The sequence below is a fragment of the Mauremys mutica genome, chromosome 1, assembly GCF_020497125.1.
Source record: "Mauremys mutica isolate MM-2020 ecotype Southern chromosome 1, ASM2049712v1, whole genome shotgun sequence".
Taxonomy (NCBI): Eukaryota; Metazoa; Chordata; order Testudines; family Geoemydidae; genus Mauremys; species Mauremys mutica.
This window is the reverse complement of record NC_059072.1, coordinates 195473816-195545904: the sequence shown is the minus strand read 5'-3', so window position 1 is coordinate 195545904 and position 72089 is coordinate 195473816. Positions and strand designations below refer to the sequence as shown.

The following is a 72089-nucleotide window of genomic DNA, read 5'->3' as shown; positions in this document are numbered from 1 at the left end:
GCACAGTAACCACACATGTGCCTCCTTATGTATGTAATTAAGGCCTGTTTCCCCACCAGATGCCTGTTTCTATACTGTAAACATACTCATTGTGTTATCTTCCATAAATGATTTATACATCTCTCTCAAATCAGATGACTGTTCCTGCTCTCTCTCATTCTCTCTCAGAAAGCACTCCAGTACTATAGTAGCAGGTGTCAAAAAAACCCACCCTGACTTTTATGAAATTTTGACACAAATTATTGAAATTTGTTTGGGAAAACAATTGTCATGTCAGGCCAGATTATAGAACAGGTCGGTTTTCAAAAATTCAAAATGTGAATGACATTTTTTCTCAAAAGTTGTCACTAATTTTCAAATTACTCAAATGAGAACCTAGATAGCGAAGAAACTGTGTTTCAAATGAATGTGTATTTGATACAGGATGAAAGAGAGCCTTGATGATGTACTGATCTTTTAGGTGTCCCACATAATCACATGATAAGTTTCCTTTCCCAGTTAATCCTATTCCATTTCCAGACTGTAGTTACTGAAGGGAGAATATCTGTATACGCAAAAGCAGTCAGTATGTCCTGCTGGACATGTGGATGCTGATGCTGCTATGTATTTCTCACTGTTTATGCTGTTCTGTGTTGGAGAAGTGGGGATTAACAGCAGGATGATATCTATGTTTGGTTTGAATGGACAACATTTACTTAGTCACATTCCACCGACTCAAGAGAATCGACACAGAGTGAAATTCAATTGTGTGGAGAGGACCAGAATAAGGTCTATGCACCACTTAGATTGTGTCTACACTAGCATTTTTGTCAGTAAAACTTTGGTTGGTCAGGGGTGTGGAAAAACACCCCCCCATTGACATAAGTTACACCGACCGATGTGCCGGTGTGGACAGTTATGTCAGCGGGAGATATTCTCCCTAGCTACCACTGCTTGTTGGGCGTGGTTTAATTATACCGACGGGTGAGCTCTCTTCTGTCGGCACAGAGCGGCTACACGGGAGACCTTACAGCGGTGCAGCTGTGTCACTGTAAGGTCTGTAGTGTGGACATAGTCTTAAACTCTACATTGAGTGCTTGGACCAGCTTTTCAGATGACGGAAACTGGCAATGCTACATGTATTCAGGGAGAAGAGACACTTATGGGAAGTTTGTTTATAAAATTATGTAGCCCCTGGTTCAGCAAAGCACTGGTTGCATATGTTAAAATCCCATGTTTTGTTGAATTGGGGTGTTGATGACAAAAATGCAAGTAGTCTACTATAAAATGTGTACTTTTCAGAGAGACACACATGCCCGTTACCAAAATATCTAGTCACTCCAAAAGATCAAGCACAACATCTATACCATTCTTCAAATTCCTGACAGATATTTTCGGCATAGTGTAATAATATCTCTAGGAATTCTCAAACCTCTACCCCCTTATGTCTGTCAGCAAAGAGCCCATGCACAAAAACCTGGTGGCACGTGCAAACTCAAGTGATGAAACAGGGAGTTTGAATTTCTGCCTCTTTCGATCACATTTAGTTATGCAGCTGCATTCATTCCGCCCATGGACGGTGTAGCAAAAATCTGACCAAGCTGCAGTAAAGAAAAAAATAGTATTCCTGGCAGATTGAACTGAAGCTGAGAATGAATGAAAACTAACTGCAGGTCTGAATTAGTTCTGCCAAGCTGGATACAAAGGAGTGTTATTTTTCCAAAACAGGGAAGTCATGTGGCTGGTTAGTAGATAAGGGGAAATGGGGCAAGTTTAAGATTTGTTGCCTTTTTTCACTACAGAATTCAGTACCTTATTTTCTATGCAAGTAGCTGCATCTGAATGAAGAAAATATGCTTGAGTTCATCTTGATGCAAGCTGCCTTAAAAGAGAATCCTTTAAAGAGAATTGCTCAGAGGAGTTTATATAAGATCCCGCTTGAATTGAAAGCCAGTCCACCTGCTATCTGGCAGAAAGGACATGTGCATAATTAAAAACAGACATTTCAAAGAATGTTAGTACCCAGTAGGGTCTTGAATTTTGGGCGTTTTGAAGGGTTCCACCTCTTTTAGACAGTGTTTTCTATCCTTTGAGGACACTGGAGAAATGAACTAGCAATATTTGGCTAATATTAATACATTCTATAAAGGAAAGAGCATCTTGAATAGCTTTTGCTGCCAAGAATCTGTTGTTTAAAGCAACTCACCAAGCTTTAAAACACTGTGTGAACCCTCCCTAGTTAAAGTTTTTCTTTCTGCTTTAAATTAGTCCAGCAAGTAATCAACCATGGTGGGAGGATGATCATACTGTGTTTTGGTATTCAGTTGGTGGGTGGAGAAGTTGTTTCTAATTTCAAGCTGCTACAAGGAACTGGGTGCCCTGGAATACGTTCTTTCTAGGAAAAAATTTTTAAGTATGAGCTCAATTTGCATTAAAAGATCTGGATATTCCAAACATTTTTTCTTTACCAAACATATTTTGCTTTAAATCTTAAATTACAATTACTTCATCTCAAATATAATTTCATGTTCTTATTTACTTGTACGTTATGCTATCTGCACAGAATAGCAGATGATATTTACTTTTTTGGGCAGAGAAGGGTGCTAAAATTTTCAAAGAATATCTTTTGTTTGTTTTAAGTGCAATAATTAGGGTGCAATTAAGTGCAAATGTAGCACTTCATTCCCCAAATCCTAACCAGTCCCAGATGAATCAGTGGATTTATTTGTCTAAGATCTACTTGAATAAGTAAGGATTTGCAGAATCAAGATCCTATAAATAAATTCATTGTTGCCCCACACCTTATGCAGTCACTTACATCAATACAAGATGGGCACAAAATGCTGCCACTCTGGTCCCACATACTTTTACACTCACAAATGACCGCATGAGCTGGAAGGCAATGGTGAATCGGGCCAATTTTCATGATTTTTTATGCAACTAAAACAACTGAAAATAGCTGCCTTCCTACTGCACCTGTAAGTCAGGTATCCAATTTTTTCTCTAACTGCTGCTATCCCTATTTACAACATGTTAACAGATTCTTCCTTCCTTTTTATTCAGACTAACAAAGTTTTTATACCCAAAGGGAGAGCTGGTTAACAGGTGAAAGCCTATTTTAACTGATGCAGGTGCCAAAATGTTAATTACCATGATAGCTGAAGGATTTTCTCCAACTCCTCTTTTCCCTCCTCAGAGATACTATGTAAGAGCCCATTGTTGCAAACTCACATAAGTAACTCTTACTCATATGAGTTGTCCCATTTGAACCAATAGGACTGCTCCCAGGTTGCTTGACTGACTAATGGTTTATAAATTTTGCCTCTGGAGTCTGAATTTGCATCCCTCTCTCTTTTTTTCAGAGGACCTGATTCTGAAACCTGTGCTCATGCAAACAACACATTTAAATGGAACTACTCACATGAGTAAATGTAACTCAGTGGAAGGGCTGCAGAATAGGGCCAGGAAGTAGTAGTAATTACTTCAAAACCTGATTAGTGCATCAGACATGGTTAAGGGGTGTCTGATCCTGTAAACCCTGCTTGTATTCTTTTGGTTTTGTTTTTTAATCTCCTTTATATTAAAGATGTACAAAGTTAGAAAGATATCCCAAGAGAATCCCCAAGCAGCACTAACAAATATTCATGAAACAGAAAAAGAACAATATAGAGAGAAAGAAACAAAAGTCCTCCATACAGAGATCTCCTATAGATTTCTCTAAGTGTCTGATTGCAGTGTGACTTGAAAGCATTCAGCACCTCACAGGAGGTAACCTGCATTTTGTGGAATCAGGCCTATAGCGTGCAATAGATTGAACTGCCATAAGCACTAACTGAGGGACCTTCAAAAGGGGAGTAAGTCAGAGCAGAGCTCCTCTTCCCTCCTCTCACAGGTGGATTAGAGAGACGGTATGGGAGGGTCCCCGCAAGCCTCAGGAAGAGAGCCTGAGTGTGCAGTGTAATACGTTCTGCAGAGGAGACAGGAGATGTGCTGCTCCCAGCTTGCACCCCTGATGCAGGGAGTCAGAATTTTATTTATAAACATAGTGATTAACAGGTGATTAAGATAAGAAAGGGTTGTTAGGATGTTTCCTGAAGTTGAATGATCTGTTCCAAGCTTGGTGAACTGCAAAAAGTAAGTAGCCTAAAGGAAAGAAAGTAATTGTAATAAATTTTTCTACAATTGTTTCAATTGTTATATTCAAGAGGTAGTAACAAAGTTTACTAATATCTTTCTTTGAGAAGATAACTGATTTTTTAGACAAAGGAAATGCAGTAGATCTCATCTACCTAGATATCAGTGAGGCATATGATACTGTTCCACTTGGGAAATTATGAGTTAAATTGGAGAAGATGGGGATTAATATGAAAACTGAAAGGTAGCTCAGGAACTGGTTAAAGGGAATACAACAATAGGTCATACTGGAAAGGTGCACTCTCAGGCTAGAGGAAGGTTACTAATGGAATTCCTCAGGGATCAGGCTTGGGATCAAACTTATTTAATATTTTTCTTACTGACCTTGGTACAAAAAGAATGTGCTAATAACATTTGCAGATGACACAAAGCTGGGAGGTATTGCCAATACCTCAAAGGACCGGAATATCCTACAAGAAGACCTGGATGACCTTGTAAACTGGAGTAATTCAAATTGGATTAAATTTAATAGTGCAAAGTGCAAGATCATGTATTTAGAGACTAACAACAAGAATTTTTGCTATACGCTGGGGACTTATCAGTTGGAAATGATAGTGGAGAAGAAAGAGCTGGGTGTATTGGTTGATCAGAGGATGACTATGAGCCGTCAATGTGATGTGGCTGTGAAAAAGGCTAATGCAGTCCTAGGATGCATCAGGCGAGGTATTTCCAGTAGAGATAGGGAAGTGTTAGTACCATTATACAAGGCACCGGTGAGACCTCATCTGGAGTATTGTGTGCAGTTCTGGTCTCCCATGTTTAAGAAAGATTAATTGAAACTGGAACAGATGCAGAGAAGGACCACTAAGATGATCTGAGGAATGGAAAACCTATCTTATGAGAAGAGACTCAAAGAGCTTGGCTTGTTTAGTCTAACCAATAGAAAGCTGAGGGAAGATATGATTACTCTCTATAAATATATCGGAGGGATAAATACGAGGGAGGGCGAGGAGTTACTTAATTTAAGCATCCATGTGGAACTCAGAACAAATACATATAAATTGGCCATCAACAAGTTTAGGCTTGAAATTAGGCGAAGATTTCTAACCATCAGAGGAATGAAGTTCTGGAACAGCCTTCCAAGGGGAGCAGTGGGGGCAAAAAACCTAACTGGCTTCAAGACTAATCTAGATAAGTTTATGGAAGGGATGGTAGGATGGGACTGCCTACAGTGGCATGTGGCCCATTGGCGACTGCCTGTAGCAAAAATCCCCAATGGCTGGAGATAGGACCCTAGATGGGGAGGGCTTTGAGTTACTACAGAGAATTCTTTTCCAGGTATCTGCCTGGTAGGTCTTACTCATATGTTCAGGGTCTAACTGATTGTCATATCTGGGGTTGGGAAGGAATTTTCCCCAGCTCAGATTGGCAGAGACCGTGGGGGTTTTTCGCCTTCCTCTGCAGCATGGGGTCACTTGCAGGTTTAAATTAGTGTAAATGGTGAATCCTCTGTACCTTGAAATCTTTACACCATGATTTGAGGACTTCAGTAACCCAGCCAGAGATTATGGCAGGGGTCAGCAACCTCTGGCACATGGCTCACCAGGGTAAGCACCCTGGCGGGCTGGGCCAATTTGTTTATCTGCCGCGTCGGCAGGTTTGGTGGACCGGGGCTCCCACTGGCCGTGGTTTGCTGTCCCAGGCCAACGGGGGTGGCAGGAAGCCGCGGCCAGCACATCCCTCAGCCCATGGCGATTCCAGCTGCTCCCATTTTCCTGGGACAGCGAACCGCAGCCAGTGGGAGCCGCGGTCCGCCAAACCTGCCAACGCAGCAGGTAAACAAACTGGCCTGGCCCGCCAGGGTGCTTACCCTGGCAAGCCATGTGCCAGAGGTTGCCAACACCTGGGTTAGGGCTCTATTGCAGGAGTGGGTGGGTGAGGTTCTGTGGCCCGCAATGTGCAGGAGGTCAGACTAGATGATCACAATTGACCCTTCTGAGTAATAATATACATTACAATTTTAAACCTAATCAGTGTCCCATAAATGACTTGCCACAAGATGTCACATGTTAGTATTAGAGCTGAATGGGTCTAATATTTATTTAATTTTCTTTCTTGATATAGGAATTAGATACCATGCTCCTGTCAAATATTTCTAAGTTATTATCTGCAAAAACACTAGATTTTTCAATTGCCTATGTAGCCCCTGGAATCACTGTTAAAGTTGCCCATTCCCCAAATCTGAAATGGCATCCCTGTGGGCAGGCATTGAATTCCCCCCACCCACCCCCATGTGTGGCCCCATTGGTTTGGCTGGAGTCCCCCGCCCACACACACACATACCCCAATATAGAAGTCAAACTACCCCTATGCCTCACTTCTTCTTTCCCACTTAATCCCAGGTTCAACCAACTGAAGCCCAGGCTTAAATTGATGGCTACAAGACTGCATGATTGAGCTCCAATACATTTTTTAAAAATCCACCCATTAGTACAAGGTCAGATGTAGTAAATCATCTTTCACCATGAATAATGACTATATTTTGGAGTGGAAGTGTGAAAATTCTTCCCTTTTAATGGTATATGACAGAGTAAATTGCCTAATTTAGCTGGATAAAAGTAGTTTTAACTGAAACCCTGCTTCAGCAGTCAGTAAATATTTGTACAGCTAACATCAGTAAAAGAAAAATTACTCAGAGCAAATTTGCTTTTGTTTAGAGAAACATCATGACAAAAATAAAATTGTGTCATGTAAAATGAATGCCTACTGAGATCTTACATTCTCAGTTACTGTTATTAGGCAAGTCTGCATATTTGGTTGCATAGTTATAGTCCAAAATATTTGAACTGGAATCTTGTTTTAATGTAACAGTCATAATTTTAATAAGCTGAAGAAACATGAGCTTTAGAAATGTAACTTCATATACTGAAGCAGTATTTTAAATTGATAGTATACAAAAAAGTTCATTTGCTTCAAGGCTTGAGGTGAAAGTGAGGTAATTACAGTTGCAGTGGGAAAGGGTAAAAGATGTCAGCTGGGATTTTCAGAAGCACCTAAGTGATTTAGGTGCACAAGACCCCATTGTGTGTGATTTTCAGAAGTGCCCAAATCCCACTGAAATTCTTCTTAGCTATCGAACATTGGAATGTGCTCCCAAGTCACATTAGATGCTCTTTGAAAATCCCACACTCACCTCTCATTGCCTTGCAATGAGTGCCTAACTTCTTTGAAAAATCTCATCTGTATATCTGAGTATATTGCCATAATTTTCATAAGTGGGCTGTGGCTCACGTCAGCTGTGGTACATGGCATGTTTGCCATCCACGTCAATAAAAGACTGGCCACAGGTCAGCTAACTTGGGTTCACGGGGCTTGAGCAAGGGGCTAAAAATTGCAGTGCAGATATTTGTGTTCAAGCACTGCAATTTTTAGCCCTGCAGCCTGAGCCCCATGAGCCCAAGTCAATTGACCCTGGCTTTGAGACTCAGTGTAGAGGGTTTTTTATTACAATGTAGATGTACTCTTAGTTTCTCTGGGCTTAGTACCCCATCTGTAATATGGGGATAATAGTACTTCCATATCTCATAGGGGTGTGGCCCGGATAAAAATACTGTACAATAAAGGGTGGTCAGATACAAAGGTAATAGGGACCGTATAAATACCTTAAAAGACAGATAGATGCTGCTGTGGCCCCTTACCTTGTGTATGTTCCTTTTCTCCAGCATTGTGCCTGTGCTTAGCCTGAGCAGGCAGAATATGAGTGATTAAAGGTTTGCCTTACTCAACCAAGTACCTTTGCATTTTTGATCCTGTATGTATCTCCTGAGCTTGTGCATCTTCTTGCTGTTTGGAGCCCACAGCAGAAGGAAACTGTGGCATTTGGCAACTAGTGGGCACAGCAGTGGCTAAGCCTCATGGGAAAAGTGACTCCTGAAAATCTCATTTGCCAAGAATGTTGCTAGGGCCACAATGCCCAGACCAGGGGCCTGATTTTCAAAATGAATGCACCACCCACCTTCAGCTTGGAGAATTCCTCACAATCAGGGGCGGCTCTAGGTATTTTACCGCCCTAAGCCCTGCAGGCAGGCTGCTCTCGGCAGCTTGCCTGAGGGAGGTCCTCGGTCCCGCAGATTCGGCAACACTCCTGCGGGAGGTCCATCGAAGCCGCGGGACCAATGGACCCTCCGCAGGCATGCCGCCGAAGGCAGCCTGCCTGCCATCCTCGCGGCGACCGGCAGAGCGCCCCCCGCGGCTTGCCGCTCCAAGCACGCGCTTGGCGTGCTGGTGCCTGGAGCCGCCCCTGCTCACAATGTTCCAAATGGAGATATACAGTTCTTTGCACGGTGCTCAACTGGCCTAATTTCTGTTCAGAATCCAAGTACTAGAACCTGGCCTTTTAAAAAAGAATACTTTTTTAAATGACATTTAAAAAAATTTCAAGAATTTACATTGTTGTTATCTGTGCAACAAAAGGTTCCCATTTCCCAAACAAAGTTGTGGTCATTGCCCCTCAAAAGTCTTCTCCATTTTGTAAGGCCATTTTATACTACCATCATAAGAACTTAAGAGCTGCCGTCTGGGTCAGACCATCGTCCATCTTGCCAAGTATCCTGTCTCTGACAGTGGCCCAAACCAGAGCTTCAGGTGGACTGTACAGAACAGGGCAATTGTGGAGTGATTCTCCCTGTCTTCCACTCCTGACTTCTGGTAGTCAGAGCTTTCGGGTTGTCCTGAGCACGGGGTTGTACATGCCTGCTAATCTTGACTAATTGCATTGATGGGCTTATCCTCTATTAACTTATCCTATTCTTTTTTAAAATCAGTTATACTTTTGTCATTCTGTGGCAATGAGTTCCACAGGTGAGTTGTGTGAAAAAGTACTTCCTCTTGTTTGTATTTAAAGCCCTAATCTTTTTAGTCTCTCCTCATATAGAAGCCATTCCATACTCCTAATCATTTTTGTTGCTTTTCTCTGAACCTTTTCCAGTTCCATTATATCCTTTTTGAGATGAGGCGAGCAGAACTACACCCAGTATTCAACGTGTGGGCAGTACCATGCATTTTTATAGTGGCATTATGATAATTCTGTCTTATTATATATCCCTTTCCTAATAGTTCCTAACATGCTGTTAGACTTTTTGATCACTGTTGCACACTGAGAGGAAGTTTTTAGAAAACTATCTGTGGTGACTCCAAGATCTCTTTCTTGGGTGGTAAGAGTTAATTCAGAACCCATCATTTTATATATATAGTTGGGATTCTGTTTTCCAGTGTGTATTACTTTCAATTTATCAGTGTTGAATTTCATCTGCCATTTCATTGTCGAGTCACCCTCTTTTGTGAGATCCCCCTGTAACCTCTCACAGTCAGCTTTGGACTTAATTATCTTGAATAATTTTGTATTGTCCACAAACTTTGCCACTTCACTGTTCACCCCCTTTTCCAAATCATTAATGAATATGTAGAACAGCCCTGGTCCTGATACGGATCCTATTGGCTACTCTGATCTCAACTAAGTTCCTTTCTCACTTGTCCATTCACTCTCTAGTAAAAAGAACATTCTTCTCAGGGGTCGGCAACCTTTCAGAAGTGGTGTGCCGAGTCTTCATTTATTCATTCTGATTTCAGGTTTTGCATGCCAGTAATACATTTTAATATTTTAGAAGGTCTCTTTCTATAAATCTATAATATATAACTAAACTATTGTTGTATGTAAAGTAAATAAGGTTTTAAAAATGTTTAAGAAGCTTTATTTAAAATTAAATTAAAATGCAGAGCCCCCTGGACCGGTGGCCAGAACCCAGGCAATGTGAGTGCCACTGAAAATCAGCTCGTGTGTCGCCTTTGGCACGCATGCCATAGGTTGCCTACCCCTGTTCTATCTTATCTCTGCTTCCTTTGAAGCAATGAGCCTGGGCAGGGCTTCCAGGATGATTGCTGGCCAAAAAGAAGGAAGCTCAGGCCCATGGCAGCCAAAACCACTCTCCTTGAGAGACACTGACGATGTGCAAACAACCTGCTGGTGATCAGAAATAGAAGGGGAACCCACATAAACAGGGTGATGGTAGGCCACACTATTTCATTCTCCTGAAGAGGGAAACACTAAATGACTGTGATGAAGCATCCGAGAGGAGAAACCAGATTCCAAAGACAGCACCTGTTATTGACATGTTATTAAAACAACTGCAAATTTGATGTAGGAGATTTGGAGAGGACAGAGTGTAACAAATATGCTGAAAGGTCACAAAGCTTGCCCAGTGCTTTTCAGTGTTGTTTTCTTAGTGGAGAGAGTCAGAGGCTAAGGTGGAGGGGGAAAATGTAGGTTGAACGTACTGCCAGATAATGTTAATCATCTGTGTCAGTAAAACACCACGTCTCCCAGGCTCAACTTGTAGCATTACAATTCTGTGTCCTTCTCATGTCTGCCTCTCTCCAGAGGAACAGGTGGGTTTCCTTTATTTTCAATATTATAATCATTTTCTCAGGCAGTTTTCAAAGGCATGGAGAGTATCAGCATAACATGAAAGACCTATATTAAACTTCCAGACATCTTGGTGACCTGATCTCTTGGAAAAAGAAGTGAGGTTTTTGTTTTAACTGCAAGAAGAGATTTTTATTTCATATTCAGTTCAGCAGACATTGCATAGAAAGTACTCTGGAGGGGGAGGGGGAAATCCTATGAAATAAATTGGGAAATAATGACTTTAAGTTTCAGTAAAACCTTGGCTAAATTCCAAATCAATAAGATAAGTACATAACACACAACAAGAAACCTTTTAAAATACTTTGTGGCTTTCTAAGTCTAGAACAAAACATAGGCAATCTTATCTCCAAATCCATTTCTGTACTCTAATCCAGAATGCATCCATGTTTGATTTTGTTTAGGGAAGTAAGAGGAGTTTATGGGAATGTTTCCTTATTTTAAATTGATCTAATGAGACCCAAATTTTGTGTAGATTTCAAACAAAAATCAGGTGCAGCCAGACACAGATATTCCATGCTTTGTTTATCCATCTGTTTCTAGGCATTGGAAGTAAATAGGGAATGTGGCAGAACTACTTCATATAAATGGCAGTGAGCATATGGAATAAGTTACTGTGGTTGGGAGCTGAAGTGAGGAGTGTTCAAATCAAGAAATACCTAGATTTGTTTCTCTGGTAGGAGAGTATTGAGGAATGAAAAAGCTAAAGTGTGGTTCAGCTAAATGAAACAAAGTGGCCAATACTGTAGTGTGTACCAGATGGCTGTGTCCTAGAAAGCCCTTATGTCCAATGTTTCAAGAGGAAACCAGTTTCCTGTGAGGACCAGAGTCCTTTATTCTAGTCCTGGATATGACAATGACATGCTGTGTGACCTTGGGCAAATTACTTGACTGCGGTGGGCCTCATGTACTCCTCTGTAAAATCAGGGTAGTAATAAAGGGGTCCTGTGAGGCTTAATTAAGGGATAGATTCTGGCCAGGCCTATGGAGGCATGCAATGAGGGAGAGGGAGTAGTATGAAGACTTCCCTACACTTCATCGCCTGTGGCAAAACCAGACAAAATTAAAGTCCCTGTGTGCAGGAGAGTGCATGGCTACTGCTGTGATGCATCCCATGGGGAACCCAGTGCCCCAAAGGGGGCAGGGTGTAGGCAAAGCCATGGTTTTGTAGTGTTCAGTGTTTATTCTGAGCCAAGGAGTCTTGACAGAGCTCTGCTTCATGTGGTATCTGAGTTCTAACTGATCAGCATTGCAAAATGTGAACCTCTACGGAACATAACAATTAGATCCAACTAGCTCTTGCAGAGCCTTTTAAATGTACAGTTCCCCACAGCTCTGCTGTGCTAACCAAATCTGCCAGGAGGGCTTATGCTGCATGCATTAACTGAACATTGAAATTTCTGTACTGTCCCATGCACCAAAGAACTTCAGGGAGTATCTTTCCTCTCTGAGGCAAAATGACACCAAAGCTGCCATGGGACCAGTGTAACTCTGCACCACCCTCAGTGTACAGGTTTGCATCACCTCATCCTATGGCTATGAAGGGCTTTATGCAGTGTCGGTCCCAGAATCTTAGAGAGACAAGGTGGGTGAGGTAATATTTTTTTTTGGACCAACAGAAGTTGGTCCAATAAAAGATATTACCTCATCCATCTTGTCTCTGTGAAGAGCTTTGATGTTCTCAGATAGGTAGAAAAGTACAAAGGATGCTCTGACATGTTCCTTTGGTTGTGACTATTGTGGCAGTGTGGGTGGGGCAGGTGTATTCATCCCAGTTTTAAAGCAGCATTTTGAAAACTATGGTGCAGATGTGGGTGGCTCTGGAAATATCATTACAAAACCTACCATTCTGGAATTCCCAGTGTCAGTGGTATGGATCTGAAGAATTCTGTGGACAGCTCAAAAGGATTGCATTTCTTTCTCAAAACTCATGTTGCTGCTAAATGTTTAGAATGCTAACCACTATATACATGCTGTGGCTGAAGGCTCTCCTCTGGTTTCTCTGTAACCCAGCAAACCCAGAGGCTGGAGAATGAAAGAGATTTGCTTTCAGACATGTTAACTAAATGAAAATCTCATCAGCACCAAATATGCATGCATGTGTGCCTGCACATACACACACAATGCACTTTTACCTGCAAGAAGAGTATCACATTCAAAATAATGGCAGGATTTACTGGAATTCATAAGATCACGTGAATGGAGGGTGTTCACAACAATTAATAAAATCAGAGCTCCAACTTTATGTAGTGTTTACAGCCCCAACAGTGTCTGTTTGCTTTGGAGTTTTGCCTATGACCTAGTGCAAGTCACTGCTTCCAGAGAAATATATAAAGGAATCAAATCCAAGGTTTGTGGAGCAGAAAGATCTTAACGGAGGTATTTTAATACTTTGGCACCACAGGCTCATACATGTTTGAGATGAATCCTTTATTCTGTTCCTGGATGTGACACTGACATTCTGCGTGACCGTGGGCAAATCACTTCAGTGCTCTGGGCCTCATCTGACTCTTCTGTAAAATCAGGGTAGTAACAAAAGGTACGTCTACACTGGAATAAAAGAGCCACCGTATGGCCGTGGCTGGCCCGGATCAGCTGACTGGCTCGTGGGCAGTGTTGCTGGAACACTTTGTATAGTGGAGGTGCTGAGAACCATTGAATCAAACTGTAAACCCTGTATACCATGGAAACCAATTCAAGCCAGTGGGTGCTGCCACACCCCAGTACCTTGACTTCCAGCACCTATGCTCGTGGGGCTCGGATTGTGGGGCTAGCAATTGCAGTGTAGACATTCAGGCTCAGGCTGGAGCCCGGGTTCTGGGACCCTCCTCCCTCATAGTGTTCCAGAGCTCAGGCTCCACCCCAAGCCCAAACATCCACACAGCAATTTTACAGCCCTGTGAGCCCAAGTCAGCGGACCTGGGCCAACTATGAATGTTGAATTGTGTGTAGACATACCCAAAGGAGTCCTGTGAGACTTAATTGGGAACTAGATTAAACACTGTGCAGACAGGGGGAAAACAAGGGGGATGATTCTCTGTGACCTTGCACTTTGTTTAGTCATTTACCCCTGTGCAAAGTGGATGCAAAACCCTACCAAATCAGCATGCTCCAGTCATTTAATGGTGGTAGTGTTTTATACCCACTTTGCACCAATGTAAATAACTGCATAAGGTGAAAGAGAGTGGAGGATCAGGCCCACAATCCTGATCTCAAGAATAGGGCCGGGCGAAATTGTTTTGCCTAAAAATTCAGATTTGGTTCAACCAAAACATATTTTTGAATTAATTCACAGAATTGGTACAGTCAAAAAAAGTTTTTAAAAATTCCAAGATATTCTAAACATTACATTTTGACGTTTTTAAAATGATTTTTTTTCAGTTCAAAATGACTTAATTTTGAAATTTACTTCACTTTTATTAAAATACAATTTAAAAACAGTGAAAAAAAACAAAAACAAAAATCCCTCAAGTGAAATGAAACATTTCATTTCAAGTTGAACATAATGTTTGTTTTGAGCTGAAACAAAAAATCTTTTTTAGGTTGCCAAAAAATAAAAAAATAAAATTGGGGTTGACACAAAATGATTTTTTTTTGAGGTGGAGTACAGCCAGTGAACTGAAAAATCAGTTGTTTGCACAGCTCTTCTAAGGAGCTCCCAGTCTAAACCAGAAACAGCGAATACAGTTCGGATAAATGCAATACACACACTGAGGATATATCTCAAGGATGTGCGGATATGTTTTTGTTTGTTTGTTTTTACCCCTTACACAAGGAGTGAAAGAGAATTCCAAGCATAATGGACGGCATGGAAGAAGACAAACAGAGGTGAACGGTGACCTTGGATTTATAACGGGGGAATATTGAGTAGGTATAAGGAGATTATTTTACTTCTGTATTTGGAGTTCGTGCAACTGCTACTGGAATATTGTGTCCAGTTTGGGTTTCCACAATTCAAGCTGAATGTTGCAAAATTGGAAAGGGTTCAGAGACGAGCCACGAGAATGATTAAAGAATTGGAAAACATGCCTTATAGTGAAAGACTCAATGAGCTCAATCTATTTACCTTATCAAAGAGGTGTCTTGATCACAGTCTATAAGTACCTACGTAGGGAACAGAAATTTGATAATTTAGGATTCTTCAATCTAGCAAACAAAGCTATAACAAAATCCAATAACTGGAAGTCAAAACTAGACAAATTTAGACTCAAAATACGGTGCATATTTTTAATAGTGAAGGTCACTGATCATTGGAACAACTTACCAAGGGTCATGGTGGCTTCTCTGTCACTGGAAATCTTTAAATCAGGATTGGATGCTTGTCTAAATCTTTAAATCAGGATTGGATGCTTGTCTAAAAGATAGGCTGTAGTTCAAACAGGAATTAATTCAAGAAAATACTATGACTTATGTTATACCAGAGGTCAGACTAAACAATCACAGTGGTCTCTTCTGTCCTTAGAATCTATGTATTTACATCAGGTTAGGATCTAGCCCTACATTTATACTGATATTTTGAACCAAACCTTAGGACCAATCCCTTATGTTATTTCTGGTCTGTATAGTTCCATCTGTATGCTGAAGCTTAAAGATACAGCCATTTTTGAATGTTTGACAATTAAGGGCCTGATTTACCATTGTCCTGAACTTTGCATAATCATTCAAATCAGGGCAAAGTGATTGTGGAATGCTACCAAACCAGAATGACAGCATTCTACAGTCATACTGTTGTGACTTTTCATGGGGCATAAATAACCGAATAAGGTACAGGGCAACCGTGAATTGGGCCCACAGTTTGCTGTTTTAAAGCTGCAGTGTCCATGGCAAATACACCACCACCACTTAGCACATGTTATGTAACTGCATCTGGAACCACGCGGTTAACCAGGTGCCCAAACTGGTCAATTTTCCAAGATTTGTATAAAAATATGTTGCCATATGGCTCCCCTGTTTTGAAGTTGTGAACTCTTGCTCTCCACAAAGGAGAATAAACCCTTTACAAATGGGATGGATGAGATTTTATGAGCCATGGAAGACCGTGCTTCTCACTGACACGGCTCAGTATGCTTTTTTTTTCAGTTCATGTTGGAGAGAACACAGAAACTGGCAAATGCTTCTCTCTCTCTTTGATAGTGGTGGTTGTGATCTGAACCTTGAACTGTAAATATCAAAATGTCCCTCTAAAACAATCTGAAGACACAAAAGATAATACATAGAAATCAAGTGAGAGCAGAGAGCTGGGGGAATTTCTCAGAACTAGAGAGAGGGTCCAGTGAGAGAGAATTTAAGAAGTATCTTTTAAAATGTGTACTGGTTAAAAAGTTTAGGACTCCAGATAAGCAGGAAAGCAGAAATATGGGCTCTTTCAGAGAGTTTTCTTGCCTTATTTTGAATTCTCCCTATGTCTTTACTTTCACACTAATATCGAAAGACAGGCTGTCCTTTACCCTACATGCACATGACTTGTAATGTAATGTAAATCTGATGAATCTGACTTAGAACTAGTGTCTGAGATGCAGGATCACATCTAAAACTGTCAAACTCCATGTTTAGAGAAAGAGAAAAGAAATGTGAGATCATGTTCCCATTGAAGTTCATGAGATTTCTGCCAGAGACTTCACTGAGATGAGAATTAAATAACTTGGGAACTGATCTTCAGAGTTGCTGAGCACCCACTACTCTTGGATTTCTGTGCAAGCTGTAGGTGTTCAACACTTCTCTAAATCAAACCGATGGTTTGCACAGACAATACACCTATTTGGCAATCAGTTTTTCACTTCTTCATAAATTAATGGCTACTTGTTGAAAGCTATCAAGCATCACATTTCACAACATACATTGGTCTCTGGCTGGGGTTGCAGAGAAATTATTTCCTGTAGTACAGTATAGTATGATGTAATTTTTCAGGTGCACTCTGGGGGTGGGGTGTGGGTTTACCCTTTCCTCTAAACCATCTTAAAGAATGGAGGAAACAGCCTGGAAGAAATACGTGACTACACGGGGAGATCCACTGTTCCAGTCACTGAAATGGCAACCCAGACTAAAATATTGTGCACACTGACCCTCAGAAAAATGAGCCTCAAGTTGTTACCAGGCTGGTTGTTCCTATAGAGGTTGCATCTAAAGTGGTATAACAAGATGTGCTGCACATTGTGTAGTTTTGCCCTGCACTGCAACCGCCTGGATTAAACTTTCTTGGCATACTGAAGCAATAAATAATAAACATAATTAATAATTAATAAATTAAAAGACAGACTTCTCTTATGCCACTTTTATTTCAGGGAGATATTAAGTACAAAGAGAGTTTTGCTCTCAGTGGAAAATAGCCACCTGACTCCAGTTTACTGTATAATCATTAGGAACTGGAAAATCTCAAACTGCTTGTCTGTAGTAGCTTGGATAACACCAGTTGGGTTCATTCCAGAAATGAATATTGTAGCTGTGATGAGACATGCTTTGTCTCTCCATTTAGGGTGAATTTTATCCCTGTGCACAGGCCAGATTAACCCATATACAACTCTTGAGTTCCAGTTAAGCCCTCAAAATAAGGATTAAGTGAGATTTGAATGGTGCATATGCCTTCTGGTCATTTGCATAAGGATGAATGTTATCATTAAGGTCTACGATTTTCACTATTAATGACAATAAAATATAGACAGAGAAAGACTTCATTTGTTTCTTTTTATCGTTTGAATAGTTTACAAAAGTGTCTGAGATTTTTCAGCTGAAAAGGAATATTAGTACTTCAGCATTCAGCTGGCCCACCACCCTTGTTGTCTCTAGATATTTGTCTTCTGATGCTCACTTTGGGTTGTAAGATAGAACCAAACAAAAACCCCTTGCACCAAATTCTGGACCAACATGGAAATAGAATCAAAATGAGAGCACATTAGCAGCAGAAGCAATATCACAGAGCATTGGTGTTCGGACTAGCAGTCAGAGGTGGCTCCAGGCACCAGCGCACCAAGCGCGTGCCTGGGGCGGCAAGCCTCGGGGGGTGGTCTGCCGGTTGCCGTGAGGGCAGGAGTCAGGCATGCCGCAGAAAGCCACCTGACTGCCTTGCTTGGGGTGGCAAAATACATAGAGCTGCCCCTGTTAGCAGTGTTCCCTTCATCCCCCACCAAGCCCAGTATATATTATAGATACTCCTACTGGGAGGAAGAATAAGCTACATGAATACTTGTGTCAAACCTCAGCCCACTCTGAGAATGCTCTTCTCTGACTGCTGTCTCAGAGGACCTGCAAAGTTCTCTCTCTGCTAGTTTTTGGGGAACCAGAATTCAGATGGAAAATTTGTTCATATGGCAACCAGAACTCGATCCCTTAATAGCACTTTGTGTGCATTATTGCCAGGTAAAATCGAGCAACAGAATTTTTGTTTTAAATTTCTCTTGAATGACTTCTTCAGTTTTACCTTTGAAGTATAGAGAAGCATATTTTCTAGTTTATGTCTCTGATAACATAGAAAAAACTTCAGCCTCCAGGACTTGAATATCATTTATGGTGTCAAACCCTCAACTGGTGTAAATCCACACCAGCTAAGAATCTGCCCCATAGTCTTAAAAAATCCTTTGACATTTATTTTATAATAAAGCACCAGTTTTGTGGCTTTAGTGTATGTTCAAGAATATTCCCAAAATTGGGGAAAGACCGTGTGAGCTAGATATTTTTTTAGTGGATTAATTGGAGCTAAATCAGTTTTTAACTCCCTCTGTTGTGACATGGCCCCATTTAAATGTAAAGATGTATCAGTGACTGAAAGAGTAAGCTTGCGAATGAGGGGGAAAGGAGTTGAATGTTCAAATCTTTGGAAAACCATTTAAAGAAATAATAGTAACAATACGGAAGTTTTTTAAATACACTCGGATTTATTTAAGTTCTGCTTTTTGTGCCACAGATGCTCTGTTAACTAGAAGAGAGATGTTCGAAAACCACATCTTGGCTGTTAAACTCTGGAGCTGAGATTAATTAAATGTCTGCTGCTTTCAGTCCTTCCAGTCTGCTGAAGAAACAGCTGTAGAATACATCATGTGTATATCTTGTAGTCTTAAAATGTATCCTTATAACTAATGTCATTTTTTATGAGGAAAATTTAACATTTTACCCTTCCTCTCATTAACTTGCTGCTGTTCAGAGAAAAAGGATAAAGCGTCCAGCAGCAGCATCTGATACTTCCTGCAGACTGCTGCCTCCACCCAACATATGTTTTAAACAAAATTCATATTAGGTTCAATAGTCATGATTCTTCGTTTTATTTTATGGCTTTTGAGTTCAGCGGTTGAATCAGAGGCGGGAAGGTGAGAGAACCTGGTCCATTCTAAGGTGCTCTAGATTCATATGGAGGAAGTACCCTTTGTCATTTGCGTCTTCTGTTACTAGTCCCCTTTTGTGCAGTTCTGAGTGGACAGGACAGAGAGTGTTCCTTGTTGTACTGCCGACAGAGAGACATTTGAATCTTTGAAGCAGTGTGTGGGATGTCAATTAAATTGGATTGTGTTATGGAAGTAAATGTGATACTATACGATGTGATACTAACCTGCATGATTAATTTTATAGTCAGTCAACACTAACAACTTTTTTTTTCCTCCCCCAAAAGTGGATACCCTGAACAACCTGATTTAGAGCGGGGCCTCAACTCAGCTTCCTAATTTTAATGTTATTTTGTGCTGGCAACTTCACAGCATCCTTCTGTCGCTGTAAGACAACAATAAAACCATATACATTTTGCTCAATCCAGCATGAACTCCATATCCCACAAGGCCAGTTTCCTTAGCCCTTAGGGGCTAAATGAAACTGATGTCAAATATAGAATTTTCAGCCTGCTGAAACTGTTAGACACATGCTATGTTTCTTACACACACCACTTACAAAAACATAAGGCTTAAGCCAAAGGCGTCTCCTTTGCTTCCCACACGGCTGTAGTTGAGGAAGATGTCATTGACCGTAAAGAAGAAAGTAAAACATTTCCCCTTAAAGCTATAGCATTCTACACCAAGAAGACTAAACTTTCCTTACTAAGGCACAGCTGTCTGTACATTTTTGGTCTTCTCGTAATTGAATAAGTTTATCTTGGAATACTAAATTCAGTTACAATAAAAGCAGGTGGTTAACTATCACTTTTCAATCCCATGAAAGAAACAACTGGACAATTGTGGTATTCATGAAATAGCACGAATCAGTGCCAGTGTATAGCTCTTCACTGTGGTAATCCACTTTAATATTTCAATCTTAATGCTTTATAAGGCAAATATAGTCTCTTAATTTGAAATAATATTACAAATAAGTCAGGGCCTACAAAGAATGGTGAACTGGCAGCCTTGGAAACTGAAGTCCTTCCTCTTAAAAAAAAAAAAAAAAAAGTAGTACAGAGGCAGCTGGAATGCAAGCTTCTCTATGTTACCGCTCCACCCAGGTGCAGGGTGGGTGAGAAGATGTTAGTTCAATCTCCAGATGTATTCAATCTTTGGTTGTCTGCTGAGACTGTCAGTATGAGCGCAGCTCAGTGCCAATTGTGGTGATGGCTTACTTATTTACTAGAGACTGGACCATGCTCACAAACTCATTTCAGTATCAGATGGTAACAACTAATAGTGGTTACAGGTAACAATTTTTAGTCACTATCAAGCATGGCTAAATATAAACTAGTGGTAGAATTTTCAAAAGCCCCTAATTGTCTTAGAAGCATAGTCCCAAGGAGAGTCAATGGGACTTCTGCGCCTATGTCACTTAGGTGCTTTTGTAAACCCCAGCCTGGCAACCTATAGGTGAAAGGATGTATATTCCACTACAAACCCCGACTCACCTAGTCCTTATTAAAATACAAAATAAACAAAACCACATCTCTTAGAACTGTTTGAAAAATTATCTTGTATCATATTTCCTTTAATAATGAAGTATCAGAGGGGTAGCCGTGTTAGTTTGGATCTGTAAAAGCAGCAAAGAGTCCTGTGGCACCTTATAGACTAACAGATGTATTGGAGCATGAGCTTTCGTGGGTGAATACATGCATCCAACGAAGTGGGTATTCACCCACGAAAGCTCATGCTCCAATACGTCTCTTAGTCTATAAGGTGCCACAGGACTCTTTGCTCCTTTAATAATGAGTACTTTCCATGGAAATTGCTTAATTGGTTTTGAATGCATTTTCATAAGAAATGTTTAAAACAAATGGACTAAAAATTAAGGTCTATATGCTTGGATTGTTAAAATTACTGACCAAATCAATATGCTGTAGTGATGGATTTTTATTGCAAAGGCTACAAAGAATTACCTGTAGATTATTAAGAAGAAGAAACGGATTAGAATTAGGCTCTATGGAGGTATCTTGCAGGGCCGCCCAGGTGCAGGGTGGGTGAGATTTTATGGCAAAATTTTCTAAGTGCTGCCTATAAGTTGTGTGTCTACTTATATTATTTTTGAATTTTCTAAAAAGCCCACTGTAGAAACATCTGGGTTTGGGTTGACATTCTTTGCACTAAAAACAGTTGGTTTTACATTTTATACACAAATTAATCATTAAAATCGTCTCCAGCCAGTGAATTACAGAGTCTCAGCTGTTCTTAGCATCAAAAAGTTTTTATTCCCAAGGCAGAATGAATGAAGAAGGGTGGTTAAAATGGTGAAGGCCAGATTGCGCTGAGTGGGAAGTCTTTACACTGAGCCTTGACTACAACCAAGGGGATTCCAGCAAACTTCGTTCAGGAGAGATTTCCATAGATGGAAATCTATCTGCCCTTCCCCCCCTTCCTAAAGGTCTGGTTTTTGTTCTTAATTATTGTTAAATCCAAAATTATAAAAATAAGCCAAAATCTGGAATAACTACTCCAAATGATCAAAATAAATTGTTTAAAATTAAGCCAGCATGGCAGTGTTTGCACTGGTGTATCTTGCTACAGAAGGTGCTAGACAGTGGAAAATCAGGCCCGCTGTGTTTCACCACAATCAAAGATGAGGAACTGAATTACTATTTAAACGTCACTGTCTAAGAAAGAAGATAATAGACAATAGAAGGTGCCATAAGAGCATGAAAACTTTCTATATTTATTGACCAATCTACAGATGGATTTTAATATATGAAACTTATTATCACAAATAAAGTAAAGGGCTTATTATCAAGCACATATTAAACTAATGTCAGAGCAATTGCTCCAAAGGAAAAAACAAAGAGAAACCAACTCATGACATGAAAAAAAAATTGTCATAGGCCATCACCACAGTAATCTCTCTTCAAGAAGAAATGAATGGGCCCAATCCTGAGAACACTGAAACATGGGAGTGAGTTGAGTTAATGGGGTGTGAGTAGTTCCATTGGACTCATTGTACACCCTATTACTACTGAACCAGTAGTTGATACTTAGTTTTCCAATGCAATATCTTTCTAATATTAGTTACAGTCCATTGTCGGGTCTGATCCTATAATGAATTACACAGTGGGACTATTCACATGAATAAAATTATTCGGGGGCTTTAGTATTTTCAGGACCAACCCTGATTATAAAGACTAGGGGTCATATTCAGCTCTAAATTTTTTCACTTCCTGTTTGAAACTACTGAGCACTATTACTGTGTGTGATATTTAACAATTGCCCTTCTCCAACACAGGTAGGGCTGCAATTCATTTGTAAGGCACTTCTGGATGAAAGGAATTACGTAAAAGTATTATGTTATCATAAATTAATAAAAATAAATTCAAAACATAAAAGAGACAATAAGAATAGTAACAATGTCCAGAATAAAATGAAAAAGTTTCCCTGTCTTTATGCTTTACAGCATAGGCTGATCAACTGGAATCAGAAAAAATGTTTTGTGATGATATTGTACATATAGGTGCAATATGGAGTTTATTCCCCCTCTGAAGCATCCAGTATTAGTCATGGCTGTAAATATGCTATTGAACTACAAAGGCCACTAGAGCAATTTTATATGGCAGTTTTTATTCTCCTTTGTAGGCTTTCTTATGGAGAGTTTGCCTGAAAATCAATAAAGGAAAAGGAAAATGTTAGGGCTATGAGTTTAATATGAATATGTGAAGAGGAGAAACAAATGAGAATAATATCCTACACTTGATTAACACAAGAAACAGATTTGCCACCAGTCATAGATTAAAAATGACTCGCTGGAGATATAAATACAATAAAATATATACTGATTAATGATAAATTATTTTTTGATACCTCAGGTCCATGGTTTTCATTCAGGCCCATCTCTGTTAATAAGATTGAAAACCCCAAAAGTGAGAAAATAAGACAGGGACATTTTATAGAAAGACTTCTGAGGGAAGAGCAGCTATATGGATTAACATCATATCAACATTTTCTAAGGGTCACGGTGGATTCTCCATCACTGACAATTTTTAAATCAAGATGGGATTTTTTTCAAAGGAAATGTTCTAGGAATTATTTTTGGAGAAGTTCTATGGCCCATGATATGCAGAAGGTCAGACTAGATTATCACAGTGGTCTCTTCTGATCTTGGAATCTCTGAAACTAAACATCTAAATGTCCTCTCAAGAAATACAGGCAGCCTAAGTTGTTCAATGATAGAAGAAAATACCTTAATGCTGGGATTTGTTACTTCATGGTGAAATATCTCCCATGCAGCAAAACTCCTTTAATCAGAAATGCCATGCTACTGGTACAAATTTATTAGAAGGATTCTGAGCTTTTTCTTGGTCAACAGACAAAGGGTGAGATACAACCTTGATATATGCAGCTCCTGCTGCTCTGTAGTCAATATGCCTGGGTCTGTTTAAACCAGTGCTGAAATTGGTCTAAAGTATTTAACTACTTAAGTTGTGCTTTAGATCTAATTGAGGATTTGTGGTCTTGTATCTTTCAGTTGGGAAAGGTCAGTCCTGTGATTTCCAGGTCAGAACTGTTTGACAAGAATTAGTGCGATCCACAACTTGAGATGTGCTACCAGGCTCTCTAGTTCAAAGGGAATACTGTGAGAGTAAAAGGGACTAAGAAAGCAAAATATAGAGGAAAAGAAAACTATCTTAAGTGATCTACAGAGACTTGAAAATTCTGAGAATAGAAGGCATAACTGAACTAGCTTTCAGTTATCACAGTGCTGAATTATTACAATTCTGAAATGTAAATTGTAGAGCTTGCCAATACTGTTTCTATGGAAAAGTATGTTATAAGCCTAAGTCTTTCTTAAGAATTTAGATTCTTTCTGGGAGGAATGGTGTCTTATATATGCTAAAATTTGGCGGAGTTTCTCTAGCTATAGGACAATCAAGGGCAACAGAATGGATAAGCAATAACACAAACCAATCTGAATAATCATTTTTAACATTTTTCTCTTTTTCCTAGGCTATAATAAGGCAGCTGGAATTATATTATAATTGGTCTCCTCAGTTCTGTATTTCCTTTGAGAACTCACGCTATTAATAAGAGTTCTGCATTGGTTATTCAAGCAACTTTTTTATCATCCATCTCATCATTAGCTCATCTCTTAAAGGTACTTTGAGGGTTCAGACTGGTGCTAAATATGTACCAAAGGCCCATTCCAGCTCCTACTAAAGTAAATATAAAAAGATTTCATTGAGGGTGACTAGGCCTACCCAGGACTAAAAATCACTGATGCAAGATGTTCAAAAAAGAGAAGGAAGGAAATTGTGAATATTTTCTCAAAATCTTCCTATCTTCCCCCCCCCCCCCGCCCCTTTTTAATGTCAAAAATTGTAAAAATTTCTATCAGTTCTGCGGCTGGTCAAATTGAAAGGTGGGAAAACCATGAAAATGTTGACTTTTCATAAAATTACAAAATTCAGAAAGTACTGACTAGCTCTGGCAAGTAGCTCAAGAAACTTCAAATGATGAGCCATTCCTGAAGGATAATGTATATAGCTCTGCAAATCCGCAGATATCCACAGATCTTGGCATCCATGGATATGGATATCAGCGGATCAGATGCGGATACAAGTTTTGTATCCATGCAGGGCTCTAATAATGTAGCCTACCTTTCATAGCCAACAATTTCTGATGCTCGCAAATTACTGCAACAGGGAATAAGTAGCATCAGGTCTCCAAGAAATTAACTATTGAATCCAAGTACTAGTATCTCCAGGAAAACGAAGGATTGCATAGAGAAATGAACAGCCGCAAACTTTCATTTGTGAACTCTCATCCTGCCATAATCATTGAATGATATAATTAAGACTAGGGATATGTCAATTATATTATTTAGCACTTATATGGTAATATTTGTGTTCTAAATAGTTTACAAATGTTAACTTGTGGTCTAGGTGGTTATTTAAAGAAGTATTCTATTCTTTAAGGAGTTTCCAGGAATGCTGAATTCAAACCCTAATCTGACATTCTTTTAATTGCCTGATAATATAGTCCTGATCCTGCAAGAATTTACACATGTGCTTAAATATAATTCCTGTGAGTAGTTCCATTAACTTCCATGGACTATTTGAAGTACATAAAGTTAAACACCTGTGTGAGATAGCACCTAGATGTCCTAACCTGCAAAGACTGGAAAGCTAAGTAGCATGGGCTCTTGGAACCTGATGCAATCTGTCCTTTTCTGGAGAACCTCAAAGGACACACAGAAAATGCATCATACTAGACTTCTTTGCTTCAAGCAATGATTTATCTTTGAGTTACTGCAAACGAAAGTGTGTGATTTGACCTTCTCTCAGGTAGGTGAATGGGAACAGCAAAAGCAATGCCCTCCTATGTCTGTGTGCCCTCCTTTTCTTCAAGTGGAACAGGTTAGATGAACATCCACGAGGGATGGTCAAGGTGTACTTAATCCTGCTTCAACAAAGGGAGGTGGACTAGATGACCTCTTGAGGTCCCTTCCAGTTGTAGTTTTCTATGATTCACTGAGGGCTGCCTTATAGTGATTCTTCCTCCCTTCTCAGGAGCTGTTGTACTGTTTATCAGACAATCCACCTTGGCTGGGTATGGATGGCTTTACATGTTGTGGTCAGATGAAAAGTAAATTGTCAATTAATTCAGATATCCTCCCTTTGTGGTGTCTCTGCTGGAGCACAAGGACTAGGGCGGAGGGTAGAGGGGTTAATGTGTGTGTGGAAGTGGACGGATGATCTAAATATCTGAACGCATTCCAAAGGTTATAGTAAGAGTTAACTCTTCCCCACCCTCTCTTCTCCTTGGGAATTGAGGGAAATTACAGCCCACCCAGACTAAATAACAGTTTGCTTGAAATAATGACAGGCGTGTGTGCAGAAGAATCACAGTCATACAGACAAAGGGAGGACATTTTTTGCATTTTCTTCTGACTGGGTAAATGTGGCAGCTCCTGTCCAGAGAAGAGAGGCAAGAATCTCCCCAATTTCCCCATACACCAGACTCTTTAAAGTCAAATGTCATGGAAAACCTCCTGCAGCGATCTGCATCCTTGCAGTAAATACAGGAAGCAGAAAGTCACTGTAAAACACCGGCTTGCTAATTCTTTTTCCCGTTAAACAGAGCAACTCATCCTTTTTGCTGGTTGCACAACCCCAGCCAAGTGGGATATCATGTGCTTTACAACCCTCTGCGGAAAGGATCACTTCTAAAAGCCCCAACAACTTCCTATCACCGTTAAAAAAAAGGCATAAATCTGTCTCATCCACTTAAAAAAATACACAAATAACAAGAAGGTAGGGGAGGAACCTTGCGGGACATGAGGTAAGCAAAGCTTAGTCAACCCCGATCAGTTGTGAAATATCAAACAGATCCAGGCGACACTGTGGCTTTAAATGATTCAAAGGAAATCTTGTGTTGTTCTTAAACATTTTCTCCCAGTCTCTCTCTCCTCCCCTCGCTCCTTCCTCTCTCTCCTGCCTTCCTGTCTCAGTCCCTCTCTCTCTCTCGCTCTCTTTTTCTCCTCCCCCCCTCAGTCCCTCTCTCTTTCTCTCCCCCCCCCCACCCCCCAGTTTCTCTCTGTGTCTGATTAAATGAGAAGGAAGTGTGGGAGTGGTGGTTTTGAAGCTCTCCCTTTAAGAGGCAGCCTGCAGTGACGAATTGTTGAAATTGCCATTGCAGGATGGCATTCCGCTATAAATTCATTGTTCCACCTCCTCTCATCTTCACATTTCTCTCCCTTCTCCTCTTGTTCACATCGACAGACTGGGGATAACAACCAGCATTAGAAAGAGAGAAGTGGTTTTACAAAATCCAGGGCATTTTTTTTTACCATCTCACCGGAGACGATCGAGCCTTTTTTGGCTTATGTTTCTTCTCCTCTCTTCAAACAAAAGGGGGCAAAGGAAGGCAAGGCACTAGCTTCTGAAAGTGCCGATCTGTATCGGACCCCCCTGCCTCTGTTGAGGAGGAGGATGCAGTGACTACAAGAGAGAAGTGGAAGAAGAGTGGAAAGTGCTCAAACTTCTCCGCTCGCGGGTGTGAGCCTCACTTGTTTGCCGCCTGTTCAGCAGCTGTTTCAGGATTGTGGTGTTCTCCTTCCATGTGCTCCTGACTCTTCCCTGCAGAGAAACGCAAAGTTCACACGCGAGCTGCCTTTGTTGACATTTTTTTTCTTCCTCCCACTCACACTTGCTTCAACCTTGGGAGGATTTTTTTCCCCTCTGAAGCTCCTCTGTTGATCTCCACCGGGTGATTTTTTTTTGAGAGAGAGAGAGAGAGACAAATATGGTCCTGAAGTTTGTTTCCCTGCTGCTGGCTGCGGAGTTGCACTTTGCTGCTGCCAAGACCGGAGCTCCAACAGCAACAACAGCAGCAGCACCTGCTTATGATAAAACCCAGCCGCCTCCCGGAGCAGCAGCCGCAGCCGCAGCAGCAGCATCCCCCCGCGCTGGCCGCCAGCAGCTGCCCCGGCCCAGCGGCCTGGTGGGGAACATTGACCAGATCTACTCCGGGGGCGGCAGGGTGGGCTACCTCCTCTACGCGGGGGGCAGCAGGTTCCTCTTGGATCTGGAGCGGGACGAGCTGGTGGGCCCGCAGGCCCCCGGGCAGCATGCCCGCGGCTGGGCTCACTGCTATTACCGGGGCACGGTGGACGGCAGCCCCCAGTCCCTGGCCGTATTTAACCTTTGCGGGGGGCTGGATGGCTACTTCGCGGTCAAACACGCCCGCTACACGGTGAAGCCCTTGCTCCGGGCCAAGGGGGCGGCCCCGCGACGGGTCTATGGGCCCGGCTCCGCCCTGATCCCGCACCTCTTCCGCAAGGACCATTTCAGCTTCGAGACGGTGCCTTCGCGCCCCAGCTGCGAGACGCGCGGCTCCGGCCCGGCCCCGCCGCTGGCAGGCGAAGGCGGGCGGCGGGGGGGCCAGGAGCGCCCCGCCCAGCCCCAGCTGGCCCCCAGGGCAGCGCTAGCCCCGGGGCCCTTTGCCCCGCCCGGCGCCGGGCGCAGGAGCAGGCGCTCCATCTCCAGAGCCCGCCAGGTGGAGCTGCTGCTGGTGGCTGACGGCTCCATGGCCAAGAAGTACGGCAAGGGCCTGCAGCACTACCTGCTGACCCTGGCCACCATCGCCTCCCGGCTCTACGGGCACGCCAGCATCGAGAACCCCATCCGGCTGGCCGTGGTGAAGGTGGTGGTGCTGGGCGACAAGGAGAAGGGGCTGGAGGTCAACAAGAACGCAGCCACCACCCTGAAGAACTTCTGCAAGTGGCAGCACCAGCACAACCCGCTGGAGGACCAGCATGAGGAGCACTACGATGCCGCCATCCTCTTCACCCGGGAGGTAGGTCACCTGAGGCCCTGGCACCCCTTGCCCAGCCTATCCAGGGCTCAGCACAATGCGGCAACAGCAACCAGGGACAGTGGTCTCTAGAGTCCTAGATTCCAAGGCCAGACAGGACCGTTGCGATCATCTAGTCTGCCCTCCTGTATAGCACAGGCTAGAGAATGTCCCCACAATAATTCCTAGAGCATAGCTTTTAGAAAAACACCCAATCTGGATTTCAAAATTGTCTGTGATGGCGCTTGGTCAATTGTTCCAGTGGTTAATTACCCTCCTTTCCTTCCTCCACCATTGTTTCCCTTTCTTTGACAGTCCCTTTGCAGTCCTCCAGTCTGAGGGTAGGTGTCTGACTCTCACTTCTGCTGGTATGTAGGTCACTACTCTGGACAGCAACGAGGCTGATTGCAAACCCGGGTTTTGTGGGATCCTACTGTCATTTCCTAACCAGTTGCTTAGTTGACAGCACAACAGAATCATTATGATTTAAAAAAAAATAACCCCTCTACACCTTATGAGTGGTGCTATCTAAACCGAGGTATAATGAGTGCAGGTGCTTTGCAAGTTTCTCTGGCGCATCTGCTGATGCACTGCCTCTCTGGCGTGCAGCTCCCCATGTTTATTCCAGAGTTGAGCCACTCTTGAATAGAGACTGCAAGTGTTTAGGGCTGGTGTTAATTTGTATGATCTGGACTCGTGGCTACTAGAGACTAGACCTAAATCAGCAAATTATCTCCACTTGAGATATTACATTGCTGTCGTAGTCTGTTTCACATATCCTTGTTAACAGTAGTGCATCTTTCTTCATTTGTGTATAGTCACAGTAAAGAACTGACAACACCCATTGGATCAAATTAATCCAAGAATGAATTTGTCCCACTGAGATTAGGAAAACAGAATGAATTGGTAAATAACACCTGAAGGAGCACATGACTTCCCTGCTTAGCTGCTGTAATTTAACATGGTATTCCCAGCATTACAGAAAAATGGCACTAGGCCTAGAGGAATACAGAATTTGTGGTACAAGACTAGGACTTAAATATAAGACACATAAACAAAGCCACACTAACTCAGTGCAACTCAGTTTGTGGAGGAGCATGTAGTACCTTGCTATCTATATAGTAAAAAATTGGTCTTCTAATTAAATAAAGGCCCAATACTGCAATTCTCATCCATGCAAAATTCTGAATCAGTGCCATAATTGCATTGCCATATATAGTTAAGGGGCACTGCTCCTGTGGACATGTGGTACAGTTTATGCAATGATCTACTGTAAGAATATCCCTTATATTTTTTTCTTTCCTCAGTAAGAAAATAATAAAAAAACTGCGGGACTTTCTGTTAGTTTGAATTCTCTTGCTTTGCTACATCACAGGAGGCTGCCAAAAAAGGATTCTTTGGATGGTTTCTGGAAGGAGGTGCTCAAGAGGAAAGGGGAAGAAAAAAGCCTGGCTTACTTTTATAGCCGTAAATACTTGAAATATTAGGCGCCATCTCTGTCATCCGAAACTTGTAGAGCAGGCGCTTTCTTGTGGCAGTTCAAACCCATCCATTCTGTTTGTTAAAAGCTGAATCAGATCTCATTTTAAAACAGTCACCTTGCTAATTACAATCTGAAGGAGAGGAAGCTAGCTTGATTGTATCAGACTGTTCTTGTTTGTGACTAGACATCAATATTGAATAGCAATTCTGGGCCAAATTCTGTCACTCTTACATTTCTCTGTAAGTATTCCTGTCGATTTCAATGGGACTAATTGTGCTTCATGCAAATAAGGATGGCAGATTGTGGCCCTAAACTTTGAGATGATCACTAACGACTGGACTGCATTGCATACTATCTTACTCTGTGAGTTAGGCTTCAAAGGGACTAAGGGTGGTAGAATCGGATCCTAAACATTTATTTTAGATGAAAATTTCACAGCAAAGAGCAAAATATCACAATTTCTGCAGTCTCAGTTTGATCTTAGTGATTATAGTAATAACATTCATATGACACATTAGCCTTCATATGGAAAAAGAGTTTTCACTGTTACCAAACAAGCGGAAATATGTTCCAAGAAAAATCACTGGCTGCGGTTTGCTTGGTAGTATATGGTTTTTAACACAATTAATTATTTGACATATCCTCAGTTGACGTAAATCAGCATAGCTCAATTCAACTTAATGAATTGCTTCACTGCTTTACATCAGCTGAGGAGCTGGCCCTGTATTTTAAACTCATCGAGGTTACATCAGAAGTATATTTGACTTAATGAGAAAAAAAACAAGTATTTTCTTACTATGTGCATTCCTGGACTGGTTTTGAAGGGAATGTGCTGAGATCCATACCGCTTTCATTTCATAGTGTTGGAAGGTTCAAAAGGAATCTCAGTTAGATCACAGAATGTAAACATGAAAAAGGATTAAAGAATCAACAAGCGGAAGAGATACAGCTCTTAGAAACTAGGTTTTTTTAACCTCAAAGAAAGATTTCCTCCACACTCAGAGTTTTGTTTTTCAGTGAGAAGAAGCAGCAGTTGGCATGAGGATCCAACTTTTACAACTGTGTTTTGAATCTATGAAGTAGGTTGCTTAGCAACTAGACGCCAAGCTATGGCTCCATGTTTTCATGGGCTCTGAATGCTGCTGTGCTAAGTGTTTGTACATCCAGATGTCTTCTTCTAAATGGCTTGTTTTTCAGGCATGGAGCAAATGTGTGAGATACATTTTCCGTCTGTTTATTAGCCAAGGCCACCTTGAACTTTGCGTCTGTGTGTCAACAGAATAATATTGGCAATTCATTTATCAAACTATCACATTTCAGAAACTTTAAGTAACTCATTATGCATCATGAGTGTGTACATTAAGCATGCATATTACTATATAGCTCTCCAGCATAACACTTACCTTGATTCTGGAAGGACTCTCGTACCAGAACTCACATTACACGCAGCAAAATATTTTAAAGACACTCTGATAAACTGGCTATTGGGAAGTTTAGACTTGAAATTAGACGAAGGTTTCTAACCATCAGAGGAGTGAAGTTCTGGAACAGCCTTCCAAGGGGAGTAGTGGGGGCAAAAGACATATCTGGCTTCAAGACTAAGCTTGATAAGTTTATGGAGGGGATGATATAATGGGATAGCCTAATTTTGGCAATTAATTCGTCTTTGACTACTAGTGGTAAATATGCCCAATGGATTGTGATGGGATGTTAGATGGGGTGGGATCTGAGTTACTACAGGTGTCTGGCTGGTGAGTCTTGCCCACATGCTCAGGGTTTAGCTGATGGCCATATTTGGGGTCAGGAAGGAATTTTCCTGCAGGGCAGATTGGCAGAAGCCCTGGGGGGTTTTCGCCTTCCTCTGCAGGGTGGGGCACGGGGCACTTGCTGGAAGATTCTCTGCACCTTGAAGTCTTTAAATCATGATTTGAGGACTTCAGTGGCTCAGACACAGGTTTGATACAGAGTGGGTGGTTGAAATTCTGTGGCGGCTCCAGGCACCAGCACTCCAAGTGCGTGCCTGGGGTGGGCAAGCTACGGGGGGCGCCCTGCCGGTCCCTGTGAGGGCGACAGTCAGGCAGCCTTCGGCGGCTTGCCTGTGGGAGGTCCCTGGTCCCGCAGATTTGGCGACAATTCGACGGCGGGTACGCCGAAGGCACGGGACCAGCGGACCTCCCACAGGCATGCTGCCGAATCCGTGAGACCGGGGACCACCCACAGGCACGCCGCCAAAGGCGGCAAAAAAGCTAAGAATTTTCACTTAAAGTCTATGATTCTATGATTGATCTTGCTTGAATGTGAAAGTGCTTTCAAGGTCCTTTTCCGTTGTTCTTGTTTTCCGTTCACTTTGTTTTTTAAAGACAGATCAACACGTAAATGTTCATAGTACTGAATGCACCGAGGGCTTTCCCTAGGTGTAGCATTACTACCAGTAATTATGTTATTAGTTTTTAAATTACAGGTAGTGCCTATGCAATCTGTTTTTAAGCAGAACTACTGAGTCCTGATTTAGAAAAAGCAGTTGACCTTTATGGCTCAATGATAGGTGATCTGTTATCTGTATTTAATTTGATAAGTGCTTCAAAATGAGCCATGCTGCATAACACAAGAGGTCAATATATAATTTGCAAGGGACCCAGGTTTAACTCTAGCTAATATAGACAAATGGCCAGGCTTTGAAAGGTATTTAGACACCTAGTGGGATTTTCAAAAGCATCTGGGCACCATAATACCCATGAGCATTTAAAACTCTGGCCAAAATTTTTAAGTGAAAATTCTTCTTAACCTGGATCCACCGTATGCATTGATATCAACAAGTGCTTCTCCTGAGTAAGGATTACAAAATCAGACCCATTAGTTTCAATTAATCCTAACTCTTGTATGACAAATTCAATGATTTGCTCCTCTGTTATCAACATTATGGAAAAGTGTTATAGAATTTAATAGAAGTGAAATTTTAAAATCACTAGGTTCTGTAGAAATGAGATAGGGTTCTACAGATATTATTTCAAAGCCTACACAATTTCATAAAGAAATATATTCTTTCTGTACGCCTGGTTCTGCCACTGCTGCTCATTATGAGAGAACCAGGCCCTGTAGGGTATTTGAATTCTATAGAATGGTTTAAAAAAATCTAATATAAAGGTGATAATTTTCCATTAAATTCTATTGGACTTTTCATTAGGGCAGATAAATACATTCTCCATAGATCTGTTATTGTCTTTGTTTACTTTGTGACTGGGTCTCTAACTATGGTTCTAAATTTCTGGGCCAAATTCACCCTTTATGTAAGTTCATGGACTTTAGTGGAGTTATACCAAGGATGAATTTAGTCTGTTTTTCTTAAATCTCTTTTGTTTATGTCTAATGCTTAGACTCTGGAAACTATTTATTTGCTGTATTGACACTGCTTATTGACACTATTTGTCACAGCACAAACACATGAGTGACGTAGCTTCCCAACTGTACTTGAACTAATACCATTGTTTTCTTGGGTTAAGTCTTCTCAGCAAGTACCCAATAAAATCAGGCCAGATTAACGAGTGTGAATTTGCCCAGCACGGTCTTCCCCTTTAAGGGCTTGCAGAGTCAGGGAGCAGCAAGCCCTGGCCTAAGGAGAATCCATCAGGCAGGTGTTGGGAACCAGTTGATATAGCCAAGCAGCAGCAGCTTTAATGACTGACTCTGATTCCCAGTTGGCAGATATAAGGACCCAGATCTGTGAGTGGAGACTTGTGAGACAAACACTTTCCTGAGCAGCAGTGGAAGACTGCAACAGGGCAGGAAAGTCCTGTGGTCCCCCCTGAGGCTCAGGGAGGGCCTTGATCTCCTTGTGTGGTAGAGGACCCTGCAGTACCGGTCCAGTTCAGGACTATCACTTTCATTTCTTATCACTATTTTTTGCCTTTGTGGGGCAGAGGAATAAAAGAGCCTGTGCTGAAAGCTAAAACAGAGTTAGGTGTGGCTGATTGTTTTTTCCCAAACTGGTGGATGGGCCAACCATCTTACAGCCCCCATCTCAGGAGGGCCCCGACCACCAAACACCCCTCCCTGCAAAACCTGATTGATTCTGTGAGCCTCTGCTCCGGGTCACAACACCACTCACTCAGATTTGGCCAGCCATGATGGGGCAAACCTGTGTGAGTGGCGCCGTGCACTGGCCTTTGGGCCCTCCACTTCTCCCACAACCACCAAACCAAACAGAAGACTTGCTGCATGCCCCCTCCTGCCCCGAAAATTCGACCACTCCCCCACCCCCAGTTGAGACCCTCTTTTCAAGGGGATAGAATTGTTAAGAGTGTGTTGTTAAGAGTTTATAGGAGCGGCACAGTGAAGTTTGGCTAGGGCGGCAATTATCTTATATATCACATGCTCTGTGTAGTTTAAGGATGGGGCAGTTTCCATAATGCACAGGGTCCCAAAATGATTTAATCTGGGCCTGTGTAAAATTCCCCCAACCTATATCATTCATGACCTAAGCTAAACTTGAATGCAAGCTTCCAGAGGAGAACTACTGAAAACATCTGGACAAAATCCCATTCTCTTTCTTTCCTTTCATTCCACCTTGAATCAAGTGAAAACTAAAATAGATACTTCTCACAACAAATACGGGCAACCAGAACATGAAAAAGTCTTTCATAAGTACTGGTCAGCATAGTCAATGATAGTACCGTCATGCCTGGCTCTAACAAAAACGTTCACATTAGAGCCAGAGGCCACAGTTCTGCCCTTTTCCACATAGCAATTATATGGGTCCTGCTTATGTGATTTAGTTTAACTATCAAGCTGACAGTGCTGTTAAAATTTAACAGCAAGCATTGGATTATCTCAGCTCAATGGATGATAATTTCATTGAGTGGAGAAGGTGCTTTCTTTGGCTCTCATTATTTATTTATTTTTCTTTTTTTTTACCATCTCATCCAAATTACTATCCTTTGTTAGTAAGCCAGAGGTCACTCTGTCATTGTGCCAATTGCCAGCAGTATATCTACATAGGTTTTTGATGTTTAATGTCCAGTGTAACTGATCCTTATTACACTAAACAATTACAACATTTGCTGTCACTCTTACTTGCAGAGTGGTTCCAGTGACCTTATATAAATATAATATGTTCTGTGTAGGAAATGTCATTGGGGAAAATAATATATGGTAATTTTGTGTGTGTAAGTAGATGTGAGCAAACCATTGCAATATTTCACAATATTTGTGTTGACTTCCTCCCCCACAAAAAGCTAGGCCTAACACAGTTATGCACAGATTTCTAGTTGTCTGCCAGATTACCAACTTGGTAGCCCAAGGCACTTTTTTTCTGGCATGTCCAGAAACCTCTTTCAAATGCTTTTAAACAGTTTTTACAGTTCTAACATGCAAAAGATGTTACACTATGAAGAATTAAGTATGTTTGCTAAAACTGAAGAGCAAGGTCTATGAATGGAAGAAGTGTGTGGAAACGTTAAACTTCTTGCTCAAAGTATATCTAGCTAGAGCTTAAGACACTATTTAATGTCAGGGTTCAAAATTTGTATCTGTTACAGATCAGTTTATTCCAGTTCTCAGATGTACAACTAGAATTAAAGATTTTCAAGTGAAATTAGTTACTAGTCTCAGTAGGGACACTTCACACTTGTCTTCATTCACAACAATGCCACATGTAGGTGGTAAAAGATCAGACTTTCTTGATGCACTTCAAGAATGCCAAGAACATTTGGCCTTTAATGAACTGTCTAATTAACTACTGTTCTTACGATGCACAGCTCATTGTTCGTAAATTATTTCTTTGCCAAGCATTTAGGATTACCATCTATTGTCTCCTGTACAGCGAATGCATTTCCTATTGATGCATCATTTTGAAACTACTGCAATCTAGATCAAAGGGAATTCTTTTTTTAGAAACAGCAAGAAATGTTTATTCTTGAAAGTTTCTGCCATTATTTGGAGATAATTAAGTGAGCTAAAGGTCAGATGAAATTAGACAGATATGAATGGGTATCTAACCCTTTAAATGAAAACCATGCATTATGCGGAAATAATGCTTGAATACTAACTAGTTTCTTAGTGCTTTTGAAGAAGTTTGAAAAATTGAGAAAGCCTGCAGATTTATTAGGTTACATCATTACATCAGGGTCTGATTTTAAGCAAGAATACTCTTCAGGTGCACTAAAAACTTTCAATATACTCCCAGCAACCTTACTTTAGGAGCAACTTTAGGAGCATCTGAGGTTGCATCTGACACTTCCCAGGGAAGCTAAGAATGTTATTGATACTTACAAAACTAACCATCGATAGTCAATGGGACCACTGAGGTGTATACATCAGGACAAAATTTGTCCTAAAAGTTTCAATCCGCATAAGTATAAACAGGTTAGGTACTTAATAATATAGTCCAAGTCTTTGCTATTGAAAAAGACCGGGCAACTAGAGAATGGGTAGCAAGTTGAGGTAAAGAGTATGAAAGCAATGTAATTGCAGAACAGTTGTCTCAGAATCATCACTTGGTAGGATTAAAAAATGCATAGTGTATATTATACAGAACCACAGTAAAATGAGTTACATAGGGCAAGTCTGAGCAGCCATGGAGAGGCAGGGGAAAGGAAATGTAATTGAGATCATGAGCTGAGAACAGCATGGAAATGCATGTCTAAAAGTCTGCCTAAGTTAATGTTGATAATGATAGCATTAACTTAAGTAAAAAAAAATGCATCTATCCACAGTTACCCAGGATTGAAAAACAGGATAAACCACTGCTGGCAGTATGTAAATCTGAATCTCCAAAACCAAGCCAATGCAAGTTTGACTCTAGTTACAGCCATTGTAAAAGAGCAACCCACAGCCGCACTCTTCCAATAATCACTCTACGCCAAGAAGCTAACACCAGACGGCAATTCCAATCCCCACATCACAGGTCCTCTTGTACCCCCGCCACCCCCAACCTCTCCTCTCATGCCCAACTCTCTACCAGAATTTATTGACTGAGCTTGCAACGTATGCCCACCCTTCTTCCACATTGCCTGGCACCTGCTGCATCACAGGAATGGAGGCTTAGGTGACCTAAATGACCAAAGTTTTTTCCACCACCAAATATTGGATCCATGGGTCTGCTCTCGACATCCCCCTTCATCCCTTCTTCTTTTTCCCATATAGGGGTTCATGATCACATGCTTCATTCCCTCCCTAAGAGGGAACATACACCCCTTCCTAATAGCATGATATCTTAGGAACACCATGGCTTGAAAGCTATGGCATTTTCAGAGTAATTGATCTCCTCCCTTGGGATTTTCCGGTTGTGACCACTAACTAATGCAGCTCATCGAGGACTCAAATCGCCTTATATGAAGTTCTGTAAAAACAGGAAAAAAGGTTTAAAGAAATTATAGGGGACATCTTTCAAGCCTGTTTTATTTTGGCTAAATTCAAATGTTACGAAGATGAGCACGGTAGTGACATTTGTTGGTGAGCTGTTTGAGTATAGGTTTGACTTTGGAATGTACAGCACTTTGGGCAACTACTGGAGATGAGAATACACTTTTGGGGCAGTGTTGCAAAATTGCTGCAAACCTGTCTGCTGTATGGTGACACACAGCATGCAGTCTGATGTGATGTCAGCAATGTGACCGTATTAACAAAGCATTGCTGAATACAGATGCCCTGGTGTGTTGAAAGCCACATGTATATATGTGAGACAAAAGGTTGGTGAGGTAATATCTTTTATTGGACCAGCTTCTGTATATGTAGCAGTCTTGACATTAATAGAAGTGGTAGGGTGAAATCCCCATGCACCACCTTGGAAATGTAAGAGTAATACGTATGTTGAGGCAGAATTCATTTAGTGAAGTATTGTAGTTAACATCTCTGTCATGAATCTACAAGCTTACAGAGGAAAATTCAGAAGTGAATCTAAGGGCTCTTCTACACACAAAGGTTATACTTCTTTAACTCTGCTGGTATAGTTAAAGCAGTACAATGTCCCTAATGTGGTAGCAGTAATGTGGTATAAGGCACCTTTATACCAGTATCACAGCATCCACATTATCGGTTTTACCGATATTACTATCGTGGTAAAAAATCACACCCCTTAACAAAATAGATATACTGATACAAAAACTGTGTGTAAAAGCAGGAGTAGCCAGATACAAAGTGCACCTTCCTCTGCCTCTCTCCGCATCTAAGCCGTAGCTTAGACTGCTCAAACTCCATTAAACTCCTTTACGCCTGGTCTGCACACCGCTTTTGTAATTGTCAGTGGCTTGATAGAAGTGGTGCATTTTAAATAGAGATTTGAAGGAAGGAAGAGAATCTGAATGATTTCAGAGAAAAAAGGTACCAAGCAGAGATATTTCTTTGACAGACGCATTTTCAAATATAGTTGTGTCTTCAAATGGCACTTTCATCCAACCATGCATAAGTGGTAGATGGACTGTGGAATAGGCATATTTTGGTATTTTCCCTTTAAGTCATCTGACCATCTCTGTTGCACAGGGTCTGTTAATTGCATTTTGCATATTACAGTATGCTAAACTTTCTGACAGATTTAGCAGTCCATACTATGTATATGTAAAATACATAAGGGCCTGATGCAAAGCCCATTGACATTTCAATGAGAGTCTTTCTGTTGATCTTTACATCAGGCCAAATATGTAAATACATGGCCACTCAATGTAACATTAATGCTACCATCTGAAAGCAGAAGCATTGGGAAAGTTAATATTGGTTGTTAATTTTGTTGGTGAGAGAGCTCTGTGTAGCTTGACAGTGTGTCTCTTTCACCAACAGAAGTTGGTCCAATGAAAGATATGACCTCACACACCTTGTCTCTCTAACAGCCTGGGACCAACATGGCTACAGCCACACTGTATACAGAATAGTTTTTAGACACTCTAAAGGACAGAAAGAAAGGTTCAGTGGTCAGGGCACTCACCTGGATTCAATTCCCTCCTCTGCCACAGACTTCCTGTGTGACCTTGGGCAAGTCATTGAGTTTCTCTGTGCCTCAGCTCCCCATCAATAAAATGGAGATAATAGCACTTCCTCACAGGGATGTTGTGAGAATAAATACATTAAATAAATAATAAACATTAAAGCCTGTGAACTACTGATGAAAAATGAAAAGTATTATTAATTATAAGTGCCATTAAGGCATAGGAATGCATAGTTTGTGGTTACAACAGGAGACTGCGAGTCAAGAAATCTGTTTTCATACCCAGCTCTCTCTAAGTGACCTTGGGAAAAAAATCACTTACAATTCAGTTATCTCATCTGTAAAATGGTGATTAATAATATATGCTGTACCTATCTCCTATGTGTATTATTAGGTTTAATATTGCTGTGCCTCCCTAAAGAGCCAGGCGTGGCCTGGCCCCCGCCCCCATCCAACCCCCGCTGCTTCTCACCCACTGACGATCCCCCCCGGGACTTCTGCCCCATATAACCCCTCCACCCATTCCCTGTCCCCTGACGGACCCCTGCCCCATCCACCCCTCCCTGTCCCATGACCACCCCCGGACTGCCCGCCCCTGACTGCCCCCCGCCACCCCATCCAACCCCCCTTCTCATTCCTGACTGCCCCCTCGAGACCCCTGCCCCATCCAACCACCCCTTCTCCCTGTCCCCTGACCACCCCCAGAGCCCTGCCCCTGACTGCCCCATGCCGCCACATCAACCCCTCCTCTCTTTCCTGACTGCCCCCCCGGGTCCCCTGCCCCCATTCAACCCCTGTACCCCACCCTCTGACCGCCCCAACCCCTATCCACACCCCCACCCCTGATCACCACCCTGAATTCCTCTGCCTCTATCCAACCCCTCCTGCTCCCTGCCCCCTTACCACACTGCCTGGAGCACCGGTGGCTGGTGGCGCTACAGCCATGCTGCCCAGAGCACCAGGACAGGCCGCCATGCTGCCCGGCTGGAGCCAGTCACGCCACAGGGTCAGGTCACGACTCTGCAGCTGTACTGCCCAGCAAGAACTTGCAGCTCTGCCGCCCAGAGCATTGCGCCAGTGGTGCAGTGAGCTGAGGCTGTGGGGGAGAGGAACAGTGGGGGAGGGCCCAGGGGCGAGCCTCCCGGGCCAGGAAATCAGGGGCCGGGTAGGAAGGTCCTGCGGGATGGATGTCGCCCACGGGCCATAGTTTGCCCACCTCTGTTTCAATTCCTAGTTCGGCCACTGACTTTCTGTGTGACCTCATTCTCTCCATTCCACAGCTATAGAATGAGGATTATACTTCTCCCACACCATCTTTATCTATTTCATCTATTTAGATTATAAAATCTTCTGTGCAGGGACTGTCTCTTACTATGCGTATCACAATGTGACTCTGCTGTCAGGCATCATAGTAATTAATTACAAGTCTTATCCAACTCCCCTCAAAGTCAATGAAAAGTCTCCCATTGACTTTCATGGGGGTGGGATTGGGCCCTCATGCTTTTAAACTGCACTGAGATCCTTAGATGACAGTCCAAAGTAGTAGCATTATCCGGGTCCTGCTGTTTGCAAAGGGCCAGTGACTCTACTTGTTGTTATCTGTGGGTTTAAACATTTATTGTAATGATTTTTTCCCCTTTCTTGGCAGGATTTATGTGGGCATCATTCATGTGATACTCTGGGAATGGCAGACGTTGGGACCATATGCTCTCCTGAGCGCAGCTGTGCAGTGATTGAAGATGACGGCCTCCATGCAGCTTTTACAGTGGCTCACGAAATTGGTATGCAGTGCCTTTTCTGTTCCCTTGCCAAATCAAACACTTGTAACAGCTGCATTAGTAACCAAAATACTTCACAATTAATTCCAGATTTCCCCTGGTTCAGATGTACGCTTGGGGATTAAAGCTGTATACATATGCACTTTGGGGCTAACTAATAAGAGATCAGAAGGCAAGTGAAGGCGCACAGTAGGTGTTTCCTTTCTGACAATGTCATTTTAAATCAGTAGTTGAAGTGAAAATTCAAGGACAGCTACTGTCCAAAAATGTCAGTACATGTACCTTATGAGAAAGTATTGGCCCAGTCTATTATGGTTTATAGGCATCTAGTATACATACCATGGGAAGTAACTTACATTGCAGAATCACTTACTGGACCTTTCAGGAGCAATCATTATGAACATTCACTCAGTATGCTTTTTATTGTCTGCTGAGTGGGCTGAAATCAGCTTTCATGGAATGAGCAATACTGATATTATTTTCACCCTATTAACATTCCAATTTTATGGTGAAATGCAATATTAAAATCAGTTCTGAAATAGCTGAAAATAGTATTTAGGTGTCAGAGACTTAGTCTCAAAAATCACTCAACCATGTGTCAGCTGATCCTCAGCAGGCAATAATTTACACTAAAAATCCACTCTATGGCCTTCAGAAGGTGACATTTAAGACTGCATTAATGACGGAGGAGGGGTTGCATACCTGTAAATTACATCTGGTATCATATATTCCTCGAGGCAGATTGCTGACACCTTCATCGGTTTTAATTTACCAGTAGATCCCACACTATGTTTCAGCTCTTCACTTTCCTCAATCATTCACACTATCATGATTGCTGGAGATTTGTTTGTATAAAAACTATTAGCTCTGCAGCATGAACCATAATGGAAATGGAAAACATAATTTTTTTAACATTCTTGGAAGGAAATAACAAGGCAAGAGACTTTCAGGCAGTGCCAACTTCTGAATTGCCTTGTACCTCATGCCAAACCAAAGTAAAGTTTGTTTTGGGAGTATCATTGCACTAGTTTAATTTTCAAATAGCTAGCAGGTAGGGGAAAAGAGTCCTGTGTCTAATATCCTTAGAATGGCAATCAGAAGTCACTTGGGCTTTACTCATGGTTTTCATGTTAGTGGCTCTAGCCCCTCTACCAGACACCCTCAAATAAAGAGAAACTAACCCGGCACTCTTGCAACGACACAGTCGAATGAAACTGCAGATGGCTTGAGCTAAATCATTTGCTGTAGGAAAACCTATAAAATGATGTCAGAGTGGATCCTGATCCTGAAATTTCTTAAACAGGAGGTCTGGAATCATAATAGGAGATAAAGCTATTCTAAGTCACAAATTCAAAGCATTGGTAGATAGGTGCCACTATATGATAGTTATCATTGACCCTATAGGAAATGTGTTTGCTTAGTTCATTTCCCAGCAAGAAGAGTCCACATCACAAAACCCACCTTCAAAACTGGAGCTCACTGATTCCCTCCTTGATACCCTTAGCAGAATGGCCAAGGAATTTAAGAGCATATAGACTTTATTATCCTCTGACTTCTAGAGTTGACACCTCCTGCTAAAGGTTAACGCACGCTGGCAGAGAATGATGTGAAAGCTCGCATTGCTGCCACTCATACTAGATCTGTTCTGTGGATACTTTTCACCAGCAATAAATTCATATAATTTTTTTAAATATCTTATACATTAAAGAGAAGAGAGGAGATGATTAAAAAGATGAATGAATAATATGATACCTGTAAACTCAATGAGAAGAAAATATAAACATGCTTGAATTATTTTTAGTGATTTGGAAGCAGATTTTTCTTTAAAAAAAACCCCCACCACTTTCTTACCTAGAGGTTTACCGTGGACCTGTAAAAGCTATAATTTTACATATAAAAAAGGCATGGATTGAAACTAGTGGATAAATAAGTACCCTACTGCACACAAAAATTCAAGTTCTAAGTTGTTTAATAGCCAGGTTTTCCTCACCATAAGATTTTAAGAAAGAGGGGGTGTTCAGTCACAGAATGGTCTTTGTGTGTGTGTGTTACCCAAAGCGTGAGATGCTGGGAAGTGTGTGTGTGAGTGAGAGACCCAAAGTGGAAGACGCTGGGGAAAAACACACTAACATTGCTTAGTCTGGTACTTAGATGACAGTAAAGGTCAAGAAAAATAAAAGTGTGGTGGGACTACCTTGTCGTTAAACTCTTTGGGAAAAACCCTGATGTGTCTAAGTGGAGGCCGAATTCCTTCCTACCATACTGGAGTCTTACAGTTCCCTTTTTTTGCAGGAAGGGAGTGGCTTTAATTTTACAGTAACTTAGTTATTCAGTGGAATTCACCTAGCAGAGCAGAAAACACCCTCAGGACAGGGGTGTTCTAAGTATTCCAAAGCTAGCTGATCTTTTCTATTAACAGGACTGGTTAAGCAAGCCAGCTAAGAAGCAAATCAGAATAATTGTCTGCAGTTCTTTAAGGGATTTGTGATGTGTTATAACATGAACCAAATGTGATAACTAATTAATCTGATCCTGTGAATTGTTGTACACCCTTACTTTGCACTGAATTCAGCGGGATTTGAAGGCTGGACCTTTTGCGGGATTGTGTCCTTTTTTAGGAAGGTCAACAAAATAAATAGAAATAAGGATCAAATCCACAGCTGTATGTGCAGCCCAAGTACACAGGCTGGGGCTGGGTAAATGGATAGGGGGCCAGAAGGGGACTCATCTGCCTTCTACAGCATGGAACCGGACTGGTTCTGCTACCAGCAGGACTTCCATACCCACATACATGGGGTTTGGATTTACCCCGAAAGAGAAAATAGGTGAATTTTGCTCAGTGTTTTTTGAAAGACCAGATATGAATGACTAGCAATGACTGGCGAAATCAACAGAGGACTATGAACATGAAAGCAGAAACAAACTAGTGGAGTCTTGAAATAAAAACATTCATAGAGCACTGGTTAGCAGACAATAAGTTAGACTTGGAGAAGGTTTCATAGCTGGAGACTCAGCAAAGTTGGGCTTCAATTTTCTCCTACTTATACTGGTGTAAAATAGGAATAATTTAACTGAGCCCAGTGAAGTTAGAGTCACATAAAACGAGCGTATGGTGAAGGAGAATCAGGCACAACATTCTTCATGGTAAGGATGTTGCATCAAAAACAGTATTTATGGAAAAGACCTCCATACCTTTGAAGGTAATAATCCAGTTTCTGCCACAAGTAAAAGCAAGCAGCAGGTATGGGCTATACTTTTAAAACATAATCTGTAAAGATGTTCAATCATTTGTGGTGAATATATATGTGTTAATTTTCCTGTATTAAAATAGGCATTGGATGTGTAGTTGGGATGGTACTATTTATGTGATTGATAACATTTGCAACTGTAGAGATAGGTTAATTATAACCATAAACCCACAGGTTGCATACTAATATAAAACGGGTGGGACATCTCAGGTGTATTGGAAAGTATGAGGCCAAAGATCTAATGCCTTGAATAACATGAATAGGTCACCAGTAGTCACATCCTGATTGTGATTTATATTTACCTTTCCGTTTTAAAAATAAAACAATTCTAGGAGTGGTTATGCAATGTATCCTTCTTCCATGACAAATAGTTCCTAGTAGAAAAGTGAGCAAATACATGTAGAAAAAGGTTTGTAAATAACTTTTCCCTATTACTTTGGATCTATTTGACTGGGTTCTGTTTCCTGACAGTTGCTACTTTTTTGTCCTTCCCCTTGAGAAAGAGCCCTAGACTCTGGACCACCCTTTCTCAAGGGGACTTAAGAAGATATGAGTCAAATTCCCTGCTCTGCCACAGATTTCCTTTGTCACCTAAAGCAAGTCACTTAGTTTTCCCTGTGCCTCAGTTCCCCCACTTTAGAGTGGGGGTAAAAATACTTGCCACCTCACAGAGGATAAACACATCAAAAATTGTGATGTGCTTAGGCACCACAGTAGTGAGGACCATAGAAATGTGATAGCTAGATTTCATTGCTAACACTATGGAAGTCCCAGCTGTGCCCTGTTGAGATATGGTGCATGGGCATGATTTCATTAAAAGACTCAAGCAGCCAATCAGAATGTGGCTTTTGACAGACTTTAGTAAGGCATTTGATACGGTCTCGCATGATACTCATCAATAAACTAGGCAAATACAACTTAGATGGGGCTACTATAAGGTGGGTGCATAACCGGTTGGATAACCGTACTCAGAGAGCAGTTATTAATGGTTCCCAATCCTGTTGGAAAGGTATAACAAGTGGGGTTCCGCAGGGGTCTGTTTTGGGACCAGCTCTGTTCAATATCTTCATCAACGACTTAGATATTGGCATGGAAAGTACGCTTATTAAGTTTGCAGATGATACCAAACTGGGAGGGATTGCAACTGCTTTGGAGGATAGGGTCATAATTCAAAATGATCTGGACAAATTGGAGAAATGATCTGAGATAAACAGGATGAAGTTTAACAAAGACAAATGCAAAGTGCTCCACTTAGGAAGGAACAATCAGTTTCACACATACAGAATGGGAAGAGACTGTCTAGGAAGGAGTTCGGCAGAAAGGGATCTAGGGCTTATAGCGGACTACAAGCTAAATATGAGCCAACAGTGTGATGCTGTTGCAAAAAATGCAAACATGCATTAACAGGTGTGTTGTGAGCAAGACACGAGAAGTCATTTTTCCGCTCTACTCTGCGCTGGTTAGGCCTCAACTGGAGTATTGTGTCCAGTTCTGGGCACCGTATTTCAAGAAAGACGTGAAGAAATTGGAGAGGGTCCAGAGAAGAGCAACAAGAATGATTAAAGGTCTTGAGAACATGACCTATGAAGGAAGGCTGAAAGAATTGGGTTTGTTTAGTCTGGAAAAGAAGACTGAGAGGGGACATGATAGCTGTTTTCTGGTATCTAAAAGGGTGTCATCAGGAGGAGGGAGAAAACTTGTTCACCTTAGCCTCTAAGGATAGAACAAGAAGCAATGGGCTTAAACTGCAGCAAGGGAGGTTTAGGTTGGACATTAGGAAAAAGTTCCTAACTGTCAGGGTGGTTAAACACTGGAATAAATTGCCTAGGGAGGTTGTGGAATCTCCATCTCTGGAGATATTTAAGAGTAGGTTAGATAAATGTCTATCTGGGATGGTCTAGACCAGGGGTCGGCAACCGGTGGCTCGCGGCTCGCCAGGGTAAGCACCCTGGCAGACCAGCCCGGTTTGTTTATCTGCCGCGTCGGCAAGTTTGGCCGATCGCGGCTCCCACTGGCCGCGGTTCGCGGTCCCAGGCCAATGCGGGAGGCAGGAAGCCGCGGCCAGAACATCCCTCGGCTCGCGCCGCTTCCTGCCTCCCGCATTGGCCTGGGACCGCAAACCGCGGCCAGTGGGAGCCGCGATCGGCCGAACTTGCCGACGCGGCAGATAAACAAACCGGGCCGGCCCGCCAGGGTGCTTACCCTGGCGAGCCGCGAGCCACCGGTTGCCGACCCCTGGTCTAGACAGTATTTGGTCCTGCCATGAGGGCAGGGGACTGGACTCGATGACCTCTCGAGGTCCCTTCCAGTCCTAGAATCTATGAATCTGTGATCCAGAGTCGCCAGACATCCTTTAATTTTCAATATTACACTTGTCAATTTAGTAACCACTTGTTGTTGTTGCTCTTTATATTACCACCGAATCTAAAAACCGCAGCTGATTTAAGGATCCTGATGTACTAGATTTTGTTCCTACACATAATTGGAGACAGCCCCTGCCCCAGTGAGTTTACAGTCCAAAAAAATAAGACTGGCAAAGGCTAGGAGAAAGGACAATTGGGGATCTGAGGCAAACAAATAACCAGTGATCTGCCCAAAGTTATAGAGAAACCCTGCGGCAGAGCCAGGAATCCAGGCTATATCACCTACATCCCAGTCCACTGTCTTCACCACAAAACAGCATGCAAAACTCCTGTTTACTTCATGGGGAGTTACACATGCATAGAAACTTGCCAGGTGAGGCTCCAATTGAACATTTCATTGTTTTTTATTTCAACTTTGCAGAAGGCGATTTTGGTAAGCAGTGATGCAGGATAACATCAGTCTCTCTGCTAGGAACCTTAACATTCATTTGGCCTTTTGAAAATTGCCTAATTCTCCATATGTGATCAAACTGGCACATCACTGCTCTCTGTATCCTCCTGAGTAATGTGTCTCACGTATGCTCTTCCCGGTGTTTTATTTTTAGAATGTAACTTGACATTTACAACACTGATTTAATTAAGCTTCTGTTTGTTCATTAATTTCATTCTTTTTCCTGTAATTCCTCCTCTCCACTTTCATCAGATAGGTACAGTCATGACATTATGGAGCTGTATGGAAGCTACAATTTGGGAATAACACGTTTAATACTGAAATCTTTTCTCTGTGTCAACATCCTATAGTATATGTTAGCACATGCTCCCATATTGTGAGAACCCAGTTTACAGTTGCAAGTGCAAATACTGTTAACTCTGAAACCATGCTTCTGAGCTCAATATAAAGACAATGGTATTGCAATCCTTACTCAGGAAACACATCATGAAGTACAGACACAAACCAGAACCCCAGATGCAAAAATGATAAAAGGCTTGAGGGCAGGTTCAGAACCTGGACCCAGCTGTGAATTTGATAGTTGTCTCTTATCTCCATAAAAGGCCAAACCAAGAACCTGGATCTGAACCTCCCTCACACTGAAATAGGCATGTTTAAACTCTGCATGCAAACTTTGTGACTCTGACCCTTCTCCACAAGAATTTGAAGTCAATGTGAGTTTTGCTTGATATCTGAACACCGCTTTTGCTCACAGATAAATTATATTATATGACAGATATGTGAGTAAGCATACCTTTCTATCTCAGTGTTTTAACATTAGTGTTATTTTGTATATGCACAAAATGTAACTAAATTCACAGAAGCTTTTTGTTTTTACTGATAAATATGTAGCCTTTGAGTTTAAGGCTGTCAAGATAAAACAGATAAGAAAAAGCCCTGGGCTAGATAGGAACAAATCTTTTGTAGTCCTTCCATCTCAAGGGGATACATTGCCAAGGGCACAGAATCTCATAGCATGAGAAACAATGGTGAAGGATGTCTAACTTTCATCTTACTCTTCCCACATGAAAGGTAAAGTTTGGGCAAATAGCCAGGTGACTATAATTAGGCTGAGTTCCTTTCTAAAACCAAGACACTACAGTTCATCCAAATCTTCTCAAGTGGTATCCATGGGAAGAATTACTTAATACATTCTTTTTATATCTTCTTTTTCAAGCTTACATTTTAACTTTTGATGCTACCAAAGCATCTGGGTTAAGCCCTCAGGAACAAGATGAGCATGCAACACTAAGGGTACATCTACACTACCCACCGGATCAGCGGGTAGTAATCGATCTATCGGGGATCGATTTATCGCATCTAGTGTAGACGTGATAAAATCCATCCCCGATCGCTCGGCCATCGACTCTGGAACTCCACCGTGGCGAGAGGCAGAAGCAGAGTTGACAGGGGAAGCGGCAGCGGTCAACTTGCCACCGTCCTCATAGCCAGGTAAATCGATCTAAGATACGCCGACTTCAGCTACGCTATTCGCGTAGCTGAAGTTGTGTATCTTAGGTCGACACCCTCCCCCCAGTGTAGACCTAGCCTAAGCCCTGGTGAGAGGTAAGGAATAGGGCAGAGACTTCAGCTGCTGTTTCAAAAACAAACATGAGCTGTACAAAAGGTTTGTAGTTAATGCCAGGTTAAATTTTTACTGAAAATTCTTGGCTCATCCAGAAATATTTTTATTAACTTGTAATGATGATAACTGTTCGACCTGCTGCACACATGGGGCTTAAAAATAACCTTTTTCCTGAAGCTGGGGCAGTTTGTTATTAGCTATAGGTTGGGAGTGGAAGGTGGGATGGAGGAAGGAGGTTGATTTGATTTAGAATACCTGAATCCTCAATTTCTGAACATATGTAAGTTTTCTTTCTCTAATGCTTGTTTTAAGCATGTTAAGTTCCTTGCTTTATTGAAGGCTGTAAAGTGATTGTGAAGGAGAAGTGAGAGGATCCAAAATCAGAGCAAAATGTTCAGCCAGAGACTTAGGAAATGGCTTAGACACAACAGCCTCACTGCCGAGTTTTGCTGCTGTGGTTAGAGGTTTTCGGGAGTTGTGCTGATCTAGGTAGGAATATACCCCCATACATGATTAGATTAAACAAGGCTGTGTTTTGAAAAGCTGCAGTGGGTCTTGAAACATCATAAATTAAAGCCACAGAGTCAAATATCAGTGTCCCAGCCATCTGAAGGGAAGTGGGAATGAAACGAGATTTTGCCTGATGTTCCAACATGATCATTATTATCAGTAAAAGTGTATGTTGGGCATGTGCGTCCCATCCCATACCCTTTCATGTTCTAGAGGAGAGCAAAGCATTTTTTAATGTTCTGGTAGTGCTATAAATGAAGATAAACATTGTGCTCCTGATCCCTGTAGTCCTCATGTTGTAGTCAGAGAACCAATGAACCTGGCACAGGGAGATGTAATTTATACATTCCTGCAGCATCTAATCTCCTTGTGTCTCATTAGGGAATTAATGTGGTGTTCCTCAAAATTTGGGCTGGGGGAAACAGATTTAAGGCACAGGAATCCTGCTGACAGAGGCTGCTGAGAGAATGTGCTAAATCAGCACATCCTCTGGCCGTGCCTTCTTCCCAGGCAATGCTAAACATTTTTGGGATGAGCTACTTTTCTACAGTCCTCCCTCTCCCCCTTCTCCTTCCCCCTCCCCCCCGCCAGTGGAGGCAAGATGGCGGCTGTTCTCTTCTCTTGAACCTTTCCTCAGTGGCCTTTCTGCCACCCATGTGCCCCATCAAGGTCGACACCAGCAGATCCTGATGTAGATCCTGGACTGAATGTATATGTGAACTCCCATTGGAGCCTGTTATGATAAGTGACTGGCAGGAGTTCTGTCTATGTGAGGTCTGTAAGACAAGGCCCTTTTGGCTGTGTTGTTTTCTATTTTTGTCTGCTATTGCACTGAACTTTAATGAAATCATTAAGGTTCAGGTCAGTGATCCAGAGCTTTATTAATATAAGATTTTAAAATTGCCTCTGGGCTGAAGATTTAAATTAAAAAGTAATTTTTTGGTCATAATTGAAGAATACCAGTCAGAGAAAATGAAGATTCAAATGGAAGTAGAGGGGAAAGCACATTGGTAGATTCTCAGTATGAATTTTGTTGTGCTTTTACAATTCAAAACACCTTATAAAACAGAACTTTGTAAATCACTATTCCTTAGGGTCATCAGTTTTTGTGTAAAGCTCCCATTGACTTCAAAGTGATCTCTCCCTGTGAGTGATAGCAGGATGTGGCTCTTAATGAAGACCAATTGTTTTTCATAGTTAGAAAAACAATGTAAAAAAATTGTTTTCATTCTAAACAAGTTACTGCACGGAAGTGAAAAAAAGTGATTATCCAAAATGTATGGACTGGTGATTAGAGCAAAAACCTCTGAGCCAGGGGATCACTGGACTCTAATCCCATGTGAGCTACTGACTCGTATGACCTTGGGCGACTCTCTTGACCTTCTTGTATCTCAGTCATCCCAGCTGGAATATTAGTTGAAAGGTATGACCTCACTGAAAACAGATGCTTCATCTGAGCTGAGCTTCCTAAGTAAATAAATTACAATGTTCATAATATTTTTTAGCATGCTGTGTCATCGCATATGTCCAATGATCAAATTTAGTTTAGGGTTTATACTTTAGTATGCTGTTTAATCCAGGGACTAAACTTGAATGTATACTCATAACAGACTTTACTCCCAAACACGATTTTGGATGTTTGATTGCATTTTACATGCAATTTACATGCTATATGTTGGGCCCGATTCTCATTTACTCTGTTCTTGGGACAGGCAAGGCGGGCCTTATCAGAGGCGAACTGAGGCGACCGCCTCAGGTGCCAGACTCGGGCGAGGGGGCGGGGTGACAAAGTGGAGAGGCCATGGCTTATGTACTCAAAAACCCAGAATGCTGCATATTGTTTTGGTTGCAAACTCTTCCAGTCTAATGTTCCAGCCACATTGGGTTCTACAAGAACAAAGGATTGGAAAAATCTGGCTAGAAATCTGGCATGCCTTAAGAAGGCAGCAAATCACCAGAGAGCATTCCATAGGTGGAAAGAGCTTGAGATGAGACGAAGGTTAAAGGCCACCATAGATGATCAGCATCAAGAAAAGATTGCATCAGAGTCTCTTTACTGGCAAAATGTTCTGAAAAGGCTCATTGCCATTGTGAGAATGCTTGCTACCCAAAACCTAGCACTGCATGGCACTTCAGATCAGCTGTATGTGCCAAACAATGGAAACTTCCTTAAAATTGTGGAGCTGAAGGCTGAGTTTGATGCTGTACTCCAGGAGCATCTAAGAAGAGTCACCACCCAAGAAATGTACACACACCACTATCTTGGAAAAACAATTCAAAATGAAATCATACAGTTACTGGCAACAAAAGTCAAACAGAAGATTGTGGCAGATCTGAAGTCAGCAAGATATTAGTCTGTTACTCTAGACTGCACACCTGACATCAGCCATACGGAACAAATGACTTTAATGGTGCATTTTGTAACAACAACAGAACCTAGTGAAAATGTCCCTGCAATGGTGACTGTCAGAGAACATTTTCTAGAATTTATTGACATTGATGATACTACAGGAGCTGATATGACAGTGTTGACACATGATGACATGTGCGATATTGATGCGAGTGATTTAGGTGATGAACTGAAAGCCCTTTCAAGATACATTTCAGCAGGATCAACTCCAAAGACTGTTCTGGAATATATGTGCACAAATAAGATGACCACCCTCTTCCCAAATGCTTTTGTTGCTCTGCGCATACTTCTAACACTTCCTGTAACACTTGCCAGTGGAGAACGCAGCTTCTCCATGCTGAAGTTAATAAAAACACATCTACGCTCCACAATGACACAGGAGAGGCTGGTCGGCCTTGCAACCATCTCAATGGAGCATGAGCTGGCCCAGACTGTGGACCTTCAGGAAGCAGTTCAAATTTTTGCAGCCAAGAAGGCACGGAAAGCACCACTTTGATTATTCAAACAGATAAAAATGCCAGTGTTTACCATGCAGACAAGAAAAATTACATTTGCTGTTCAGATATTTGAAAGTTAAGTGTTACTTAAAATTTTTGAACAAGGCATTTTAAGTTGTTAGTTCTCCTTTATTGGGGTAGGTAGCAGAGCAGTACCATGAGAGGAGTAAAACAGGAAGAGGGCAGAATTGAGAACTTTCAAAGTTTTGGCCCAAGCGAAGGGGCATGGGGGCATCATTTGAGCTCCCTGCCTCAAGTGCCAAAATGTTGCGGGCCGGCCCTGAGGTCAGGGATGGAGAGTAAAGGTGGTTCAAAGCTACCTTTTTACTCCCCATGTACAGAGGCCCACTGAGATCTACTTGACTCTCAGCATAAGTTAGAGCAGACTCGGTGCCCTCAATCTTCAGTTCTGCTTTCACAGCCGCTGGGAAGAAGAGAACAGCCAAAATGTTCTGGTCACAGCTCCCAACACACCCCGTATGTGCCCCCAAACCATCCTTTATTCCAGGTGCTGTGAGCAAGGCTAGCATAAAGCCCTTTATGCGAGCTCTACGCTGGCCAGAGAGAACCTCTGCACCCCTTTGTTCTGCCAGAGCACAGTAAAGGAATTGTGGTCTAACTGAGAATCAGGCCTATTGTGCACTGGTTTTCAGAGAGGATTTAGGCTTTGGTGGGTTTGTGACAGTCCCTTAGGAGTATTCTCACTTTTCTGCAAGATTCTGTGTGTCCAGCCAAGACTGTAGGCCCCAACCCTATGAGGTGTTAAGAATTCCTCCATGGTGCTGAGTTCTATCCTTTCCCATTGGCATCAATAGGTTTTGAGGGCACTGAGCACATTGACAAAGGGGATTCAGCATTTCTGAGGAGAAAGTCCTTATACTGTTTTAATGTTGCTTTTAATAGTTTGGAAAATAAGCAATCCTTCCCTAATTTCAAAACAGATGCATTAATGAGGCTGTGAGTCCATTTACATTCTCTTTTGCTGTTTTGGAAGAGAACAGTTTAATGTGTAAGAAGACTAGCATGCACCAGGGGGAACCGTGCATCATCCACTCTCTGTTTCTTTTACCCTTTTGTTCATTCCTGCAGCATAACTAAAAACCGTCCTGGGAAAATGAGATTGTGTCATTTTCACTCAGTGGGAACTGTCAACACCAGTAAGATGCTTCATTAAGTAAAAAACGTAAGATGATCTTCTAACTCAGTCGGAGTCAGTCATTGTCAGACAGCCGTTGGGAGCCTTTTTAGTGTTGTTATTATTCTTTCCTGACTTGAAGTTCATAGTAGTACAAAATAGTGTCATGCTGCTGTTGGCACCATTTATAAAAACACTTGTTAGAAGAATATTTTCCCAAGATTTCTGTTCTTACCTGTAGTTTTCAGTGTGGTTTTGCCTGCTTATAGGTTGCATGTGCAACTTTAATTCAGGCATGCCCTAACTTTTGAGTGCTTGACTTTGCTACCCTACTATTCGTTCAGTGTAGGGGTGGGTGTGGATGTGGGTGCTAGTGTTGGATATGTGGATAGATGGATAGAAAGGAAGGTACGTGTGACAAGAGGGAACAATAATGCCTGTTCCCCACCTGTACAATGGTGATAATAATTCTACCTTTTTCCCACTCTTTTTTTGTCTTGCCTATTTAAATTGTAATTTCGAATTTACTATCTCAGAAATCAGGAAGCTACTAAAATTGTTTTTTTGACAGAATTGATTTCTCACTTTTTTTAACGTGCCAAAACATTGATTCTTCATTCTCTAAATTTGCTTTTGTTGACAAAATTGTAGCAGTATGAACAAGCTCCAAAATCATCTGAGCCTTTTACTTTGAGATAGGAAACCCAGTAAGATCTAAACTAAAGGTGTTTAATAGTTTCCCAAGCAGCAATGTCATTCATGAATTATAGTACTGAGTTATTGCAATATTTTTAATGAAAAAATAACAGGAGGCTACATTGCTCCTAAAACCGTAGGCCAAATTCAGTTACCTTGATGTAAATCTGGATTAGCATCAGATTCTGCTCTCAATTACAGAGGTATACATCTTGAATAGTTCCAGTGGACAGTGTGAACATTGATTCACTACAGCACTTGCAACTGTGAAAAGTTTAGTAGTCCATTGGGTGACTTAGGTCACCATTAATTTTGTTAGGTAGTAATTGGACTACATGAGCAGATGGCATATATTTATAGGGCCAGCTTTGTGGTGATCCAGCTATGTTACCCTGGAACATACTGGGGAATATATAAAAATGTATAAATACATTTTTTATTTAACCTCACTGATGCTTAATATTAACTTCAGTGGGTCTTCCCTTTTTATTGTTAAGTTTTGTACTTGCTGATTCACACTCAATCACTATCCATATCCAAATACTTAGTGTATAGCGTGTGCCATGTAATGTTATGTATCCCTACTTTCTATGGAATCATAGAGTATTTATAGGAACTTAAAGGCAAATATTTAGCTCAATGCCCAAAGACTTAGAAATGCAGCTCCTCTTGTTGTTAATGGGATTTGAATGCCTTATTTCACAAACACATTATCCTGAAAATAATTAATGCAACCATAGTGTCCTCTAATGACCTTTGATATTTAGACATCACGCTGTCAATTGTTTTTGAGCCGTTAAAGCTGCCATCCATTGTGCTGTTAGATCTCATCAGCATAGTATTCTCATGGCTGTTGGGCTATTTTTAATTATTTTTACGTTAATACTCCTATTATTTTGATTGGAAATATATATAATCAATGCATCAACAAGTTCATTTAGCTTTAGCCACAGTAATAGCCAGTTGTTCTCATTAGAAACTGACCAACACTCCTACAACATGTCAGCCAAGTTGTGGGAATTAATGGTGTAAATTTGTTACAAGGCAGTGATTTAACAAGTCAGCACAAAGCAGTTCTAGTTACAGTGGCTAAGAGACTTATGTGAGTCAGACTTTATTAATATGTCAGTTGGATTGCACGTAGAGTTCTTTTCAGACATTGAATACCCCTGGTGCCTGCCGTTCATTTCATTAATGTGATACAAGTACTGTGAACTGATAACATCATATGGTGAGACAGCAAAAAGAAGCGCGGTCTTCAGGTTTCTTGAAGAAGCTCATTGTTTGAGTAAAGGCTTGCAGGGCTTTTGGCAAAGTCAGAAGCAGAACATCGCAGAGCCTTCATTGTTAAATTAGTTGTTGATCTGCTAAGCTATGAGTCTATAATATCATAGAATTTGTAATATAGGTTACCAATGGCACATTGATTATTCAATGCTCTTTCTAAGAGACCCATCTCTTCAAGATAATAATATTGCCAGTAAGTTTTATTCAGCATCAATAGTTGCCTTAAATAACAACAACAACAAAAAATTCAACTCTTTTAAACTGGTGTATGCATGGGGTGTTTAAATAGTAACATAGGGCCAGAATTGACCACCCTAAAACATGAGTACTGCCTTCCTGCAGAGTGAGGGTAGCAGAATATGGCACATACATATTAAATATTCCCAAAGGAAAATATTCATATGTACAGAGAAAAAAATGCCTACATGTCATAGATATCACAAGTCTATAATTAGACATTCATTACATATACCGGTAAATATTTGATTTAATATATTATTACAGTAATGTATGAATGAGTGCAAGCATACTGTTGTATAGAATTGTTATTTACATTGTATTACCACATAATAATATCACATTACTATAGCAGACAGTAATGGGGATCAATTTTCATTGCAATGTACAGGTTTTAACTATATGAGACTAATTAAATTTAAAGAGAGTTGTATGCTAAATTCTGCTGAACATTTATGCCACAGTATGTAGGAATACATTATATGTTTTCTTGAAATAGAAAATGTATTTGAATGAATAGAGCAAGCACATTACTTCCAGAAACTGAGAGAAGTAGATGTTGTTGCTAAATTTAGCAGCTGAGTAAATCTGGTATTTGAGCACACTCAGAGATATTCATCTTGAGCACCCTCCTGACAAGTCAGTAACAGAATATCAATGTATTTGTAGAGATCACTGTTTGTCCTCCTTGTTACACCTTTTGTCCCCAATCCTGCAAATGCTAAGGACCAGATCTTCAGTTGATATAAATCAGCATTGCTCCATTTATGTCTCAACTGGTGTAAATCAGCAGAACTCTGTTGACTTCAAGCTGAGAATCTGACCAATGGGAAGCTTAAAAGTGGTCATCTTCATGTTGTCATTTCAGATTGATGCATCCAACTCTGAATATACACTTCACTTGCTAAAATCCTATCCACTGCAAAATAATATAATTACATTTCCTACTTACATTCCTACAGGGCACCTGCTTGGGCTTTCCCATGATGACTCCAAATTCTGTGAGGAGAACTTTGGCTCCATGGAAGATAAGCGCTTAATGTCCTCCATCCTGACTAGCATTGATGCTTCCAAACCCTGGTCAAAATGCACTTCAGCAACCATAACTGAATTTTTGGATGATGGTCATGGTACGTATTATTATACCTGGTGTCAGATATAGTTTTCAGCTTTGCACACTCCTGTTATATATCAAAGCAGTGTTTACAGAAAGCTCATTCTTATGTTATCAGGAAAATTGTGAACCAGATTCTGCCATCCTTATTCCTATTGAGCACTACCAAGCAACTACTTGCAAGCAGTAGGTAGTACACAGCATGCCTAGGAACTTGTTTGTATGAACAGTTAGCACATGGCAAGCTGGGGTGTAAATCGACTCCTGTTTCAAAATGGTGTAGCTCAAAGCGCACTGTGGAATGTTTAGTGTGTGGTGTCCATATGGACAGTTAGTACACAGCAGGCTGGTGCAAGATAGATTTACACCCAGCTTGCAATGCAATTTAACTGTTCATATAGACAAGCCCTAAGACTGGCAGAATCTAGCCCCTTGAGTAGCCTGCATAACATAGATAAGCATGGATAGAATGTAGGTGGATTATAGTCAGTGATGTTTTCACTGGGAATGTTGGTGAAGTTTAGCTAACAACCACAGTATTACTTTTTGTTTCCAAATGCTGAAGAAGAGAGTCCAGAGAGCATTTTATCCAAAAGATGCATGAATACCTTGGCTTATCAAGTAATTAAAATGGGCATTAAAGGTTATCAGGTATTTGGCTAAAAAGTGAAGATGCTACACTTAGAAGCCTCATTCCTCTTACTTACTATTATTTATGTCATGTTAGTGTCTAGAGGTGCCAGCCAGGAATTAGGACTCCTTTGTGTTAGGCACTATTGATACACATAACAGAAAGACAACCTCTGCTCCAGGGATCTTACAGTCTACTATACAATACTTTAGAGAACAAAACTAATATTCTATCTCTTGCCAAAACAAGGTAGCTATTTAGAAATTTCTAGCATACTCAGAGGACTGAGTCTGACGAAGTGGGTATTCACCCGTGAAAGCTCATGCTCCAATACGTCTGTTAGTCTATAAGGTGCCACAGGACTCTTTGTTGCTTTTTACAGATCCAGACTAACACGGCTACCCCTCTGATACTCAGAGGAGAAGGGCTCCTCAGCTAGCAAGCCAGAGTCTTTAGTCAGGGTCTTTGATTATTAACCTGATCCTGAATAAATACTATACAATGTAGTATGTTAACATTTTATTTAACTTTGACTTAATAAAAAGCTTTTTTTTAAAAGCATAATCAGTAATCCTAAATGCATTTTAAATTGTTCATTGTGCTTGCAAAGCAACTGCAATTCTTAAACAAGCCAAGAATATTCCAAAATACTGAGATAAAAATTACGTAATTGAGCGAATGGATCAAGTTGTTATGGTAACTTCAGTACTTATGGATGAAAGGTACCGCATGCCTGCAGAATGTACAGGATTCTTTTTTTAAAGCAAGTAAAGTAAATATTTTATTGGTAATTTCAGGGCTGTCCAAAATGCTTTATCCTATTATTGTATCTGGAAAATTACTTCAGTTTTTCTCTCCTAATTTTATGAGCTCCATTAATCTAGGGTTGTCCTGTTTTATGGTACATATCACTTTGGCATTAATTTAATTAACAGGTTAGTTTCCACATGTGCAAGAGCAGATCTGTATCACATAGCTGTGTCAGGCCTGGAGCAGACCAAAGAATGAACTCTGATTCAGATCCACAGTGTATCCCCTTTCCCCCCACCTTTCTCTGGGGAGGGAGTAAGTTACTTCATTCCTTTTCTCCCCATACTGTGAACCCAGCCAGCTACTCTATGAGGGGCAACGAGTGTGAGTTCAAAGACAGGACTCCTCCCATTCTCCTCACTGCCAATTTTCTTGCATTGGGAAGTGTATAGGGCAGGGGTCCCCAACCTTTTTGTGGCCAGTAGCACATTCATGTTTTCAGAAGAGTGTGGCGGGCGCCAACAATTTTTCAAGGCTTATTTTGTATTTGTACATTAAATAATACGAAAAACATCATATTTAATATAACATAATATATGAATCCAGAGAGAAGAGAGAAGCCGCGAGGACAGAGAACACCGGCGCCCGCAGCCTGCAGCCCCGGAGTTCTCTGTCCCCAGCAGGCGCAGGGCTGCGGCTTCTCTCCGGCTTAAGCTGCGGCCCTGTGCCTGCCAGTGACTGAGAACCCAGCACCCGCAGCCCCGGAGTTCTCTGTCCCCGTCAGGCGCGGAGCCGCGGCTTGTCTCCCCTGCTGGGCACTAGGCAGGCCCCGCGCCTGCTGGGAACAGAGAACACCGCGCTCGCAGCCTGAGTTCTATGTCCCCATCAGTTGCGTGGCCGTGGCTTCTCTCCTCTGCTGGGCACTAGGCGGGCGCACATAAATGCCCCGGCGGGCGCCATGGTGCCCACGGGCACCACATTGGGGACCACTGGTATAGGGAATAGCCCCTGCTCCCTACCCCATGGCTGGAGTCACGATCTGAGCTGGAGAGTAACTGGAGTTGTGACAAGCAAGCCCAAAGGACACAGGCCATTTACTTCAATGGGAGCAGGTTGGGCCCCAAATCATTCAGGACCATGTTCCAATCCCCTTACTCACAATAAGTAGTACCTTAGCACACAAGACATCCCCAAGATTTTGGTGACACTTCTCCCACAGTAACGTACTACACCAAGTGAGGAAGGCTCTCAGAATCTTGCTTTCATTTAACATGATTGGGTCAGGTTGTGTTGCCCTTACTCACCCTGCTGAGCACTTAGTCACTAACACCAATAGTTCCACTGAAGTCTCTAACATGGTGAAGTGCTCCACAATCTGACCTACAAGCTGCTTTCATGCCTGGCATTACTCCATTTATTTCAAAATCATAATGGATCCCTGTGGAAGCTCAGGCAGTCTGATTGTTTGAGTGTCTGAACTTTCAGACATGTTTTCTAAACAAAGACATTTTTGGTAATAGAGTTTTGTTTCATTCCATTGTATCCCCTTGTGGGATCTTCTGTCTATTTTTAAATCAAGGATTTGTATTGACAAAAGATAAACGTAACCTATGAAATCAAACCCCTCTCCCAAAAAAACCCCTATCCAACAGTCTAAATTGTTAAATTTCCCTGACTGAGAATGTTGCAGGGGCATTCGGTGTACAAGGAATGGGAATCTTTTAGTTTATTCTTTTTCAGGCTCACTGAAATCACAGATCAAAAGCTCCCACTTGGATTAATGCCCCAGCATGCGCTATACAAATGATGTCACTTCAGCCACTGAACTCTATTGGATCATGAAGCCAGTTTGAAGGTCGGGGTGTATTAAGAGTAAACAGGGTCTAGATCAGTGGTGGGTAACCTGCGGCCCACGGGCCACATGCAGCCCATCAGGGTCATCTGCTGGTGGGCCGCGAGACAGTTTGTTTACATTGACTGTCCGCAGGCCTGGCCGCCCACAGCTCCCAGTGTCCGCGATTTGCCATTCCCAGTCAATGGGAGCTGCGGGAAGCGACAGTCAGCACATACCTGCAGCCCGCACTGCTTCCCGCAGCTCCCATTGGCTGGGAACGGCGAGCCGCAGCCAGGGAGCTGCGGGTGACCGTGCCTGCATACAGTCAATGTAAACAAACTGTCTCGCAGCCCACCAAAGGATTACCCGGATGGGCCGCATGTGGCCCGCGGGCCACAGTTTGCCCACCACTGACCTAGATACATCAGATTTTCAGGGCTCCCCAAAATAATTTTGTGCCACCCCTTCACCACTGCACCCTTTCCCCTCCCTCTTGGCCAACTCCTGGTGGCTGAAGTTTAGGATGGCTCTCTCTGAATTTTTCTTTTGAAGAAGTTATCTTTCTGCAGTCTCCCATGTAGACAGATGAAAAGACCGTGACTCCAAAATGCTATCAGGCAGCGAGAGGTACCTACCCATTCATTCAGACATAATGAGTGCGGAGCTGCAGCTGCCACACTATAGAGGAGCAGATACCTTACAGTACACACTGTAGCATCTCTGAGAGAAAGAGAGAGAATATCTCCATATACTTTGAGGTTCTTTGTCGCTGGCTTTTACATTGTCATGTGCAATCTAACATGGGAGAGATTGTACAAGAAGAAGAAGAAACTTTCTTTCTTTCTTTGGAACATAGTAAACTAGCACTATATTTTGCTTTGGACAAACGGGAGCTTGTGAATCATGAACTGTGACAACTAGAGCATGTCAGCATTGACGTGAGAAAATAAATAAATAAAGCACTCCATCTGCTGCATGTTACAGCTAAACTTACAGAAACTGAAATGAAATCCAAATTGCTGGACTTATTGGTAGGCTGCCTTCGTAAAAGAAGGGTGACTTCCTTACTAAGACTTTAGTTAACCTTCCCATATAGTTTTTTCCCCCCATTGATCTAAGGTGCTTTTATGGCCTTATTACCAGAGTATTTGAGCATCTCACAATCTTTAATATGTTTATCCTTACAACACCACCTGTGAAGTAGGCAAGTATCATTATTCCCATGTTACTGACAAAGAATCAGAGAAACTAAGCGACTTGCCAAAGGTTACAGAAGAAATTTGTGGTGGAGCAGTGAGTTGAACTGAGGTCTTCTGACACCTAGCTAGCACCCTAACCACCGGATCCTCCTCCTTCTCCTTTTGCAGCCATGATTTAATTGATGACTTTATGTTACTGATTTGATTTAAGGCACCAATATGATATTGTGGAAGAAAAGGTCTATTTACTCTTCAGAAGACAGGAGAAAATTCCTTCTATTTGCTTTTACCTTCTCTCTACCATATTGTACTGATTATCTGTATTTTTGGTCATTATTTATTGCATGCAGGCAATGTGTTCAGTACTATACGTAGCCTAGACAAAGAGAGTCTCTGTCCCAAGAAGTTTACAAGCTCTGCTCATCTGCCTCATGCAGAGTTTTATTGTGCAATTCTGTCTTGTGCAACATGTGTGTAAGACATGTAAGAGATAGTGAGATGGCTTGGACTGCATTGCCATCAAATGTCAATAACGTGTATCGTAATTCTAGATCTTTGTTAATCAGATCTGGACTGTGCGGTCAGTCACAGTGCGGTTGTGTTCACAGATCTTGGCTGAGATAGAGGCTTGGAAACTGGCTGAAGCTCACCCTGCCCATGTTTATAGTCCCTAGATATATTTGTCCAGGGGCTGGAGACAGGGCACTTTCAGTAAAGAGAACTCATCTCTGGAATTCACTGCCCACCCAGTTAGGAAAAACCTGAGTTTGCTGATTTTCTGGGCATGAGGGCCCATATGTAGAATGTCTATTCTTGAATGAACAATTGGGTTTTAACATGTGTTAACTAAGAGAACAGAAAATTCTAGTGTATAGAAGGACACAGTCATTTTAGCTGGTCATGGTTAATCCAAGGGTGAACTAAAATGACTGTGTCCTGTCTACATTAGAATTTTCAGTCATGTCAGTTAACACATGTTAAAACCCTATGGTTAGTTCAAGTGTAGACAAGCCACTGGGGGTTGAGGAATGTTTGAGTATTAATACAGTGGCAGTTTTGTGTTATTTTTGTCATATGTTTCAAAATGCGGAATTGTTGGTGCGGTTAGAGTTTGAAAAGCACTATGTATATGTGATAGTAATGAATACAGCTAAGTCTAACAAGCTGGTGCTCTCTCTTGTCAGCATCCCAAAGTGGTGCTAACTTCCTCCATCAGCAGGAATGGTGTGACGGGGCAGATATTTGCTGGGTTATTTATTTTTACTGAACACAGTTTTTGACAGAAACTGCTACTAGTTTTTATTTTCCTTTTAGAAACCCAAGCCCTTTGTATTGTAAAAAACATCTGTGTGTCCTCACCCTCCACTGTGCCTTTAATATTTTATGTTACAAGACACATTTCACAATGGGGTCCTTTTAATGACTTTTATCTTGGGACACCAGCCTATCCGTTAGAAGAAGCACACCTTGTTTTCATTTTTAAAAAGGCAGTGTAGTCCAGACTAAAGATAAGATCAACATGTTGGGTAAATCAAGGCCACCAGGGGACAAATGGAGCAACAAACTTAATGAGATGGGTCTTCTCAGTAATAAATAAGTGATGATGCTGAAAGGCTTTTTGGCTGAATTTAGCTGTTGAGAGCCCTTAGTGGTCTTTAGGGAAAGCAAACAATTGCAGTAAATGTGTTTTCTTGAGGGAAATTAAACTTGTTCATTTTTTTTAAAGCCTCTAAACTAGGTCTTGAAACATGATGCCAGACCTTGAATTCTCATATTTTGTAAGCTATGGTAATTGTGAAGTATTTATATTACACATTTTGTTGGTTGCAAAGCAAGATGGGTTGTGGTAAGTTATTCTGGCTGAGGATAAGTGAAGTATGCCCATACCACATGATATGACAGAGTTTAGAGTGAAGACCGAGTTTCCCACATCAGCATGTGAGTTTGTCAATGGTGTGAAAAATTTTGTTAGAAAAGGACTCGTGAAGAACGTGAATGTGCTTTGCATTTTTAAAGAGAGAGGGAGCCAGGCAGATTTTTGACATTTGCAAATAACAGCGTTCTATCTTATATTTTAATTTATTTATTTTTTTATTTAAAGATTAATAGAACTGTTCAAACTGGGTCCAGAAGTGGCTAACTGTGATTCTTTACATGAGGAGCCCAATGCAAATTTAACACCAACGTAACCTTTGATATGCTGCTTATATTTTCCTTTGAACTGATTTTTTTTTCTTAAAGGGCCCCCCTGGCTACAAATCTATTTTTTCATGCATTTTCTGGCTTTCCTTTAAAAGCTTTGCCTTTTCAAATGTTCTGGCTCAAAATTCAAATGACAGCTTTGCTTATTTTATGTGTCTCTTGATCGTGCCTCAAATCCAGGGCCGGCTCCAGAGCCCAGCGGGGCAAGCACCCGCCTGGGGCGGCCCTTTCCCGGGGGGGCGGCAGGCTGGGCCGGCGGACCTGCCACAGTCATGCCTGCGGGAGGTCCACCGGAGCCCCGGGAGCAGCGGACCTGCCGCAGGCATGACTGTGGAGGGGACGCTTGGCCGGAGGCTCCAGTGGACCTCCCGCAGGCATGGCTGCAGATGGTTCGCTGGTCCCGCAGCTCGGCTGGACCTCCCGCAGGCATGCCTGCGGCAGCTCAACCGGAGCCGCCGGACCAGCGAACCGCCCGCAGCTGCGGGAGGTCCAGCCGAGCCGCGCGACCAGCAGACCCTCCGCAGTCATGCCCACGGGAGGTCCGCTGCTCCCGCGGCTCGGGGGCGCCTCCCGGGCATGACTGCTTGGGGCGGCCAAATTTGTAGAGCCGCCCCTGCTCAAATCACAGATTGATAAATAGAGTGGAACCCACTTTGAGTGAACTCAGATACAGTGAAACACAATGCAAGTCCCAAATTGCCTCAATGCAGTTCAATGTTCTAATGTTTATAGTTTTGGGGGGCAGGGAGGAAGGGCTCACCACAAGACAAAATAAACAGCTAGACAAACAAGAGTTTGATACCTGTTCCCTGAAGAAGTGAGGTTTTTTTACCCACGAAAGCTTATGCCCAAATAAATCTGTTAGTCTTTAAGGTGCCACCGGACTCCTTGTTGTTTTTGTGGATACTGACTAACATGGCTACCCCCCGATACTTGGTCCCTTGGAGTGCAGCAGATGGAGAACCCAGTTGCAGTAACAATGCCTGATCCAAAGCCCACTGAAGTCAATGGGAGTATTTCTGTTGACTTCATTGAGGTTTGGACCAGGTCCATAATCTTTATCACCCTGTCTGGCTTGAAAGCTAGAGGTTGTATAGTACAGATAACAAGGAAGTGAGTAATAAATTGGATTGTTCTTTCAGGGAACTGTTTACTCGACCAACCACGAAAGCAGATCTTGGGCCCTGAGGAGCTTCCAGGACAAACGTATGATGCCATTCGTCAGTGCAAACTCGCATTTGGACCTGAGTACACAGTGTGTCCTGGCATGGATGTATGCTCTCGCCTGTGGTGTGCAGTTGTTCGCCAAGGTCAGATGGTGTGTCTGACTAAGAAGCTACCTGCTGTGGAGGGGACACCATGTGGGAAAGGAAGGATCTGCCTCCAAGGAAAATGTGTTGACAAAACTAAAAAGAAATATTATTCGGTATGTTACTGCTCCAATGGCCAAAGCCTGGGGAAATCTTAGAAGGCTTGATCCTGCAATGTGCTGATTGTAACGGGTGTTAAAGGGATGGAGCATTGGCAGGGTTACACCCATAGTCTATAGCAGGGATCGGCACACAGCATGCCAGGGATCAGCACAGCATGGATCGGCACGCGGCATAGCAGGGATCGGCACTTCAGCACGCGGCATGCCAGGGTAAGCCCCCTGGTGGGCTGGGCTGGTTTGTTTACCTGCCACGTCCGCAGGTTTGGCCAATCGTGGCTCCCACTGGCCATGGTTCGCTGCTCCAGGCCAATGGGGGCTGCAAGAAGCCGTGGCCAGCACATCCCTCAGCCCGCGCTGCTTCCCGCAGCTCCCATTGACTTGGAGCAGCGAACCGCGGCCAGTGGGAGCCGCAGTCGGCCAAACCTGCAGACACGGCAGGTAAACAAACTGGCCTGGCCCGCCAGGGGGCTTACCCTGGCGGGCCGCGAGCAGAAGATTGCCAATCCCTGGTCTATAGAGTAAAAACTGCCTTCTTGTTTATTTGATATGCAATTAAATTGTTGCTGGTGTAGACCCTCTTCTGATACTTTTGGAAAAATGTTGCTGAATGTCAGGAAGCACGTTTTCTTCTCCCAGGGTATTGGAGCTTTCACCCTAGGAAAACTGGAAACATTATTTTAAAATATAGACCTTGATTCTGCAGTGAGGTGGAACTCAGGAGATGGAGGGGCTGTCAGGCTCCCATTCATAGCTCCCTGGTTCTAAGGCACCACTGACATAAGTTAAATATGCATAGCTTTAATTTACGCCACAGAAGAAAAGTTCCTTGAGGACCTTAAACTAGTGGAGAATCAGGTATATTGGAGCTCCTCTTCAACATGTCCCTGATAGAAAGAGCAGGTTTTTAGAGCAGGAGGCATCAGAGCCGGTACAAGAGGTGACAGAGCCCCCTCCACCAGCTTTACATGGTTGGAGTTTCTCCATACACAGGGGAACTGTCCAGTGCAAATCTTGAGCTGCTTGAAGTTCACGTTGCATGACGCTGGTGCGAGAAACAGTACAAATCCTAAAAGAAGGTCTCTGCCCAAAGAGCTTTGTGAGAATGTTTAAGAAATATTAGAATAATTCAGACCTAAGTGCATTCTCTCTTTATATAACTGTATTTTCTCAAATGACGTATTCCCATCCTCCTGGTATAAAATGCATACATTTCAGAAGTATAATTACAGTGAAAGTGGTGCATTGTGCACAGAGTTTTTTCTCTTAAGTGAGCCAAGATAGTAGAGTGGCAGGCTTAGCTGCAAACAGTATCTGACTGCTGTCTCTTATGCCAATGCGCCTCAGCACTTTAGCTCGCTGGCAGAGAAGTCACTTTAACTGCACTCCTTTTGCCACACTCTGTTTTACCAGCTCATACCTTTCCCTCTTGAACTTAGAACAGCTATGAAATTCAATCTGTATTTCTGTTTATGTGCTGAATAAATTAAAGACAGTCACTTAATTGGGGAAGATTATAGCAATATAATTCAGGAAGATCATTAAATTAGCAATGTGATAGGCATTCTGTGATATGGCTGGCATGCATGTGAAGTGTCACTTTGAAAACAAAAGTGATTTTGATAAAGGTACCATGAACACTATTCACATTTCTTGAGAAATCTAAAATACAAATCAGAGTCACATGATCTTGCTTAGGTTGGTCAGGTCATAGCTATTTATATAACTGATAATCTAGCAAAAGGACTCCATGATGAAGAACAATATCTCCTTACCACAAGCAGTGCCATACAACTGTACTACTTAATTAATCACAGTGATCAATAATAGCAGCATATTACCTAGGCAGAGTAGAGCTAAATGAAGTGGGCCTGGAAGAACAATTATCACAAAGAAAGAATGGAAATGGGATTAGGAGTCCTTTAAATTGAAGTGTGTGCACAGTGAAATGGGTAGAATTTGGTTCTGCAGAGTTAGGCCATATACTGCCCTTGACCCACATCCAGAACTCCGCCGGACATCATGCCACCTACATGAAGATCAAGGGCAGTAAATGGCTATGACTGCAAGTGAAAAGTTTGTCAGAGTTACTCCACATCCTAATATGAGGAGAGCCCCAGTTTAAACAAGAGGAAAAACGTCTGCTCTTTTGGGGACAAGTATCTGTGCTTTTGAGATATAGTATCTTCATTCAGGTTTGGATCATCTTTTCACATCCCACTGTTTCATGTGTTCTAGGCTTCAAACCACGGTAACTGGGGTTCCTGGGGTCCTTGGGGACAGTGCTCCCGTACATGTGGTGGAGGGGTTCAGTTTGCCTATCGTCACTGCAACAACCCAGCTCCTAGAAACAACGGGCGATACTGCACTGGAAAGAGGGCCATCTATCGCTCCTGCAACGTCGCATCCTGCCCAGCAAATGGTATGTTCTGCAGCAGCCAAAGCTGCTTGACTTTACAGCCTTTGTTCCTGTTATATGATAAATACTAACCTCCATAGGAGAAAAAAAGAAGATGGTGTCCATTGTAGCTTCCCCCAAATGTACCACAATGTGGAAACATTAGCTACAAGTGATAACAAAGTCACTGTAACACAGTTTAAATTCAAAAGCGTAATTAACCCTGCAAAGAGATGGTGGCTACTGACAGGAGAATTCCATAAACAGCAGCCCTGCTCTGGAGAAATGAACCAGATGAGCAGAGTTTTGACATTAAGATGCTTATAATGTCATGAGAGCATTGCCAAAATAAAAAATTCAGAGGATTTTCAAAGGCCATTAACAGGTGTTGGGGCAAGGAGGAGGAATAGTGTGAATTTAACCTGGTATCATAAGACCAAAGAAGGTAGCTGTGCATACTGACATTTGCAGTATATCCTATGATAAACACTAATGAGATGAATGATCATTCTCCAGCTAAAGCCTTTCGACAAGAACAATGTGAAGCAAGAAATGGCTATCAGTCTGATGCAAAGGGTGTCAAAACGTTTGTTGAATGGGTCCCTAAGTATGCTGGCGTGCTTCCTGGAGATGTGTGCAAGCTCACCTGCCGAGCCAAAGGGACGGGTTACTATGTCGTGTTTTCTCCAAAGGTAATGTACCTTCAGTGACAATTTCAGTGCCAGGCTCTGAAGGGTATTTTGGAAAGCTCTGTAGCTAGGCTGTATCAAGGAGAAGAATACCTTTTGTTTAATCATATGTTCCAGAAGAGCACTGGCCAGAATTGACCCCTAAAATTAGACAGTTTTCCACATGTGCATGCATATGAAATTGTGCTTGCTAATTCAGTCAGTACTACTTTCACATCAATAGTAGGTAAAAAGGTTTCTCTATTTATAGACGGCAGTGCACATTGGGATCTTTCTAGTTGAAAGGAGTTGCTTTGTCTGTCTGCAAACTACTAAATTTTGCTCCAAGCTGCATTGATATGAATCCAGAGTAGCTCACTTAAAGCCAATGATCTGTTATGTGACCTATGATTAGAGTTTATTATTTCTGACATGGTAGAATCAAGAGTAAAGTGATTCCTATGTATCCCTTAGTTATGTGCCTTTCTTCTTCTAGATGTTCTGAGACTGAATTAATTCAAGTTTTATAAAGTACTTTGAGACGGTCAGATGAAAGGCTGTCTATAAGTGCAAAGTATCACTGTTCATAAAATCATCCTTAAATCAGAACTTCTGATTTAGTGCCTTAGGGTAAATAGAAGAAGAGCCATATGTCAGATGCCTGTGGCCCCTTTGTTAATGTTTCTGCTGCATTAGTGCCCTGAGGGTTAGATTGCATCAGTCCTGGCAGGCAGAATAAGAACTGTATTCTGTTAATCATCACACCAAATGCCAAGCAAGCAGAAAAGTGTGAACTAGAACTCACACATGCAGAAGGCACTGTTAAAAACATACTGAGTAATTGCTCCTTTATAGTACAGCTTTAGATAATTCACAGTAGGTATACTGAGGCTGAACTAAATAAATAGCAGTGCTTGCCAATCAAATACACAAAAGCAAATCTTTTTACAGCTTTAACTAACAAAGACTTAATTCCCCAGGTGACTGACGGAACTGAATGTAGGCCATACAGTAATTCAGTATGTGTCCGGGGAAAGTGCATTCGAACTGGTTGTGATGGCATCATCGGTTCAAAGCTCCAATATGACAAGTGTGGGGTGTGTGGAGGAGACAATTCCAGCTGCACGAAAGTCATGGGAACCTTTAATAAAAAGAGGTAATAATTTTGGATGGAAATAATTGTACCCTTTCGTGCAAGCAGAATTATTAGAAGATTTTTATAACTATAGATGCAAATGAAGCTTACTGAATAGATGTGTCTAAGTCAGAAGGAAAAGTACTGTCCGTAAGTAAGGCTGCGAGTTTGTCATGGAGGTCACGGATTCCGTGACCTCCGTGATTTCTGCAGCAGCCGATGTGTTTGGCTTAGGGGCCGCTCAGGCAGCCCCTGCGCCAGGTGCACCGGCCACTGCTGGGCCAGTCTCAGGCTGCAGCAGAGTTTGGGTGTGGGAGGGGGCAGGGGCTTGGGGCTCAGGATGGGGTGAGGCGGGCTCTGGGCGGCGCTTACCTGGGGGGCTGCCTGGAAGAAGCAACATCCCCCTCTCTCAGCTGCAAGGTGGAGGCGTGACCAGGCAGCTCAGGGGGCTGCCTCCGCCCAGAGTGGTGGCTTCGCAGCTTCCATTGGTCATAAACCCCAGCACCCACGGGGCCCCCAAGCAGCCCCCTCTCCCCGCAAGTTTTATTCACTGGTATTTTTAGTAAAAGTCATGGACAGGTCACGGGCCGTGAATTTTTATTTACGGCCCGTGACCTGTTCGTGACGTTTACTAAAAATATCTGTGACTAGAACGCAGCCTTACGCATAAGACCTTGTAAAGGCACAAGTCTGACTGGGTGCCAGATTTCTATTAATTAATTAATTTTATTCATATAAGACATCCCAGAGAGGCGCATTTCCTAAGTTTTATTGCACTTCTCAGATGTTTAAAACAAGCTTCCTAACACTAGCCAGGCTATGTAATAATCAGAGAATACTAAATATACTATGAAATAATCTTGAGATACTAAATATTCTAGAGAGCCTACAATTCTGAATGCTTGTGACCTTGAGTATAAGAATTAAACATCTTTCTAAATCTGAATTGAAATAAGATACCTTGCAAGTAGTGGTTGACAAATGAAGTAAAGGTGCCGTAATTATCTGAGTTAAGCATTTGGCCGTGCCTTTCATTAGACATTTTGTAATTAACCTTTAGCTTTATGAAGTTTCAAAGGAAACATTTTTTTCTCAGTGATCAAGATTATTTTTAAATGTTCCCAAGGTACCTTACCCAGCTGTTAGCTTGCTCACTCTTTCCTTAATCATCATTATAGCAAAGGCAGTATGAAACAGCTGTAACCAATCCACCCAGAGGTGGCAGAAACTCAGTTTGAAAGGGTTAGAGTTGAGGTGCTTTGCATGGGGAGTGGGGGAGCAGGCAGAGATGGAAGTTTGGGGTGTCAGGGACAGGAAGGTGAATGGGATGGATGCTCTGCATGGGGAGTGAGGACTGCTACAGAGACTCAGCTATAGGGGGTGGCTGCCTGCTCCCGATGCATATCTTTTTAGCTTTCCTTGGCAGACCTAATGTGCTTCAAATTTCATATCTCCCCTCTTATGCTCAAATACATATGCTTCAGGTATATAAACTGTCAGTTATTGTTCATTCTTCTTGAATCCAATTCATATACAATTAGTACTGAAACCAAAGATTAAGTCATTTGAAGTAAGTGCAGTGATTTTTTTTTCAAGGACATAAAAATGAATTAAAAAAAATAATGAACAACATGTTAAAAATTAATTGGATAGCATCAATCTGAGATGGGCCTCCAGCTGAATGCTTTCAAGGCCTGATCCAAAGCCCATTGAAGTCAACAGGTGACTTTCTATTGACTTCAATGAGCTTTGAATTAGGCCCTCAAAGCATGTCCATTTATTTCTCACTAGCTACTTAACATGCTCCTTTCCTCCTTGCAGTAAGGGCTACACGGATATAGTGAAAATACCCGTAGGGGCAACTCACATCAAAGTCCGACAGTTCAAGTGTAAAGACCAGAACAGATTCACAGCTTACCTGGCCCTGAAGAGGAAAAATGGTGAGTATTTTGTCAATGGAAAATACATGATCTCCACTTCAGAAACAATCATTGACCTCAATGGAACTGTCATGAACTATAGTGGCTGGAGTCACAAGGATGATTTCTTGCATGCAATGGGACATTCTGCCACAAAGGAGATTCTTATAGTACAGATTCTTGCCACTGACCCAACTAAAGCAGTGGATGTCCGTTACAGTTTCTTTGTGCCAAAGAAGCAAACGCAGATGACTAACTATGTCACGAGCAATAGCAACAATAATAAAGTAATACCACAGCTCACGCAGCCACAGTGGGTGACTGGACCCTGGCTTTCTTGTTCTCGAACGTGCGACACAGGATGGCATACCAGGACTGTGCAGTGCCGAGATGGGCATGGAAAACTAGCTAAAGGATGTCTTCTCTCTCAGAGACCATCGGCATTTAAGCAGTGCTTACTAAAAAAATGTTAACCTGTGGTTATGATCTTCTTAAAAAGAGGTCTAAGTAAGCCATTGTTGACATACTAGTATTAGATCTACCTAGGCAGACAAAGCCAAGGCTTCAATATACTTACATACAGTCTCAAATTATGGGCAGAATCTGCCTATTTGGACCAAATGAAGATGTGCACTGCTCTAAGTGACAGTGAGGTGATCTTAGTATGTCGCAGAAACTAAACATTAGAATTGTTATAAGCCCTCTGTGTCTGCAAAAAAGGAAGAGGAAAAAACAGTGAATGGACAATCATGGGATATTTGAAGGTTACAGAATCATCTCCCCCTTTTCACCTACCTCTAATACAGTATGTCCTTAGACAACTTTGTCATACTTACCCATGATACCACAGTAGCTTATTTTATACAGTTTATAAATATCTTCCCTTTGGTATGTCACTTTATATCACTTGGTTCTACTCATTTAAAAAAAAACAATCTTTCTATAAGCAAAGTGATTGACCAAAGTATGTCTGCAGCCATTGTGGACCTCTTCCATTTTTTCAGAAATGGCTGTGGATGTTTTACTGGGAAACGAAGCGCTTGCTGTTGTTTTTAAGAGTCGTTACAATTTTCTGACAACAGGAAATGCATTTCCATTCTAGGAATTTTCCTGACAGCAAAACTTAATTGCATAATAAACAATGTTCTTCCTCCAAGAAATTCTCACAGAGGGAGCATCTCAGCAGCCATGCAGGTGAACAATAGCTGCTAGTCTTTACGTAAAATAAAGGCATGTATTATTTTGTAGAAGCAAGTTATAGAACCAAAAATTACAGTTCAGATAACTCAGATATTTTGAGACTGTTCTCAGCTGCTTTCTCTGTTGTTTTCTCTATGGCTTCCATGTGAAATCTAACAATGTGTAATGTACCTACATCTACTGAAGAGACTATAAAAGGTCAAAAAACACAGCAAGCAGTTAATAGTATTTGATCAGTGTTTTGTCCACCATATCTAACTCTGGTATCCATTTTACCAGTAGAAGTTTGTTAAAAAAATCAGTTTGTTTCATTGTGTTTTAAAAAGCTGTAGAAGTCATTCACATGTTGTATGCCTTGCATATTTTGGAGGATTAAGGGTCACAGGGAAGTTAAACCAGGCCAGGATGTGGTGGATATAACCAATCTCAGTAAGACTGTTTCCACAGAGTAGGTAGAAGCTCTTAATGTTTTTCAGCAACTCTTTCCAGATCACATTGTGATCTGACAGATGATCTGCCACTGCACAAGGCCATTTCATTGTAGGCAAGTAACAGATAGTGGGTTGATCCAAGGCCCATTGAAGTCCTTTCTTTTGATCCAAAGCCCCAAAAGAATAAACATTGCCTGAAGTCTACATAAACCTGCTGATGCACTTAATAGAACCTAGATTAGACCAAAATAGATTCTGACCCAGACCTTATCCACCAATTTGTCCACAT

At 41.8% G+C, this 72089-nt stretch overlaps 1 protein-coding gene across 1 annotated transcript; it reads left to right on the top strand.

Annotated features, from left to right (window-relative positions):
• The first annotated feature begins 26614 nt into the window (after positions 1-26614).
• ADAMTS5 (ADAM metallopeptidase with thrombospondin type 1 motif 5) lies at positions 26615-71064 on the top strand. Its single transcript, XM_045010431.1, has 8 exons — positions 26615-28260; positions 40303-40435; positions 55853-56020; positions 63763-64046; positions 66288-66471; positions 66964-67139; positions 68096-68271; positions 70072-71064. The coding sequence occupies exons 1-8, from the start codon at positions 27208-27210 to the stop codon at positions 70640-70642; spliced, it is 2745 nt and encodes a 914-aa protein (XP_044866366.1). The 5' UTR covers positions 26615-27207; the 3' UTR covers positions 70643-71064.
• The last annotated feature ends 1025 nt before the right edge of the window (positions 71065-72089 follow it).

Excerpts from the sequence above, each read along its gene's own strand:
- ADAMTS5 (XM_045010431.1), top strand. The coding sequence starts at position 27,208 with ATGGTCCTGAAGTTTGTTTCCCTGCTGCTGGCTGCGGAGTTGCACTTT. Across the intron at positions 67,140-68,095 it reads ATGTCGTGTTTTCTCCAAAG|GTGACTGACGGAACTGAATG; the intron begins GTAATGTACCTT and ends TTAATTCCCCAG. Across the intron at positions 68,272-70,071 it reads GGAACCTTTAATAAAAAGAG|TAAGGGCTACACGGATATAG; the intron begins GTAATAATTTTG and ends TCCTCCTTGCAG.